A 62,181-nucleotide genomic window follows, 5' to 3' on the forward strand; every position below is an offset into this window, starting at 1 on the left:
TTAATAAGTCTTGAAATAGATCATTAAAATACTTTTAGACGACTCATTTAAAGTTACTCATTTAAGAGTTCGATTTACATACTAGTAAAATACTGTAATAGGCCTTTTTAGACCACTTTTGGAAGAAAAAAAATCGGGATTGGGAATTTGTTCGCGCTAAAACTCCAGGGATTTAGACACTTAATTTAGTAAAAATACTCTTGAATAATAAGTACACAATAAATAATAATTTGTTATCATAGGTACAGAAATGATAATTCTTCAAGAGGACAGAGTCAAATACAATAATATTAACTAAAAGCAAGTCCCATACCTAAGTTGACTCTTTAAAGGGACCTTTTCACATTTATTGGCAGATATTGAAGTTTGTCATTACATGCTTAATACATGTATTGATAAATGTGAACATTGGATCTAAAAAGCTTCACTAAAATAAAAAATAAAACAAAAGAAAGAAAAAAAGTAACCCTCAATTGGGCTCGAACTACTGAAGTGATGTTTTTTAAACTTTATATAAGCAATCCTCGCAATGTCACAGAATATTACGACAACAACAGAACTCTCCAAATTATACAATCGTTTCGCGTTGCAACGCTTTATAATTTTCAGGGTTTGAATAGTCAACAGATGCATATTATTGATATTTTAGAGCATGGTAAATGTTCAGTGTTACTGTTTCCTCACAAATAGCATAACTGCTACGAAGATTTGCGAATCTGAAATAACTTGTTTTAATTTTGTCAATTTACCAAAACGTGAAAAGGCCCCTTTAAGTATCAGACATGCCATGATGGAGTGTTGTCGGACAGTCTTTGTAATTGTGAAACACTAAATAATTGTTGTGATCTATTTGCCTTAAAGCGTGCTATTAATTAATTTAATGCATAAATGAATAACATGCATTTTTATTAAATATTAATTAGTTCTTTTGGAGTCGACACAAAATTACGAGTGAAAAAAAAGAAATGTATAAGCCTTAACCGACAATCATGACATTTGCTCCATCATGTCCTACCAATCGACATTTAGTGAGACCAACGTCATTTGCAATTTAAAGCCTTTGTTTTTCCTCCAGAAGTCATTCTGCACTTGTCCTCTAAACGCTTAGTATGCACCCGAATGTGTTGTCATCTTTGGGATGCTTACGATTCTGTTCGTCGATGCTCTCATCGGCTATCACAGTGAAAAAAATCAGCATTTTTCAAAGACCGAAACAACTTATTGTTAAGATGATTTCCAATTATGATTATCAGTTCAACGGCTGATTATCGAGAGCGTTTATATAAGCCATATGCTTTCGATGCAATCGAGCTAAAATAAATAGGTTTAAACTAACGGCTTATTCTTCCGATACATATGTTGCATAGTGGGGGGGGGGGTTAATATGGTACAGTAAAATGAAGTCTTCAACTTCCATCTCAGCCATGAATCTCACCAAGTCACCATAGGATGCCTGAGCGCAGTGCTTTCGGTTTAAGAACATCTGTCTCAAAATATTTCGAATTTACATTTTCTCTGCTTTTGCTTTGCCCGAGGCATGTCCGTTCATTTCCGTACAAAACTTCTTCATATAATTTCACAATAAATGTCGACACGCATTAATGTATCGAAATTGCGTGTCTCTTATAAGACCGTGTATGTCGCTCAAATATCAATGTCTAATTCATACGGCATTATTTCATTTTTCCAGTCTGTAACAACATCCCCAGCTATAAATTTAAGCAATTAAACGAATACTGAAAATGATATTCGAATATACGTTTGTCAATATTAGAATATATTCGAAAATTTGATTTTTAAACCTCAGATTTAAATGTCCGAACATACGCCCGTCCGGAGCAAAGTACTGTTCCTGAATGCCACACATACTACTGATAAAGTGGATAATATTTTTTTTTGTAAATGATGATTGATTTTTATGTTCTTCGTTTTTAGTTATTTCATGTTATTGTCATAACATATACATTACTTATTTTCGGTTAACATATTACCGTAATTGTCATTAATTCAAATACTATACTAAATTATTTAGATTACTTCCCCGAGATAATATGTATGTTTTTGTTTTCGCAACTTTTTATGACCGAACTCTAGAACTACTACAATTTAATTAGTAAATATTTGAGTACCTAAATTCTGATTAGATAATAATGTATTTAGAATATGGATAAATCAATTAAACCGGTTGGGTATTTGAAAGTACCGCAAGTCGGGGAGTCTCTATTGTATTATTTGAGAGACGCTTAACTGTGAATTAAGGATGATGCGTATCATGACTTTGCTTGGATGACTGATTGGACTGAAGGTGCGGAAGTTCTCACAAAACCTGAGGTTGTCCTTTTTCGGTAGGGGTATGACAAGTGAAAGGGTCCACTCCTTGGGCCACTTCTATTCCTCCCATATCGTTTGGTTTGTGCCGTCAATGCTGCGGCTGTTGCCTCTCATCCGTTCTCCATTTCCAGAGATTTTCCTGCCGTAAGACTACGCATTGCCTCCTCAACCTCTGCCTTAAGTATGTGTGGACTTTCGTCGTCCGCTTCTGGTCTGGGATCGTTCTGAAGGAGACTAGAGTCCGGTAGAAGCGGATAGTTGTAGAGGTCACTGCAGTATTCACACTATATGTTTAGGACTGCGACACTCGCTGTGACGTGATTCCCGCTAACGTCTGATATAATACTTGCCTTGGGCTGATTGGTCTTCATGTTGGTCTTGAGGGTGATGTAGGCCTTCTCATTGCTGTCTGCGGTCATCTCTTTGTCGATTATGATTTATTGTTTCTCAATCCATTACTCGTTGGCCTCTTTCATCTTCTTCCTTACCTCAATGTTCGCTCTCTGGTACTTTTCCCTAAAGTCCAGACTCGTGTACTTCTCAGCTCTGGTATTGTTTCACATAGGTCCATGATTTCGGTCTTCACCCATGGCTTGTACTCCCTGCTTTCTATCCAATGCACTTCTTCGGCCGATGACAGTAGGTTATTCTTGACGTTGTTGCAAATTGTGTCGATGTAGATGTCTAAGATGTTCAGGGCTGCAAATTTGGCACACATCTGTGCTTGAAATACCTCTGCTATCACTGGATCTTTCAATTTCTCCGAGTCAAATCTAACGCAAGAGTTCTTTGTGATGCGCTTGCTCTTTAATTTCAGCCTTGATGGTGATGAGAACTAAGTCATGGTACTGACGATGTCTGCGCCAGGAAACGTTCTTGTGTTCGTCTTGTTAATGCTGGACCAATTTGGAGCGTGCCAGGTCGCTGATCTGGACGGTTTTTGTGGGTGCAGCGTGTTGACCAGGGTAAATTGGTGGCGTCTAGCGGACTCAAGAAGTCTCAAACCTCTGTCGTTAGTCTCTCCTAAGATAAATCTACCAAAATTGTCTTCAGTGTCACATTCCACAACTCTCGAGGCTTAAGAGTTAGAAAAGTGTACACAAATACACCCCGCTGAAAGCTATAGCGGGATACAAGGTTCGTTTATTGTTTAAGCTCCACTTCATCAAACATTATAGTACACAATATTTCAAATAGTTATATGAAATTAACAGTATACAATTGAAATACATCACACACGGAAGCTGATAGTTCTAAAGGAAAAGTTATATAGCAAACTTATTACATAGTCAAAATGTCTATTTGACATCACTCATACAAAACTGAAATAAATGTTTGCTTTATATGACATTCCATAATAAATTGTCTTACAAATATAGACGTCATTCTGACAACAGTTCACATCTTCATTAATTAACAAATCATGAAAACGAATTGCAAACAACTCTGCTGCCAATAATCCCAACTGATAATCCTAAATATGTTTATCCACTTGATTTCTCTCAGTTCGACAACTCTAAGATTCATTTCATACTGTTTTCTTCTTCTTGCGCTGTTCGCACCTCTTCTGTGGATTCCCATTAATCATCTGCGCCTTCTGCAGTGAAAACATAATACAGATCGTACTAATTATTTCATGTTAAGGCCTAAATTAAAATTAAGTTTGTTTGCCCTTTACCGACCGACCCACTTTTAACCCCCCGACCCCAAAAAAATGCGATTTCTGAGAACGTATTTTTTTTTATTTTCGTTTTTTCGCCGATCATAAAAGAGCCGACTGCAATATTTATTCGTGCACGTTATCCCTGTCCATTCTTATCGCCCCTGACATATCTAGGTCGCTGCGATGGTTGGAATTTCATATGCCCCTATAGACAATCCCAGAATCGATAAATTGACCGCCGCCATGTTAGTCTATCAGCCAGATGGGTTGGGGTGTACCACTCAGGGGGGCAAAACAACACCTATCTTACATGATTGTATACTCAATATAGAGAAACAAAATGTGTGATAACAATCTCAGTTGGGCAGCTATAAGTTATTATTGAGCTGTTTCTATGGCAACCGTCAGGCTTTGACTAAAAAGCTAGTTTAGCGAGTATAATTCTCAAATATTTCTTCAAAATTGGTTGTAGAAAAAAAATGTGTTAAAATGAAGATTATGATTATTACCTAGTATGATCTGCAGTTAAATATGCAAATTAGTACATTTGCATATCTATGAATATTAATGAGATTGCAAGAAAAGTTCCTAAAATCTAGCGAACCTCCAAAATAGTAGGGTCAATATACACTTTGACCCCCCAAAAATTGTTACAAAAGGTATTTTAACTGATCCTGGTAGGGTAAAAGGTTTTTAAAACATATCAAAAGTTTACCACAATCGGACCTCCGGAAAGTTGTTTTTTTCAAGATGGCCGCCCAGAAAGCCGCCAAGACCTATTAATGATCATAACTATGTAACTATCCAATCAAATTTGATGAATTTGGTGTCTATACCTAGGTTTCAAGGGGCAAAAAACACATAATGATCATCAGAAATTGTTTAAGTTTAATATAGTACACACAAATCCAACATGGCGTCGAAAATGGCTGCCAAGATGGCCGTCAAAACCTATTAATGATCATAATTATGAAGCTATCAACTTAAATTTGATGAATTTGGTGTATATACTTAGGTTGCAGGGGGCAAAGAGCACATTAATATCATCAGACAAAGTTTCAGTTAATTATGTTACACAGAAATCCAACATGGCGTCCAAAATGGCCGCCAAGATGGCCGCAAAGACGGTCGCCAAAACCTATTAATGAGCATAACTATGTTACTATCCACTCAAATTTGACGATTTTGATGTCTATACATAGGTTTCAGGGGGAAAAGAACACATTAAGATCAGCAGACATTATTTAAGTTTATTATATTACTTACAAATCCAACACAGCGTCCAAAATGGCCGCCAAGATGGCCGCCAAAACATATTTATGATCATAAAATATAACTATGTAACTATCCACTCAAATTTGATGAATTTGGTGTTTATACCCAGGTTTTAGAGAGAAAAACAACACATTAATATCACATTTTTATCATCAGACAAAATGTAAGCTAATTATGTTACACAGAAATCCAACACGGCGTCCAAAATGGCCATCAACACAATACGAAGGACCACAAGTCCATAATTTTTATTCAAAAGTTATGTTTGTTATGTAAAATGCCATAGTTTAGGAGACAAGGAACACTTAATTCGAATTGAGGTTTTCATTTAGGAGTTGAATAATCATAAAATCCAATTTACGACATCTGGAAGAGAGAATGAACCAGCACATGACTTCATGATAGGATCAGTTTCACTAACTTCTGTAGACTTCATTTTTTACCGTTGCTGAAAATCATTGAAGATTAATTACAGCATGAATACGCACGAGTTCTTTCAAAAGGTTAATGTTATACACTTTGCGTTCCTTTGACTATTTATTTACATAAAAGCGGAAGTAGATGGCCTTATTGTCCCTTTCGGAGTAATGCAGGATCAAGATGAGCAAATATGTATCCTCGCCCAGCAACGTTGTGGTGCTACGACGGGATTGTTATACTGTTGCTTTAACAATTTGAATGTCTGCACCCCCTAAAGGCAGAACAACATAGCATCCCATTCTAGTCAGAGTTGTGCTGATCAGAGAAATCATGCCGGCCTTGTTTCTGTCACGAGACAAAAAGTCTTCCTTTTTTACATGAGCATTCTGTTTCTTTGCTGAAACTCACAATATGATTCACGTTTCCAGTGCGTTTTGTCTTTGTTATAATCACCGTCTTCGTAGCCATCGAACCCCACTGTCCGTAATGCCTTTCTCTGAATCTACATAAGACTCGGCTATTGCGTTATATGAGTCGCCCTTCTCCATGGATAACGATGCAGCAAAGTGCCACCATCATGGATCTGTTTCATGAATACAGTTCATCACAGACTCACATGATGTGTCTACATCATACTCTAAAATACTCATACTCTAAAATTGCCTGAGCGATCTGAGGCTTATCTGCTGTACAAAATATGTTCTTAACTTCAAAGAAGGCAGCAGGTTGGGAGCTCAGTTCATAAGACAATACGACTGCAAGGGAAGGATCTCTAGATTTTGACACCACCATAAAACGCTGGAAGAGAAGAGCAGGATCAAAAGCACGGTCAGAAGCGATCTTAACAGCCAAGCTATTTCTAAGAGATTTGGTTCTGTATTTTCTCGTAAATTTATAAGCAAAGACCGACTTTCCTATGATATCTCTTATGATCGTTTTCCCAACCCCCTCAATTGCATGAACATTCACATCTGACCCAGCCACTATCTCATTGACCATGTTTCTCAGAGTAGGGTCAGCTGTGAATGGTGAGCAGGTTGCAATCTGTGTCTGCATTTTCTTTAGATCAGAAGAATCCCATTTGATGCACGCCTCAGTTGAGTCTTTGTGTTTTGGACTTGTAGTATAGGTCAGATGTGTTGCAGATAGGGTCCAAGGGGTTCGCAATTGCTTGGTCATTCCACTGCAGCGAGTAAGACCACATGTGCTCTATAAAAACATCATCAATGTTTGCTCAATAACAAGATCAAGTCCTAGCCCAGCCCATCACTGATGGCTCCTACAAACAACGTGAAAACCAATACTGAACTTTCGATAAACGTCCGAGTGCGTTTCGTCTACGTTTCGTATTTGCTGCAGATATATGTAGTTATACGCAGATTGCAGGTAATGTACCCAGCTGCAGCAAAGATGGATAGCAAATCGGGCACTTCCTTATGCATCAACCAACACCCAGTACAATATTCTTTAATCAACACCCTTGAATTGTTAATCATAAGCTGATAATTCAGCCATACTATGCTTGTCTTTGAAGTCTGGGCAATTTCAAGTTTCTTCTTCTCTGTAGCCCTCTCGAGTTTGATTAAAATCGCATAACATATCATCTGCTAGCGTTGTTTTGCCTCTCAGCAGGGCAGAGTAAAAATCAATGGCATGATCCAGTAGTATTTGAATGTCTGGATCTTCCTTGGTCATTTCGGCTGAAAGCTGGCTGTGTATGCACTTTACCACAAAAAGATGGTCCCGTGGAGCCCTCTGGACAGCTTTTCGTGTCACAATGTGCACAATTGCATTTCTCAATAGAAAGCCTCAAGTATGTTATTCAGAGCGGTTTCTTCCATGAGGGAACCCTTTGCCCCCCCCCGTCCCCGCAAGTTCATACGTTTATGAAACATCCCAAATTCTGAACAACAGTTTCAACTACTTTGTGGCGCATCAATGATGATTTCGGCAGACTTCCAATACAAGGGTTGGTCAAACGTTACAATGGTGTGAAGGTTGTGTCAAGGTTGCAAACTAAGACTTATGTTGACGCTTTGTCCCCATTGTACATATTGATCATAGGCAAGAATTTGACTGACAACAGCCCAGGGTACTGGCTTTGCTGATGCAAGATACGCATCATTGCCTGCCAATTCAGTGTTGCATGATGCTGAAAAATATCGATCCTTTTGTCAAAATCCAGAAATCGCGGCAGGTCCAAACTATGGCGGTTCATATAACAAGCATCACGTCAAAAGTAATGGACTTGCGTTCCTTCGTCTTGTGTCATTGGACGCCATGTGAGATTACTGTAACATAATAAACTTAAACTATGTCTGACAATCGTAATGTGTTCTTTTCCCCTCGAAACCTCGGTATAGACAACAAAATCATCTAATCTGAGAGGTGAGTTACATAGTTATGATCATGAATAGGTTTTGCTCGCCATCTTGGCGGCCATTTTGGACGCCATGTTGGATGTGTGTGTAATATAATAAACTTAAACAATGTCTGATAATCTTAATGTGTTCTTTGCCCCTTGAAACCTATGTATATCCACCAAAAATATCAAATTTGAGTGAATATTTACATAGTTATTATCATTAATAGGTTTTGGCGGCCACCAGAAATATCAAATTTGAGTGGATATTTACATAGTTATGATCATTAATAGGTTTTGGCGGCCATCTTGGTGGCCATTTTAGACGCCATGTTGGATTTGTGTGTACTATTGTTACCTTAAACAATGTCTGATGATCTTTATGTGTTCATTGCCCCTTGAAACGTAGGTATAGACACCAAATCCATCAAATTTGATTGGATAGTTACATAGTTATGATCATTTATAGGTTTTGGTTTATATCTTGTCGGCCATTTTGGACGCCATTTTGGATGTGGGTGTTATATAATAAACTTATACAATGTATGATGATTTAAATGTGTTCTTTGCCCCTTCAAACCCATTTATAGCCACCAAAATAATCAAATTTGAGTTGATATATACATAGTTATGATCATTTATAGACTTTGGCGGCAATCTTGGCGGCCATTTTCGACGCCATGTTGGATTTGTGTGTACTATTGTACACTTAAACAATGTCTGATGATCTTAATGTGTTCTTTGCCCCTTGAAACCTAGGAATAGACACCAAATTCATCAAATTTGATTGTATAGTTACATAGTTATAATCATTAATAGGTATTTGCGGCTATCATTGCGGCCATCTTGAACAAAAAAAATTCCGGAGGTTCGATTGTGGTATATTTTTGATATGTTTTATCAGGTTCAGTTAAAATACCTTTTGAAGCAATTTTTCTGTGGTTGAAGGTATTTGTTTCATATATTGACCCTACAAAAATACTACATGCAATTTTCGGTTCAATTTCTCCCAGACAATTTAGGAAAATAAAGCTGATTGATGCCCCATCTTCAAAGGAGAAAAAAAATACCAAAAGCTGCCAGTACCAGACTGTTATCAACCAATTTCATATGCTACTGGCATGCATCTTCCAAGATATATAGGTGTAGTTTTGCCCCCCTACTGGTACACCCCACCTCAATTTTGGGTACTTGGCTGCAGGACTATATTGGCTATTACGTCACCCGCTACTGAAAACGGTACTGAAGAATTAGGCAGATTACAACGTTATCATAGTGTACACCCGCTTTATTCCAATAAACAATACTTAAAGACCGAGGATGGCTTTTTTTTATTTAATAGTACATATCTTTGATTGTCTAAACAGTTACCATTTCGTTATTAATATTTTCCTTGTAAGTGTCATTTTAAAGGTAATATACACATCTATAGCCGAAATAAAGTTTGTGATTCTAAAATTGGTCAGGACATATTTATTAGCGGAACTCTGTAAGATTTCAGGTACAGTTTTTTTTTAAATTAAAATAATATATCTAGTTTAGTCTAAAACTAAAGTGGTTTTTAGCAATCTTTTATTTAAAAATCGCTCTCAAGCTAATACAAAAATATCTAGCCGGAAATGCATTTTGTGATTTTAAATGAACAAGTACCGGAGTTATTCGTTCGCAAAACTGTGTAAGATGTCAGGACATGTCAAACCTTTTTATTGAAAAGGACATATCAGCTTTTGTCTATAACTTTCTTATATTAATATTTAAATAACCTTTTACATGTAAAATCAAAGTTTGTTGCCTGAAATAAACGTTGTTTGTGCTGTTCTCAATATTTACTTAACTGACTTCATTATTTATTAAATTTCCTTAATAACATCTTAATTCACGATTGAAATGTTCAACATGAAAAATAATGAGCCTTAAATAAACTTAAATAGTTCCAATTGTGTTCTCTAGATTTCTCTGAACGTATGTCTTTATTAAATTTTCGTTATACGGTCTTAATTAACGATTCAAAAATAAAAACACGAAAAAAAAAGTGATTTATTTCTTCGTTAATTACAGATTATTAATGACAGCAACATAAATCTCTTGAAAAAAAAACATCAGCGATAAAAGCTCGAACGAATTCGCTAAATGGGAGGCGATGTTCCAAGTGTGGATTAAAAGCGTTTATGGGTTTGCCCGTGACACCACATGTCTGCACATGTGTAGATACCGTAATTAAGATAAGATATCACGCGTCACATTTAAATAACATGTTAAATGACAATCAAGACCTTATTCATGTCCATGCTGTGTTAATATGTGTGGAAATATGTTGAAAAGTACGCCGGAGTATGGCCGGGTGCCTTTAAGCGTATTTTCCGTACCCGGGGTACATGGTAGTATACTTAAGAGTACCCGGCGTACTTTTAAGTAGTACCTAAGCCTACCATAACCAATTAAGCAAAAACTGTTGGCAGATGAAAGCTAGATTATCTAGGGTTTATAGAGCAAATAAGTACACAGTTTTCGTATATTTAGTCCAAAAGAAATTTTCACCAACATAGCCAAACATGATGGTAGGTAGGTCGACTAAACGTTAGTTTTGTTTTCTAAATTTGTCTTTTACGATTGATTACCCTTAATAAGAATATGCCATGACATGCAGAAATCTCCCCACTCTGTATTAAACATTATATTTATATGTTTTTGGTCAATTTGAAGTCAGTTAAGTAGAGTTGATCGATTATTTTTTATGTTATTTTAGTGAATATGATCGAAAACTAATATTGCAATACCGAAAATCAGGGTGTGGTTCGCACAAACACGTAGGGAGGTTTGTGCAATTGGGTTGGTGAAAACAAACAACATTTTTTCGCCTTTTTTGTAAATTAGGCAAGTCCGAGGATCTGACTGTCAGTCATATCTGACATTAGACAATTCTTTGTGCTTTTTAGATTATGTTATATGGGTATACGTTATATTCACGGATATGCGAACATCGGCTTTAACTACGGGCGGCCAAGATCTACGCTGTCCGCTATAATGTCACCTAAGGTTTCGTGGTCTCATTAGCGGATTGGGTATCGCCTTTCCAGACTGCGCAAATGCGCAGGCAGGTCTGAAGCTACGCTGGTCGCATATGGCATAAGACCCATTTTCGCATGACGCGAGTCAATTAAGTTAATTTGATTCATTAATTATTGTAAGCTCTTACTTGAATGCATTTCGAGTGAATAATTTATAAAAAGGTAATAATGTGTACGTAAAGTAATTTATTTTCTTTTTTATAATGAATGTGTGAATTTACAAATTAACCATGTATATAACTGAGGATAATGTTTAATGTTCTGACCATCATTTCGTTGTTGTTCGCGGTGGGTTACGTACGTTTAATTAAAACATGTGTATACCAACGTCTAGTAATTTGCAATATGGACACTTCTTGTTGGCAGGAAAACGTTTTTGAATAACGGTATAAACACTCAGCATCGTGCAGTTTATCCGTCTGCAAACTATTCCAAAACCGAACTAAAAATACACCATTCGTGGAAAAAGAACAGTGAGTCATGAATTGAGGACAATAATGTTGTCATTGTTTCAACAAGCGACGGTTTCCGTTTTTAGTGGCCGCCGCATAAAACGGATATGATAAATCTGTATATATTAAAGGGGCTTGTTTATTGATTTTTGGCCTGGTTTGAAGTTTGTAATTAAATGCTTTAAATTGATAAATGTAAACATCGGAACTAAAGAGCTCCAGTATAAAACAAAAATCCTTACCTGGACCCGAACCACTGACACTTGGAGTAAACGTCTAGCGCTTTAACCACTCCTGCATCCATGCTGATATAGTTCATGGCGTATTTTATACTTTGTATAAGCATTCCTCGCAATGTCACAAAATATAACGATATCAATTCAATTTTCCAAAAAATTCAATCGTATCGCGTTTGTAACGCTTTATATATTTCAGGTTTTTAAATAGTCAAATGTAACAAAATCTCTCGACTTGCCACATTTAAGCTTTAGATATATAGCTTCCAAGTCCTGGCCCTGCGCTTCTGAATCTCTGCCATGTTGAGCTGATGAACCTTGAACTTCTTCCGTAGTTTTGCTTTCACAACATGCCTAATGATGTAGTATACTGTTCCCTTGGACATTCCTGTTTTCAATGTCTTTTTTTCTCTGGGTCGGAGGATTGATTTTAGAGATCCACCGACGAATTTTGCATACGACGTCAGGCGTGACCTTATATGGACGTCTACTTGAAGTTGATATTGTAACACCACCAGGCGTTGTTCTGCGCTATACAGTAGCGTCATGTCGAATATTCCAAAAACTTCTCAAAGAAATAGCATGGTCCATCATTTGAGTTCATTTGAATGCTTCTGTAACTGCATTTGCATCTCAAAAGGCATTAAACAATACCCATTACAGCTTCACTAATTTTCTTCTGATGCATGTTGAAAATTATTGACAAATTGCATGTACATTGAAGTATAGTATATTTCACAACTGCTAACAAAACAATGGTTCGAGAAAACCGTGCATGTACTTAAAAAAACACGGATTCCTTTTGTTCATTTTGAAGGCAACTCTCGTATTACTGTTTTCTTTAAAAAAAACTACAACGAACATTTCCAAATCTGAAACATTTTATGTTTTTTTTTTCAATTTATCAAAACGTGAACAGGTCCCTTTAAAATGGTCCGGAGTCCAAACAGATGTTTCTTCATCTACAAACTATATATTTTTACTTACAGATATTTTTGCTGAGGCCCTTACACCGCTAACAAAGTATCCGCACTTATTTCTATTTACACGAAAATGTATATGTTTGACTATAATTTTAGTCGTACTGAACAGTTCAATATGAATGTATTTAACCAATTTAAAACTCGCAAATGACATAAGAAGACTCAGCAAATACGTAATTGCGGGATCTATAGCTTGCAGCATTTCATTTTTTGGGATGATTTGGATATATTTTTTGGACCCGAGCAGTAAGGGAACACACATGTTTTAAATTGCTTTCATTTTAATGAAGTATATGTTTCTTAAATTGTCCATCGTTTACTTACTTCAATTTATTCCGCAAGTCACTTGGCTAAGTTAGAAATGTTTTTTTTTTAATTCTTCACCATTTCGAGAACAGGACTGGGGCCTTTCAGATTGGGAAAAGTCGCGTCGTTTTTTTAACTTAAATTGTGACATTATTGTTGTATTTGTTTGCTTGCAAATTTTAATAAAAGTCTCCAAGTGAATGAAAAGTTTAAAGCACTCACAGTAAAATGTTTCATGGTAATGTGATATCTTAGAACCCGTATAAAATATCCAGCAAATACTTTCATTTGAATCGGCTTTTAAGTTCTTTACATTCTATAAATTATCCTTATACCCAGCATTCATTCCATGAAAATTACTGCACTCTCGAACACAAACCCACACAAACCCATAAGTAGATATCAATATCATTTTTTGCAAAAAGCTAATGTACACTAAACAGCACCCGCTTTTAAACACATATTTTTCAATAAAGACAAATAGAATGAAAATTATGATGAATTTGGACATTTTTGTTTAACATTATAACTTAAAAACCTGTAAGCACAAATTAATTCTGTTAAAATCTATTCAAACACATACTAAATTACAGGCATTTAAACACCCACGAAGGGTACCGCACAAGCTAATCTGGGACGACACTTTACGCACATTCAATAAAACCGGTTTTCATAGAGCGCGGTTTCAACACATGTAGGGGCCGCTTTATAGCAATCGCACTTTTTTTCAAGTATCACTTGTCATTTCAACTAAGACTAAGGGCGGAAATGGTACAACGGCCGGAACGCAAAAGGCTGTATTGTTTATTTCGCTTACAGCCCACGTGTTACTAGGATCTTTGACTAGGAAGACTTAAACATTCCACCAATCCCAACCGTCAAAGTGGTGTACGAAGCGAACGTTCGACAAAGTTAGCCATCTTGCAGTAGGTTAAGTGCAGAGGAGTGAAATTGGTTGGCGAACGGTGACAAGCTTCTATCATCGACGAGAAAAAGTATGTTCTTCAAATACATTGTGCTTAATTAAGAGGAATATGTTCAATAACGAATATGTGCATACATCGCTCTTAATTATATATGGACTTAATGATGCATTGCATGCGTTCGCTCATTAAATGACTGTTTTTACGTAAATATCCGACCTCGTGGAGTAATCTTCTGTTTAAAAAATGGTGTATGCACAACAATTATTGTTGTAAAGGTTGATTTATGTGCGACCTTTTTTCAAAACTGGTTGTCGTAATTAAGCGTTCAATATTGCGAGATATGATTTTAAACCAAATGTATATGGGAAGTGTTAGGAGTCATTATCAACAGCTGTGAATGTCATATACTGTAGTCAATATTTTGGAATAATAGGACATGGTACGGCAAATGTATTTAAAATTTATAAATATTGATTACGCTAAAACGATTATCAAGCATTAGTACACCCTTACTGATGTATAGACCAGTTGATTGTTTTTGTTTACATTATGGATATTTCGCGCGTGCGCACTGACTGATTGGCAAAAAGCTCTGGTTGCAGTAACGTAAAACATGAATAAAGAGCGTTTGTTTAGTAAATAAATGGGGAAAAAAAATCCGATATAGACATTCAAACACCTAAATTATAGTGCAAATATAACATATTTAGTACAAAAAAATGTACATTCATTAATATAATTTCCTCTTTATAAAAATACGAATTATTTATTAGCATCAGAGTAAAGGTGGTCGGAAGACTAGATATATACTGACAATGTCACAAAACAAAACTATAAATTATCCGTATGTTTTCTTATAGTAAGACTTTAATAAATGATATTTCAAATATAATACCACATATAATAATTTGATTATAATTGTAAGTGGAAGATGTGATATTGTTATTTTTCATCAGCGATTGAAAGTGTAAGAGTTGCATTGAATCAATTTTAAACAAAGCCCTAAAAACGCGGGATACATTAAAATCTTTTAATATTGTGGTAATGTTCTATTACATTGAATGAATTTTGGTTTCGTTTACATTGAATGACAATATTAATACATTTTAGCATACAAATTGAAAAAACCCTGCATATTATGCAAATTGAACTGACTTTAAATGTATATTGAAATCTCTTTATCAGTGATAATGAGTGATACAATTTAGCATGTTATTATACCATAAATCTATTATATTTATTTTACGCAAGTATTTAATTTTTTTTACCCCTAACGTGATTGCTTTTTTTATGATAATGTTTCCTTCACTACAGTAACATGCAATCATTACACGTGGACGTTACATTTGCCGGTACCTGTTAAATACGTTAATTGTGTGGCAGTATATGTGTACAATATTTTAAATTTATAGTTATTAAACACTTTATTATTATTATTAAACTGGCTATTATAATCCATTTCGGACAAATGCCTTCATTAAAAAAAACATGTTAACATATTTCTTGAAGCAACAGTGAAGTATTTTGGCTTTAAAACTTGGCTCAAATGACTGCTCAATATGCCAAGAGATGACATGGAGGTATCCTAAATTGTCGTCTGCCACATGTTCTATATACAGGGACCCAATTATAGGTCCCTAAGTTTATGACATCATGTTTTGTTTGTAGGACAGTATCCGATCATAACGAGATAATCGGTTTGTGATGAACAAAGTGGCAATTAAAAAACATCGCGTTAAAAATGCTGAAACAGAGACAAAGAATGTCAAAATTGGTGTAAACTATTAAACAAAAACAATTACATTTAGCAAGGGAATTTATTTTATAGGTATTAAGGTAAGTTTTTACAGACATATAAAGGTTCACATCAGTTACTATATTGCCTACATAAAATCGATCTATTTGTTGTTTGTTTTCATCCTTATCTGTGCTCGTTTATTAAATTAAATTTATTCTGAAAGAATTTTTAATTCTGAGTAGTTATGTTCTAAAACTGGTCGCGAAGATATGTCAAGTAGAGAGATTTTTTTGGTAACCCCATTCCTAGCTCATAGATTGTGTTCCATTAAGGAGTTCGTTAAAAAAACAACAACAATAATCTCGTTCCAAAAATGCATTTCCTTGCATGCTTATGTTTTATTCACACATAGTTAGTAAAATAATATTCGATATAGTGCATTATCAATAAAATCAATGATTATGTCAACCGTCTTAGCGCAGTTATGCAAGCGTCTATAAACTGTCAACTTAGTCCGCCATTGTGTTTAAAACAATAAAGTACATGTGGTTCCGATTTAGAAATTATTTTTTTAAAGACATGTCATGCATGGTTTCATATCACATATGGTTTAAAAATAAATTAAATACCTATTTTCAGTAAAAAGAAATTAATTTACGAGTTTTTAAATTTGTTTTCCACAGGAAATAGAAGAGTTTTTCGCTTCCTGTCAAAACAATCAAAATCATGAAAATGGCGGACAGTGTTAATCCATAATGAAGGGCAACATGTAAACTTCTGTTCAATTGTGAATACGATCTAAACAAATTAAAAGCACAGCATCTCTTGTGCTTTGAACATTTTTTTATTATTATTTAACGGAGGATTTCAGTTTGAAATGGATAAAAAAACAGTTTTCAGATGAAGTAAATATTTGCACATGTTAATCTACTTTCGCTTTTAACCTGAAGTTAGAACTTAGATGAAAAATTGAAACGATTTATTTTGTTTAAATTTGGTTGTCACAGTCAGTCAAATGATTTCTATAGCTTCTTAAACGGTTTGCTTTACGTTTGTTTCATTCATTCATTCAAGTGAAAACTGATTTTAATTAGTTTTATACTTACTGCAAATCGAAGTAACTAAAACCCATGCATAGTTGATACAATTACATTGACATCGTAATTTATAAATATCTTGTTACAATAAGTGGTATTGATGTTTTCCTTATTGTAGATATTTTATTTACATTCAGGGCAATTAACATCATTTATTGAACACATATTTGATGTGATAACACACAAGCATGCATTTGATATTAATATATGCAAGAAAACAGCAAACAAGATATGGTGAAGCTACATAGGACTTCTTACACTGAAACAGTGCTTTAATACCAGTGTTATAAATATTCATAGACTATTAGTGTATTAAAAATATAATTCCTCAAATAAAATAAAATAATTTTTTTACCTACCTACCCACCTGTAAAATCTGGGGTCGGTAAAGGGCAAACCAACAATATTTTAATTGTGGCCTAAGTTAAATATTGTAATTTAAAACAATCTGCGACTTTTTCTAAGTTTATATTTATTTAAATTGAAATGAAAGAAAGAACATAGCTGGATTTTAAAAGCCACGTATAAACTGTTACCTCAGATTGAAATCGGTTGAGACTTGTTTTTCATTTGGTTACTTGATGTTGAGAAGGTAGTATATTCCAATCAGCACGGCATTTGGCCAGCTGGGAAAACAGCAATATCCAGCATCAGAACTGATTCATTGGCTGCTAGCATGTTATGCCCTGAACAAATAGTTCAAATAAGATTCTGATCTTAGTTCATGGCTCAAAAGCTTTGAACGCAAAACTTTACCACGTGTTACGCCTTCCTACTTATACAATATTGCCTTAGGGGAGATTCTTAGTTGCCGCTTAGTAATTGGGAAACACGTATTACTTTTGATTATCGTATAACCGAAAAATAAAAAATAAAAGTCACAGCAAACATTGATGCTTTGGAAATCAATTGCCTGATTGAAAACTGATATGTATATAGTACACAAAAGTTGTTGCTCAGTTAATAGCAGATGGACATTTTGTTCAAGGCATTTGCATTTACATCTATGCTCTGTTAGACAGTTATGCCAGAATGAAAAGTGCACACAACTGATTCGCAACTACGCACACTACAGAAATGAAATACTCCTATTGTTTTCCTTTAAATAATATTTAAAGGCTGCTATAGCCTTTCAGCTTCAATTTTCAGGAACATGATAACAATATTACTCTGAAAGTTGCGAATATTGACGAACGTGTATAGTATCACATAGACAGGTATAGAATAATATAGAAAATCGAAGGAATTTACATATATAACACGAACAACATTACTTAAACGGTAAACGGCCATTATTGAGATGAAATTACAATTTAACGTTTGCCGGATGGAAAAAATGAGAAGTTTGAATTATGATTGTGTCATATAATTCAGGCTGCATTATTCAATACGAGTATATGTACATGTAATCGGGAAAACAGAATTATGATAGCGACATAAATATCACTTTTATATAGGTTACATCATACAACAAGATTTTGGATAGTCGGAACACATTCCGCACTAGGATATGCTTATCGAGTTAAGAACCATTCACCTACTTTGTTTTGAATAGCAGAGAAAACATTTCCGATTACATAAGATGAGGAACAATTCCTACTGTTACAGAATAGAAAATAATTTTACGGACTGTACCGTACCACTTAACTGCGGCGTTGGCCCGTCGCGATTTGCCCGTTAAAGAAACACATATAAATTTTGACAGTGCATGTGTGCGTGCGTGTGCGCGTGCGCGTGTGTGTGTGCGTGCGTGTGTGTTTGGATGTGTGTAGCAGTAAACCAAAGCACACGGCTCAATAAACCTAGCCTTTATTGTTAATCGTTGGACAACGACCACAAGACGTGACTTTAAAAGAGATGACTACAAGTTAATACAATACAATGCAACAGGCATCGGTTCTAGTGAAATAAAATGATGATTTTCACACACACGAACACATACGTAAAACAAAATAATTATTTTCATCCAGTTACATGCATTGACAATAGTCAGCTATACTCAAGATGTTTACCTTGGTCTACAGAAATAATATATTAAATATTTTTTTATGGAAAGCGAATTCCGCATACTAATATGGTGAAATAATATCATTAAGAGAGTCTTTTTTATTTGTTCCTTAGTATTTATATTTTTCCTTTACTAAAGTATTAATTTGTTGATGCATTTCTTTAAAAACTTTGCTTTGTATTTCAGTCCAAAATGAACAATACAACATCCGAAGTCACAACCAAGACCTTGGCCACTGTGACGTCACCGTTCATCGGAAACACATCAACGTGTACAACGGAAGGTAAGTATTCTGTTTTTAACTAATTTATCTCGCATTGACAACCGGTATGTCAATCATGTTTCATACGTAGCTTGTTAAGTCTCCTTTTTAAAATCGTTGATTAGTATAAGTTTACTTAAGTTAGATATTATAGAAGAAAGCCCAATTGTTATTGTCACGTATAATAAATTAACAAATTCTTTAATAGTCGGATAATATATCAACGTTGACAAATATTCTAGTAGATTAACATGTAGTTCTCATTAATGTTTCGTTATGATAGAGTTTTAAAGTTATTTATTCTCAAATTGATACAGGTGCACCATGATATGATACATGTATGTATGTGACAGATCAACTACTAGAAGAAGAATTTACTCTGTATTTAATTTACACACCAAATGCATTTCATCATTTAGATTATCGAACTATACATAGTTTATTTCACTCATAATATTCAACTTCAAGTTGTATAATTAATTTATTGTATACGAATATTCGTAATCCTACTAAATATATTTCTAAGTAATAAGAATAAGTAAAATCCCTGTCGGCACTACTACCGCACTTCATTATAAGAGCAAAATAATGTGACACGAAGAAGTAAATTTTAGAATTTCCAGTTAATCAATGGAATTTTCAAAACGGAAGCCTGTGTATCTTCTGCAGCCCACTTAATCAGTCTACTTTACTGCAATCAAGTACACTTGAAAAATCAATTAAATATGTGGCATCCAATTATTACAGCATTGTCATAAAACAGTATTTTCCTTAATATGAAGATATTCCAACGTTCAATTTCATATGTGAAGTGACTTCACGGATGCATACAGATATGATCATGTACTTTACATCATACAATTAGCTTCCTGTAAGTTATTTCTGTATAAATCGTGAAAGTTTACATACAAAAAAACGGATATTGGCATTATCTGCCTAAATGTTAAAAACAAAATTTGGGGAGACGGAGTAAGATGTAACAGTTGATTTCAAAATTGTAGTTTCTTTGTTTTTAACAACACATTGCATTTTGGTTTTTTACATTCAAACAATTATTTGCGAAGAAAAAATTCCAATACATAAATGCCCTGTTTAACTTTAATGTTATATTAAAGTTTGTCAACATTACCATCAAACTGACTTTGTATTAATGAATATATTGGATAAACTGTTGAGATGGATACCTATTGAATCGAAATAAATACATACGATAATACCCCGCTAACAAACTGTTATTTTGTCATTCATCTTATTAATCGCGTGCACAAACAAACGCGAGTACGTCTTAAGGAAAAGATTCAAGCCTGTAATGCATGCTAATAGAATTCGCAATTATAAAGTTAATATTGACTTTCTTTAACACAAATACACAAAAATGTATGGTCAATTCAGTTGATTGCATATGACCTTCAGGTACGAATCTCGGTATGGTCGGTATCGGTGTCGCTGCTATCGCTACCTACATATTGGTTGCCATTGCGCTTGTTTTTAATAGATGCAGGTAAATGCTCATGCACGTGCGTGAGTGGTAAAGCTCACGCATATATAGGTTTCATTTGCATGGTTTTGCCATTAATTTTCCATAACACTTCGCCAAGTATATCCACATGAAAATTACACATTTTATAGAAATCTTCACATATGACAATTAAAACTTTATTGGATATGCACGTATCGTATCATTAGAACATTATTATTTTAAAATACGAATGAATACATATAAATTAAAAGATTGGTAAAGTGACATAACGTACACGTTTACAGACGTTGTCGTCAAATATCATTTAGCACAAATATGGCTAGATATAATTGCACGAATTTTACTCATGATAAAAATACCTTATGGTTATTTTATAATCCGTTTTTCAGTTATTATTCAGTTCTTGATACCCCCAACTGATCAGTAAGTCAATACGAATAGCTGTTTGCAAACTTTCGCATTTTCCAGACGTTCAAAGTTGGCTAGGGTACCCCCTGATGAAGAGCACCGAGCACATTTTACGAAGTGGCGCGCGCTTAAGGCCGCACAACAGCACCAGCCTGTAATATATTCCACCAAAACCAGAACAGAACATAATCGTTTATTTAGACTTAAGCATGTAAAGCTCGTCGTCATTTACATACATATGCAATAACAGCATGAAGTAAATACAAAATATACATCATTTCGAAGAAAGATCGATTTATAATATAAGGAGCAAATATGCTATCGTGTTTTCGTGAGAATGTTATTACATAATTTCAAACGTAGTTTAATAATTGCAACACTTATTATATTAGTCTTCACCAAATTTCATAACTGAAAAAAGAATCAAAACTTCACATGTAAGATATTTCTCGTTTTTTTTATAAATTCAAACCGTTGAGTCTTTTTAACATAGAAAAAGACATTAATATGAAGTCATATGACGGGCAGATATCATCGCATAAATCCAACTTTATACCTGTATGTTATTTTTCATTTGTAGTTAAATAAAATTTAGGAATATAGGATTGAGAAATGCTGATAACGTTAAAGCTGTTTGATATGAAAATAATACCTCCAAATTTGTTACACTTACTTGTAGTTAAGTATCGTATTAGTATTAGTATTAGTGATAGTAGTATCCCATATTTGATGTAGATGCTTTCGCCCCGCTATTGAAGGTTGAAGCAAAGGAGGAAGCGGTTCTCCTGCAAACCTTTCCGGAAGAAAGCCGGTTAGGGTACATGAAAAAAAGTTATGTTGAACATGTGCCGTCGCAAAGTGAACGTGAAAATAAAAGACGCAAGACAAGAGAAAGAAAGAAAGAGAAAGAAGCGCAGGGCACCGGTAGCATTGGATGCTCTATGGTTGTTGAGCGAGCGACATCCATTCCTTCTTCTATTCTATATGAGGTACAACATAGGAACATAGGAAATATGCAAATTTAACCGTGTTTACGCGTTTGTCTGAGAAAGTGTCACATTAGATACGCTAAAATATTCCTGATACTACTTTATCGACCGAATTGTCTATATTATGCGATCTTTTTTGTTATAATTATATTTTAACGAAAGTGATAACACGTTAAATTCTTTTTACAACTTAAACTTAAGTTTTTATTAACTGAAATCATGTGGTCATTAGAGTGCACTTTCAGGCAATATTTAATTTAAGCAGAACAATGACCGACAGAATTATACTAACTCATACGCAAACAAGATAAATAATCTGCTATGCTGATGCAGAAAAAGTGTGAAGATGTAGTTTACTACCTCTACATGACTTAAACAACGATAAATGAAACAAATTGAACATATGTATAATAAAATAGTACATGCATTGTATATGGGAATTGTAATTCAGATGGGTAAAACTTGGATAATATATAGGAAATCAACACATGTACATGCTATTACCAATCACTTTTTAGCAAGAAAAAAAACTAACAAGAATCCCACCGATGAATACCAATAAGAGGGAAGAAGTGGATGAAGGCATCGAGTTTGATGGAAATTTAGACTCCACTCTACCCAAACTGGTCAGTTATGTGTATTTTTTACCCAACAGATCTCGAAAATACATACGTAATTATTATTCAGAAATATTTGTCTTGTTAAAGCACATTCAAAATTGTCGGTAGTTTATAACTATTATAAGTACTGGAAGCTAGGGAGGGAAACAAGCAGGACAACGACCCCGTAAATTTGTGGCGGGCACTATATGTTCATGCATAAAAAAACATATGTCCTTTGTACAAAAAAGGAAATAGACTGAGGTCAATTGTTAGTTTCTAACCCAGGATAGCAGGAGCATACCGTAAAAATGGATAAATATTATACTTATGAGCTTGTTCTTACAAACAATATGAAATTTCTATGAAGATCGCAATAATTTTGAATGTTTTGTAGTCGACACTTTTTTATTTATTACACAAACCGTCTTCTATAACCAAATTATTCAAGCACAGTTGGAGCAAAATGCTTTTTGCTAAGCTCCCTACAACATCTGCTCATGGTAAGCTTCTTTGATCACCGTTGTCCGTCGTCCATAGTTCGTTTTCAACATGTAAATTATGTGCATACTTGAGGCCACATTTATCTCCCAAGTTTTATATAACACTGTATTGGCTACAGTGCTACTTCGGCCGAGTTCGAAACTGGATCATGTGCTATTCAAAACTATGTTACCAGGCCACAACGGGGCGGACCGTTTTTTATGTCTAATTTATTTTCCTAATCAGCATAACAACATATGTTCTTATGATATCTCAGCTGAGTTCATAAATTGTTTAGGGTAAAAAGCAAAGTAAGGAAACACATTGATTTAAAAACATCGAAAAGGCTGCTTGGAATACTAAAGATGATTTGGTTCTCAAGTGATCTTTTATCCTCTTGCAATTAAGTCTAATACGTTCTCAAATAAAACAAATAAAAACATATATTTAGGTTATCAATAACCACTATTTACTTAAATCGCGGTTTTAGATATACACATTAACAAGAGCATGCTTTTAATCTATAACTGCACGACATTTTTATAAACAGAGTTCAATGTTGGTCATAAAAGACACTCCAGGAAACGTTTTAACCAATCCTCAATATACGACAAAGGATGGTGACTCCCGCCCCATTATATATCCAACAGAGGTAGATATACCGTGTTTGGTGTTCCATAAGGTTTTTGGTAACTCTGCGACAAGCGAAAGTCAGCCATCCACAGGCGAGGACTTCGGTAGTTATTTTAGAAGTTGGTGAGTTAAACCTAATTGTTGCATTCTATGCTTTACATGTATAATATACGTGTCTGTTATTGGTTATAAATGTGTTATACCTAAGTTTTGCTAACATAATTATTTTATTTTAAACGCTGAGAAAGAGTGTTATTTTTTAGCATAAAAGAACGTAAACTTGTAAAGAACAATGATGCGTCGTTATTTCAGGAACTCTGATATAATCAGAACGACCGCAACAGAAACTGAAAAAGCAGTAATAGACGACACAGGTGACACGAGAGATGGAACATCTAGCTTCATAAACGCAGTCCATGAAGTCAGCATTGGGAACTCATGGTCAGCGCCCTTTAATGTCATTGGATGCATAATTACACCAAAACCATAAGGATAAGACCGCAGACGAATGAAATAAATCCAAATAGTCAAATAATTATTAAATATGTAATTTTTAAAATGCATTTAATCAAACTCATGCATATTCAAATCAATAACAAATCAATAAATCAACAACACATTGTATTTATTTATAGCATTTTCGATACAATTTACCATACCATTTACGGGACTATGTTTTACGGCAGGTTTGCTATTAACTAAATAGCAGTACATTTGAACAACGCAAAAAAACGATAGGTTAGTTGAGAAATAAACGAAAAATTTGGACACAATTGTAAACAATAACAACTACAAGGCTTCAAGGCTTTTATTTAGACTTCATTCATAACAGTCGTTTTCAAGAAATCGAATGCATATCAAAGCCATTACGTAAGCCATTACGTATTGTTATAATTAGTACAATATGTGTTTTTGGTAGTTTTTCAGACAATCCCACAAGTACTCAGCTGTCAAACGTTCACCACGTGATCTCCTCCAGCGGAGAAGAACCTGGACGACCGGAAGTCGTAGATTTAAATACATTAACGCAAGAATTAGGTAAGTCCTGTCGATTGATTATTGCCGTTTAAGACCAAAAAAATAACATGCTTATCTAAACGTTTACCTTCAAAAATATGGTAGGTTACTTGCAACATTTCTTACTTTTTATACAAAAAATGTTTTGGGAATGTTATCGTTGGTAGTAAAAAATATCAAAAATAAACCACACCCGAGATTACGAAAGAAGTTTAGGGTCTTAACGAACATTTAGGATCGGTTGTGATTATGTAACGAAACAGCTTTTTATGCCGAATAATGTGTTGCGGTTTGTAAGAATTTGATCACATATAAATAAAAGAAGAAAACTTTGTAAACCGGGCCGGCTAGCTTTGTTGGTAGATCGCTGGACTACAAATCTGAGGATCTTGGTGTGCGGGCATTGGTCATGAAAGTATTTTTACTGCCTGTTTCATCTACGACTGCATCAAGTAGGGCACTTGTCAGGTATTTGCATAACCATAGGCCCCTAGAGCTGGTTTATTAACTGACCGTCGTGATATTAGTCAGTTCTGTTAAACCAGCTATACAAAAAAAAATTATGTATTATGTCTGAACAATTTTTGGAAACGGCGATAAAAAGAAATTATACAAGTAGAAGATTCTTTTATATATCCATAAATATTAAGAAACAAAAGTAATCATATCGTCTCACAAGCTAATAACGATACACAGCGAAAGCCGTTGTGGTGCCAAAATCAAAATAATGTCTAGATATGTACGAAATCATTTCATTTAGTTAACACTATATTCAAAATATGAATACATTGTTGAAAGTAAAACCATTATGTTTTAAACATTTGATTTACCATTTCTCGATCTGTAGCAAATGACATATTCTTCACCTTGCGCGAGGGTTTTGGTTCATATAAGAAGTTGGCGTAAAGAAGGTGTAAAACCGATTTTCATGTATTTTTGAATTTAAAACCGTGCATTTTTGTTCTTCATATTTACGATAGTGTGTTCTTTTTAATTTTTATGAACAAAAATATGTAATTAATGTCGCCATTGTTTTAGATGCTCAGACAAGCCAATTTGACAAGTACAAGATTGATGTTGCCGGCCTTCCTGCTTATACATACAGTCGAACTTCTATTCAAGAAATTGAACGGAAATGCAGAAAACATCTAAAAAAAACAAGATTCAGTGAACGTGACAGAGAAGCATTTCTGTCTAAAGATGTTTATCTCTTTACCACTGTGAGACAAAATAACAAGTTTAAGTTTGCCACTTCAATGGACTGTCGCATTGAAATGAAAGATATTGCGAAAAAAATGAACTGTACATATGCGCCGTGCGTTTTTGTTATTCAATATAGGCAGCTCCGTATCGTCGCCCATATTTTTGAAGAACTTCAGGAAAAGGGGTTGGAATTTTGCGTCTTAATACTTGGTCCTAAATCTTGTATTAATGATATGCAAACTTTACACAAGCGGCTGGTCGCATTCGCTTCGAAAAGCGATGTCTTTATGATAGGCCATCAATCTTGGATTACTGATATGCAAACTTTACACAAGGGACTTGTCGCATTTGCTTCGGAAAGTGATATGCAAGACGCTGTAGATGGTCTTCTTGAAAGGTTTTCATTTTCGGTAGTAAGAAAATTGATGGAGCAAATTGAGATAGATGCTAACATTGGCCCGGATGAATGCAAGACAGGTAGTTTTTTTATGGATTTGTTTAGATTTTTGTATACATCTGAACGTTGATGGACACATTTTAATATATTACAGTTATATATAACTTATATATTTATTCCATGTAATGTAGGTGATTGTAATGAGACGTTGCAAGAAATCTATCAACAAATACGGGCGGCGTACAACAACAGTGGGGTACCTGAAGATGAGCGACCATTGATTCCAAACAATGATTTCAATTACCCCTCAAACGTAAACGAAGTACGTATACAACGTATGCATAATACATATACATAGTTGATATGTCGGGTATATAACGTTTGTTGATGTACACATACACTGAACAAAGTCCGGAATATCGAGCATGTTATCGATGTAACATTTTACAACCTTTTGACAATGTATCGATTCCAAAAAAGAAAACGCATTTTTTTGGTTCCTGTCGTCAAGCCAAATGACTCACGCGGCTTCTATTATTATTTTTAACATATTCCGCTTACCGCCATCAGTTTAATATTAACTTAATATATATGTTGATAAGATATATACATGTGTCGTTTGAGATCATCACTCAAGTTCTTTAAATACAATGTGTTTTTGCCTGCTTTAAAAACAACGGGCGACTGAAGATATATATTGATAACACAGCCGTTAAATCTGAGTAACTCGCAGTCTGTTCATTGGAATGTTTGCTTGTTTGTTTTAATACTAGCCCGCGCATGACTGGTTGATGCATGTTTGCTTGTAGATTTCTCAGTTTGACCCTCAGGTGCCTGACGAGCCTGCGCCAGCCAGCGTGCTACCCCCTTCCCCCACTGCCACGATATCGGTAGCCCCTCACATGCAAGCCCAATCCACTAGCATAGCTCCACCCCCTTCATTGGAACAAACTCCGGAAAAACGAATTGTCCTGACCTCCGAGGGCGTTTCATCAGCGACTGTTGAGACTGCGCCAAAGGTTTTGGCTCCCCCTTCTCTAGGACGGACCGTCACCTTGGTAAGCCCGCCCAGAGTTGTTGCCCCGCCCAAAAAGTCGGAAGCTTCGCCCCCTGTGACCACACCCTTGACAACAGGGGAGGAAACTCCTGTGAAGCCGCCTACCCCGGTATGACAAGTTGTGACTGACTGAAATATCTGTATATAATGGTAAAAACGATAACGTTTGCATACCTAGGATAGTGATTACAAAGTTTTTTTTGGTTATAATATTCCAAAATATCTTACTGAAATATCTACATACGAGCCTTGCGCTGGGCAAACTGTGCTTAATGCATGTGCATTAATACTGTCAGCTTTGATGGGGGGTTTTTTTAGAAAGGGAGTCACTTATTAGCAAAAATCTAGTAAAGGCGGAAATTGTCGTCCCTGACTATGCAGGCTTATCTGGGACGACACTTTACACAAATGCATAAAACCGAGTGTCCCCAAAACGTGTCTCATATTATGGTAAAAACTTTTACATTCGCATACCAAGGATTGTGATTTAAAAGTTTATATTTGTTTATAATTTTCAAAAGATTTTGCTGTGCTTAAATTATAGGTTGAATGTGTTATGAATTACAGAGAATATAATGTTGCTTGCTAAGCTTGAACAAGGTAGTCAGATTTGTTTTGCATGATATTAGAAATGTTGAAGTGATGAGTTATTGAAATTTGATTTGTGTGTCTTTGAAGTGTTCTTACAATGTTAAGCATGGGGTGGTAATTCAGAGCTCAGTGAAAGGGGGAATAAAACGTGGATATATATATATATATATATATATATATATATATATATATATATATATATATATATATATATATACATATATATATCCTGAAGTGTTAACCCTTTCCCACTCAGAGGCAAAGTGAAAATTGCTATGTGCAAACAGCATGAAACCAGAACAGCCTGTTAGTAACTCGCAGTCTGTTCAGGTTTTATGCTGTTTGCTGCTCATCAGTATCTAAGGGTTAGAAATGAAGCCTTAAAATTTGGATCTTGTAAGAAAGGTATTAAATTAAATTAAATTGACAAGGGACTACAAACGTGTCAAAATACGTATCTAAGTGGTAGAGGGTTAAATTAATGTCCTGAACATTGACTGAAAATGTTACAATCAATATATAAGATAAAATTTTCAATTTCTCATCAGATTCATGCAGTTCGCTTGAACATTTTCCCTATATTAAATAATAAAAAATTCACATATCGAGTATAGTTTAAAAACTATTAAACCTTTCGTTGAAATGTTAACAATGACATGAATATCGTGCGTCAGCATCAGTCATGCTCGAGTATTGTGACTTAAAGGCTTATATACGAAGGGCCTTTGGTAAAAGAAACTCTTTAGGGAGTAAGAAAATTCAAATGAAATTCTTTCAGTATCTAGGTATTTTGTGTCTCATGCGCATGGAAAGGTCTTGTCCAGATTCACATGCATACCAAATATGAAAGCAATTTCTGAAGGGACGCAGTAGTTATGAGCCTTTTTCGAATCGCGGTCACAGATTTCGAAACCTTAAAGCTAACCACAAGTTCAGGGTCAAGGTCACAGGGGTCAAAACTTTTTATGCGCTGGGAAAGGTCTTGTCCAGATACACATGCATACCAAATATGAAAGCAATATCTGGAGGGATACATTAGTTATGAGCCTTTTTCGAAACGCGGTCGCAGGAAAATATCTGAACCGGCCCCACCCCAAACCCCATAACTTTTAACCCAGGGCTCAGATCAAAATTCCATATAGTTCACTATCGCATATATGCTCATAGCTACCATGTGTGTAAGTTTCAATGTTCTATTGCTAATAGTGTAGTAGAAGCAGGTGGCCAGGACGGACGGACGGAGTACGGAGATAACCACAATATCCCCACTTTTTCCGAAAAGCGTGGCGATAATTGAGTACCATTTTTACTAAATTCAGTTTTTAAGACTTCATTTACAACCCTTAGTTACTGATGTGCAGCAAACAGCATAAAACCTGAACAGACTGCGAGTTATTCTCAGGCTGTTCTGGTTTTATGCTGGTTGCAAAGCCATTTTAACTTAGCTTCTTACGGGGGAAAGGGTTATTTGAATTGTTATTGATTCAGTTTCCTAGTTTCATATTTTGTTTGCAATCAGGCATTCTGCCTTTGGTTAAGAACACTTATACAAAAAAATAAGTCCTCGACAGGGAATTACATAATATAACTTATTTAAAGATAAACAAATATGATTATCAAGAAGCATTTGCATTAAAGCATTTAATATGTAAGACTGTTTAGTACATTTATGTGTGTAAACATGCAATTAAACAGCAGCTAAACGCTTTACTTTCTCAAATCTAAGTTTCAATGCTACTACAAAAGTTATTTGCGATAGTTTATAGCTTTAGAACATTTGTGCAAGACATCATCAGTAGTATTATTCACCACATAATTCCAGATCTGTGATGGTTTTGACCTGGCCAGTCTGGATGAGCCGTCACCAGACACGCCCAGTTCACCCCTGGGCTACATCCCACAGATTGGGCGCGCTCCTGACCCCAGTATTGATAAAGAGGGCGCTGAACATCTGCTGATTATGAAGGTGAGGTTGTGTGGCCGTTGATTTGTCTTTTTAGCGTGCAAATTTACCTTTGCAGTCAACATATGTTGTTATCCCCCTCTGAAAGCGAAGGGATATAGTTTTGGCATTGTCCGTCCGTCGGTCACAAACTTTTCAGGGCTATAGCTCAGAAACTTTTTAAGATTTTAACAGGAAATGTCAATGTGCACAAGAACCATAACCCTACGATTTCTTAAATAAGAGTTATGTGACTTTTTGTGTTTGTATGATGTAACTTTACCGGGCTAAATCTCAGATATAATACAAGACTTCAACATGAAACTTCATCGGTGAATAGAAACTGCACCCATCAAAAATTCAAATTTATTCAGCGATGAATATCAATTCAACAAGTTTTCTTGTGTACAAATGCACAGATTAAAGCCACGGTAGATTTACGGTTGGTGGTGTGTTTGTTTTTCAGCCGTTTTTTTTGTTTTGCTTGTTGTTGTTGTTTCTATATGCTGCGGGCTTTACCATGCATGTATGTTTAGTTGCCTAGGCTGGTTGGTTTGTTTGTTGTCGTGTGCATAGTTATACTAATGCAGAATTATTAAATGTCTGTGTTTGCCACAGTAGCTGCTACTAGTCCATCACAGACATTTGTCAATCGTTTTTTGCAAGACATTTATATTTATAATTTCCTTGTGTTTATGTTTGTCCCAAAAACAATTTGATTGTGGTGTACAAAATAGCTTTGGGGATGGTTTATAGTTGTATGACAACTATACAATTGAAATTCATTTCTCATATCAATATAGATTGGCATTTGTTTTAGAATGCATTGAGACGTGTAAGTTTATTCATATAACGTTAATATGTTAGATACGCATATTCTCTATACAATACCTAACTTTTGACTTGATACCTTTTGAGTATATGAAATGTAAATTCATTAAAACATAAACTAACAGATAAATCTTTCTGTAAATGTATAACTTCCACAACATGTATTAAATAATATTTACATTATTATTATTTTAATGATTTTAATGATAATATTATTAAACTTCTCAGTTGATCAGTCTAAATACTAAAATTCTGACATCAACAAAGTCTGGGACCGAAAAACAAACTGACTATTTCACCACGACAACAGCGAAGTCATATGCATGGGCCATGAAGAAAAACAGCTTCAATCGTTGCATAATTAAAGAGAAAACATGCTTAGCTTCATTAAAATGTCATCAAAAGAGATGCCTATACAGTTTGTAGATATTGTTTAACTAAAATAATTAATGCACGTAAGTATAGTAACAGACTTCACAAGTGTCTAGTTAATATGTCTGAGCATCACGTTTCATTGTAGTGCATTTTGTAAAATGAAATATAGTCTCCAATAGTAGTGTTCACTAACCCCCTCTACGGGAAAGAGAACTCTTGCAAGAAACTCGCCAGTGGGCGAAGGAAGAGTTAGCCAGACGGGTAGGTAGATTACCTCCCCTGAAAATACTATATGATCTCAATAGATTGTCTGTCCTGGGTAGGTAGATTGTCTCCCTTGAACACAATAATATCTATATAGCTATCTGACTTAAAGCTAGATTAGCTCCACTGACAATATTCTTTGCTAATAATAGTGTTTTTTACTTGTTTATTTATATTATCTGCAAATCAAATTCTTTATTTTGTCAATAGTTATTAGACTTGTGAGTTGTGAACATACTCTTGTAGCTATCTTACATGTAGGTAGATTATCACTGTACTCCCTTGAAAATTGATTATCTCACTTCACAATACTACCTTGCAAATTGATTGTCTCTTTAACAAATACACCCACTATTTGAATAACAATGTTTAGCCTGAACATGATTATTGTTTCCTTGAAAATGAATTTCACATTTTACAAAGTTTTACCTTTACGTTTTGCATGATATTTTATGATGTGTTTGTATAACACATGTATTGCACAAATGTTTCACCATAGTCTGCACTACTCGGGTGTTGTGAAATGGTTGCACTTAGTTGTATTGAAAATGAGTCAAACTTTAATTGCCTTCATCTTTCCCGCTCATAAGCAAAGTGAAAATGACCATGCGCAAACAGCATAAAACCAGAACAGCCTGCGAGTAACTGGCAGTCTGTTCGGGGTTTATGCTGTTTGCTTCTTATCAATATCTAAGAGTTGGAAATGAAGACTTTAAAACTTTAACCTAGTAAGAAAGGTCTTTAATTACATTTAGCATTCACGGGGACTACACATGCGTCAAAATACGTATCTAAATGTTAAAGGGTTAACCAGGTGTTAACAGCCTATTTTTTGTGTGAAAATATTGAGGGCAGTTCTTCCGAATGAACACGTGAATGTTCATACTGCAATAAGGTAAACTTCATTGTATATAACATAAGCCCCTGCTTACGTACTGTTGTGTTTTTATTTATCACATCTTACATGTGCACAAAGAAAAGGTAGGTTGAATATAGCGCGCAAATTATTCCTTTTTCACTCAGAGGCAAAGTGAAAATGGCAATATGCAAACAGCATAAAGCCAGAACAGCCTGCGAGTAACTCGCACCCTGTTCAGGTTTATACTGTTTGCTGCTGATCAGTATATAAGGGTTGGGAATGAAGCCTTTAAAAATTGAATATTGTAAGGAAGATCTTAGATTAAATTTTACTTTCTAAGGGACTACAAAAATGTCAAAATACGTATCTAAGTTGTAAAGGGTTAAATGTTATTTTCGCTAATAACATTCACTAGTTAAAAATAACAGTTAATGTTGGTGATCAACACTGCAAGAACTTATTCAGAAAATGACATTGTATTGCAGTCTTGCTACTAAAGGTAGCGCACCTCTAATGGGCACATATCCAAATATAATCTAATTAATTATTTTCTTAATCAGCATCATTTCACTGAACTACATGCAAATTTGTAGGTAGGCTTTCCATGCTTTTTAAAAAAACATACCGTTTTTTTTCAAAACCACCCCTACGCTCAGCTTTTGTACAGTTTATTTTCACTCCTGGGGTATATAAAAGTTCCATAATTCATTCAAATTTCCAAATATGGGCATGCTGTTGGTGTGTATAGATGCAGTAAAGGTGTTTAATATTTAAACAAGATGAAATAAGTATTCTTTTACAGACATTTATTTTTTTACAAATTTTTATCTATGAAAGAGCGCCATGAAATGTAAGTGATTTCAGCCAAGTAAAAATTGGGTCGGTTAAAAACAAAGTGTCATAAAATTCAAAATAGTATCATTTGATTTATATTTTAAACATAGTTTTTATAGAAACACTATATACAGCAAAAATACAAAGAAATAGACAGATTTACCGTTTACTTTTTGAAATAAAAATAAAAATGCAACATGCATCATTCGTATTTTCAGCAGTTAATCACCCAATTTAGCCATAACGTTGTTTTAATTTTAAATATTGAAGGATGTGCATAAAAATTTCAACATATTAAACAAAAAACATAGCATATATGCTATATTAAATCAAATTACGTTAGAAAAGAAATAAAACGTGTCGCAAAAAGTATGCGATGTCGGCAGGATTCGAACCTGCGCGTGAAGATCCCAAAATATTTGTAGTCCATCGCCTTAACCACTCACCAGGCCACGACAACTTCACATTGTGCTAGCTTAAATTAGATATCAATAAGTAAACAGGTAAAAGGCTCGCCAATCTTTGAAGAAATCGCGAAATCGTATTTTTTCAGATAATATTTGGATCAAAGTCAATATTTATTGTGAAAATAATGTATTCTAAAGGAATAACGTAAACATATAACAAAATTCGAACTTTGAAAAAAATAAAATTCATCTCTCGGAAATAACCGATCATTGAAGATCGGCAATGATCGTAAAATAAATCGCGGGAAATCATTAGAGGTGCGCTACCTTAATTGCAATGAAACAATACTGATACTGTATGTCTCTTCAGGCATGAAACATTTAATTGTCCAGACCATTTATCCTGCAAGATAAAAATTACATTCAAAATGACTTTCCACAAATGAAATAAATATCGTGGATAAATTGTTTTGCTCTTAATGTTATAGGAGAAGCTGCGTCAAGAACGTGAGGATGCCTCGAATATGGAGGAACAGACAAAAATCTTTAAGCAAGAACATGATCAAATCAAAGGTTCAGAGACAAATAAACAAGTAAGTCTTTGCTTGGACTGGTTTGTTAAATAGTATTTAGCAACAGAATGAACCAATCAAAGGCACAGGAACAAATAAAGAAGTATGTGTTGTCTTGGTTTAGTTTGTGAAAAGTGTTTAGCTACAAAAAGAAACAATCAGAGGCTTCGAAACAAATGAACAAGTAAGTATTGTCTTTGGTTGGTTTGTGAAATAGTATTAAGCAGCAAATCGAACCAATCAAAGGACCAGAAAAAAATTATCAAGTAAGTATTGTCTTTAGCTGGTTTGTGAAATAGTATTAAGCAACAAAATTAACCAATCAAAGAAATAAATGAGCAAGTAAGGGGGGTTTCTTAGCTCATTTTGAAGAGGCCCTTTTCCTATTGATTTTGGGAAAAAATATCACTTAGGAAGTAAACAAGCTGGTGTAAATGTTGATTTTGGAAAGCTATACATGATTTTAAAAGAATGTTTCACAGGTATCAAGCATTTTATCGGCCTCCATTATTTTACATATGGTACCCCTGATATTGTAAGGCTGCAGGTATCTCTATATTTAGGCGCTCTCAATTTTGCATGTTTAAATGTTGTAATACAATTCTGCATGTCAAAAGCTATTTGCTTCAGAGACATTTTCAACACATATTTGTATGTTTCTATGGTGCTAACATTGATATTACTTTTCTTGGTTCAGAATTTGCATTGGATTGTGAGAACTCAGTTATGTTCGTTCCTTTATTTTGCTATCTAATATTATTTACAAACTTGTTTTGCCATTGAAATGTGTGCTTGTTTGTTTTAATACTAACCCGCGCAAGACTGGTTGATGCATGTTTGTTTGTAGATTTCTCAGTTTGACCCCCATGTACCTGACGAGCCTGCGCCAGCCAGTGTGCTACCCCCACCCCCCACTGCCACGGTATCGGTAGCCCCTCCCATGCAGGCCCAATCCACTAGCATAGCTCCACCCCCTTCATTGGAACAAACTCCGGAAAAACGAATTGCCCTGACTTCCGAGATCGTTTCATCAGCGACTGTTGAGACTGCCCCAACGGTTTTGGCTCCGCCTTCTCTAGAACGGACCGTCACCTTGGTAACTCCGCCAATTTTAGCCCAAACACCGGGTAGTGTAACCCCTCGGACGGACATTAACGACATTCTGAAACAAGCAAGAGTGCATTCTGCAAAGTTAGTCGAAGAGGAAAAAGTGGAGAAACCTACGCCTCCTCCACCGGTATTATGGGGCTTAAGAAAAATGGGTTCGTAAATCCAGTGTGGGGCTTAATGCATGTTCGATAAGTATCATCCCAGATAAGCTTATGCAGTCCGCAAAATCTTATCAGGGATGACACGTTTGACCTGGAGTGGAATTTCCTTTAGACGGGTTTTTGAACAAAAAATCCTATGAAAGTGGAAAGTGTCGTCCCTGATTAGCCTGTGCGGACTGTACAGGCTTTTCTTGGACAACACTTTATGTATATGCATTATGCCCCATTTTCCCAGAGCGAGGCTCATTTGCATTTAAACATGTTATGTTTCATTCATCACTGGTGAGGATGCATATTTTTAGTATTTTACCAACTTAGGAGTATTATTCCTTTCCCACATAAGAAGTAAATTGAAAATGGCTTTTGCTTTTGCAACCAGCGTAAAACCAGAACAGCCTGCGAGTAGCTCACAGTCTGTTCATGTTTTATGCTGTGTGCTGCTCATCAGTATCTAAGGGTTGGAAATGAAGCCTTTAATACTTGAATCTAGTAAGAAAGGTCTTAAATCAAATTGAACTTTCTAAGGGACTATGAATACGTCAAAATACGTAACCAAGTGGTAAAGGGTTTTCAACTTGAGGGCCAGTCAGAATTATTTTATGTTCCCTGGTAGAAAGGGATCTTATGAATAAAGGGACTAATTAAATTGTGTTTGTTTTTAAGTTTTATATAAAAAAGGCATCTAGTAAAGAAGCAGGTAGACCTTAATAGTACTAATTTTAGAAATAGAAATGTGCATAATTACTGGTGGATTTAGCCTAGGTCTATAATATATGGCTATTGGCGAATAGTGACAAAATATGTATGATCTGGTGCAGTTTTTGAACTCTGTACTGATATGATATTTCCATCAGACTGGCAAGTGTAAGGCTACTTTGTCATTGGGATGTATGGTTTGGAACACATTTTTGCCTGTTTTATTTACAATAATCCTCATTTTCAGTAGGTCTCCTCGTGTAAGACAGAAAGCTTTATATTAATTAGCTCACCTTAAAAACAACGTTCTCATGGTGAGCTTTTGAGATCACCTTTTCTCCGTCGTGCGTCGTCCGTCGTGCGTCGTCAACATTTTGCTTTGTTAACAATCTAGACGCCATATGTATTGTCTGATCTTCATGAAATTTGGTCAGAAGATTTGTCCCAATGATATCTTGGTCGAGTTTGAAACTGGGTCACGTGAGGTAAAAACTAGGTCACTAGGTCAAATTAAAGAAGAAGCTTGTTAACACTCTAGAAGCCATATTTATTTTCTATTTTTCATGAAACTTTGTCAAAACATTTGTCTTAATAATATCTTAGCTGAGTTCGAAAATGGTACCGGTCAGTTGAAAAACATGGCCGCCGGGGGTGAGGCGTCATGGCTACTGGCTATAGTAAAACCTTATTAACACTCTAGAAGTCTTATTTTTAGTCCAATCTTCATGAAACTTGGTCAGAACATTTGTTCTTATGATATCTCGGATGAGTTATTCAATGGTTCCCGTATGTTGAAAAACATGGCCAGCAGGGGCGGGGCAGTTAAGCTTATATGGCTATATTAAAACGTTGTAAACACACTAGGAGTCACATCTATAGTCCAATCTTCATGAAACTTGTCAGAACATTTGTTATTATGATAGCTAGGCTGAGTTTGAAATGGTTCCTATCCGTTGAAAAAACATGGCCGCCAGGGGGCGGGGCAGTTTTTCTTATACGGCTTAAGTACAACCTTGTTAACACTCTAGAAGTCACATTTATGGTCCAATCTTCATGAAACTTTGTCATACCATTTTTCACAATGATAGCTAAGTTGAGTTTGAAAATGATTTCGGTCCGTTGAACACATGGCCGCAAGGGGGCAAGGCAGTTGTCCTAATATGGCTATAGTAAAACCTTGTTAACATTCTAGGAGTCTCATTTATAGTCAAATCTTCATGAAACTTGGTCCGAACATTTGTTCTTATGATTGATAGGCTAAGTTTAAAAATAGTTTTGGTCCGTTGAAAAACATTGCCCCCAGGGTGCGGGGCAGTTTCCCCTTATATGGCTATAGTAAAACCTTGTTAACACTCTAGATGTCACATTTATAGACCAAACTTCATGTAACTTGGTCAAAACATTTGTTTTTATGATAGCTCAGCTGAGTTTTAAAATGGTTAAAGTTAGTTGAAAAACATTGCCAACCGGTGGCAAGGCAGTATTTTCTTATATGGCTATATTAAAACCATGTTACAACTCTAGTTGTAATGAGGTTGTTGGTGCACAATTATGATGATGATGATGATGATGATGATGATGATGATGATGATGATGATGATGATGATGATGATGATGATGATGATGATGATGATGATAATGATGATGAACATGAACATGATGATGATGATGATGATGATGATGATGATGATGATGATGATGATGATGATGATGATGATGATGATGATGATGATGATGATGATGATGATGATGATGATGATGATGATGATGATGGTGATGGTGATGATGATGAAGACGATGATGATGATTGGAATTATCATTGCAAGGTGAGTCTGAAAATTGTTCTGGTAGATTACAAAAACTTTGTCCAAAATGTGAACGATTTGGTTAGAAAAACAACAACAATTAATCACATTTTAGAAGCACAAACACAGTTTGTTTAAATAGTTGCTTTGACAGTTGTTTTTGCAAAAATAATATATTTATGTTACAGATTTGTTGTGCATTTAAATTCCAAAATAGTTTGACAGTTGTTTGGATATGATATATTTTCGAATGTTTTGTGTGTGTTTTCTTCTATATTTTAACTATGAGAAAGATTAAGTGTCAGATGTTTGGAACTTAAAAAGAAGATCAATGTCGATTTTCTAGTTGATATTCTCATACTCATCTACTTCCTTATAATATACTTTGATATATGATAACAATTCAACATATTGTAATTACTGTCCTCGTATCACATTTATCCAAAATAAACATTTGTTGCAATGGGAAGCAAATTTCTATTGTAAAAAGCATAAACAAACACACAAAAACCTCCTTATAACGCATATATATATATATATATATATATATATATATATATATATATATATATATATATATATATATATATATATATATATATATATATATATATATATATATATCGGTACAAAAAACCAAAAAACCCTTTCTTTTCACAAAACAACGTTAACAACCATTTCTTTACATTACTTCTACTGGGCCACCATGACCATCTTGTTTTTTGTAGTGAACACTTGTTTATTTATAACACAAACCGTCTTCTATTACCATATTATTCAAGCACAGTTGGAACACATTGCTGTTAGTTTGCTAAGCTCTCTGCAACACCTGCTCATGGTGAGCGTTTTTGATAACCGTCGTCCAAAGTTCGTTGTACATTATACACACACTTGAGGCCACATTTATCTCCCAAGTTTCATAGAACTTGATTCCTGTTTTGTCTATAGTGTTACCTCGGCCGAGTTTGAAACTGACTCATGCGTTATTCAAAACTATGTTACTAGGCTACAACGGTGTGGATAGTTATCGTCTCATTTATGTTTCTAATCTGCATAACAACATATGTTCTTATGATATCTCAGCCGAGTTCAAAAATTGTTTCGGTTAAGAAGCAAAGTAAGAATAAACATTGATTTACACACATCGGAAAGGCTGCTTGAAATACTTATGTTAATTCGGTTCTCAGGTGAGCGAAAAAGGATCTTGTATCCTCTTGTTATCAAGTCTAATACGTTCTCAAATAAAAGCATATGTATATTTAGGTTATCAATAACCACTATTTACTTAAATTCGCGCGGTTAAGATATTCGCATAAACATGTATAATCTATAATTTACACGACATTGTTATACACAGAGTTCAACGTTAGTCAGAGAAGACACTCCAAGAAACGTCTTAACCAATCCTCAATATACGACAAAGGATGATGACTCCCGACCAATTGTATATCCAACCGAGGTAGATATACCGTGTTTTTTGTCCGAGAAGGATTTTGGTGCCTCTGCGACAAGCAAAAGTCAGCTATCCACAGGCGCGGACTTCAGTAGTTATTTTAGAAGTTGGTGAGTTAAACCTAATTGCTGTCTTCTATGCTTTACATGTATAATATACGTGTCTTTTATTGGTTATAAATGTGTTATACCTAAGTTTTGCGAATATAATTATTTTATTTTAAACGCTGAGAAAGAGAGTGTTATTTGTGAGCATAAAAGAAAGGATACTTGTAATGAACAATGATACGTCGTTATTTCAGGAACTCTGATATAACTGGAACCACCGCTAAAGAAACCAAAATAGCAGTTATAGACAACACAAGCAACACGAGATTTGGGACATCTAGCTTCATAAACGCCACCCATGAAGTTAGCATAGGGAACTCATGGTAAGCGCCCTTTAATGTCATTTGATGCTCAATGAAACCAAAACCATAAGGATAAGACATAGTCCGCAGAAGAATGAAATAAATCCAAATAGTCCAAATATTACTAAATGTGTAATAATCAAAATGCATCAATTCATGCATATTCAAATCAATAACAAATCAATAAATCAACAACTAATTGTATCTATTTATGTATTTTCGATACAATTTACGATACAATTTACGCAACTATGTTTTACGGCAGTTCCATTAACTTGAAAGCAGTACATAACTTGAAAGCAGTACATTTGAACAACGCAAAATACGATAGGTTAGTTGAGAAACATACGACACATGTGGACACAATTGTATGCAATAACAACTTCAAGGCTTTAAGGGTTTTATTTAGACTTCATTCATAACAGTCGTTTTGAAACAATGGAATGCATATAAAAGCAAATACGTATTGTTGTTTTCATTAAAATGTGTGTTTTTGGTAGTTTTTCAGACAATCGCTCAAGTACTCAGCTGTCAAACGTTCACCACGTAATGTCCCCCAGCGGAGAAATACCTGGACGACCGGAAGTCGTAGAATTGAATACATTAACTCAAGAATTAGGTATGTCCTGCCGATTGGTTTTATTGCTGTTTAAGGCCAAATAATAACACGCTTGTTTAAACGTATATCTTCTGTAATAGGGAATGTTACTTGCAACATTTCTTACTTTATATACAAAGTTTTGGTAATATTATCGATGGTAGTAAAAATACCGAAAATAAACAAAACCCGAGATTACGAGAAAAGTTTTGGGTCTTAACGAAAATTGATTATCGGTTGTGTTAAATGTAAAGAAACAGCTTTTTACGCCTTATTATGTGTTGCTGTTTGTATGGATTTGATCACGTATAAATAAAAGAAGTTGTTAAACCTATCTTAATTTATTTTTTAATTCAAATCCGTTCATTTTTGTTTGTCATATTTACGATAGTGTGTGCTTATTTAACGGTTTTGAACAGATATATGTAATTAATGTCGGCATTGTTTTAGATGCTCCGACAAGCCATTTTGACAAGTACAAGATTGATGTTGCCGGCCTTCCTGCTTATACATACAGTCGAACTTCAATTCAAGATATTGAACGGAAATGCAGAAAACATTTAACAAAAACAAGATTCAGTGAACGTGACAGAGAAGCATTCCTGTCTAAAGATGTTTATCTGTTTACAACTGTGAGACAATACAACAAGTTTCAGTTTGCCACTTCAATGGATTGTCGCATTGAAATGAAAGATATTGCGAACACAATTAACTGTACATATGCGCCGTGCGTGTTTGTTATTGAATATAAGCAGCTCCGTACCATTGCCTATATTTTCGAAGAACTTCAGGAAAAGGGATTGGAATTTTGCGTCTTAATACTGGGTCATAAATCTTGTATTAACGATATGCAATCTTTACACCAGCGGCTTGTCGCATTCACTTCGGAAAGTGATATGCAAGACGCTGTAGATGATCTTCTTGAAAGGTTTTCATTTTCGGTATTAAGAAAATTGATGGAGCAAATTGGGAAAGATACTAACATTGGCCCGAATGAATGCAAGACAGGTAGTTTTTAATGGATTTGTTTACATTTTGGTATACATCTGAAAGTTGATGGACATATTTAAATATATGACAGTTATATATCGCTGATATATTTATTCCATATAATGTAGGTGATAGTAATGAGACGTTGCAAGAAATCTATCAACAAATACGAGCGGCGTACAACAACAGTGAGGTACCTGAAGATGAGCGACCATTGATTCCAAAAAACGAGTTCAATTACCCCTCAAACGTAAATGAAGTAAGTATACAACGTATGCATAATACATATACAAAGTTGATATGTCGGGTTTATAACGTTTGTTGATGTACATATACACTGAACAAAGTCCAGAAAAACGAGCATGTTTATCGGTGTAACATTTGACAACCTTTCCTATCGATTCCAAATAAGAAAACGCATTTGTTTAGGTTCCGGTTGTCAAGCTTAATGACTCACGTGACTTCTTTTTTTTTAACATAAACCAATTACCGCCATCAGTTTAATAATTACTAAATATATATGTTGATCGGATATGTACATGTGTCCTTGTAGATCAGCGCTAGAGTTCTTCAAATACAAGGTGTTTTTGCCTGTTTTAAAAACAACGGGCGACTGAAGATATATATTGATAACACAGCTGTAAAATCTGAAAGTGAGTGTACAAATGAGGTTATACATATTCTTGCTGTTTGTGGATTCGAAAAATACTCGGTCTTTGTCGGTAGTTTGGAGTGTTATTGGCAAGCCGGTGATGCCATTTCGAATCCTCAGATTGAGGCTACGTTAGGAGGATTTGCTAATAAGTGCAACGGTTTATCATCACCTAAAAAACTCTTTCAACAAGAAAGTCAGGTCCATGCAGAAGAGCCCATACTTGTAGCTCTAATATCTCGCCATGTAGCTACACATTTACAGTCTGGTGATCTCAAAGTGTCCGACAAGATCCTGGGACATATTGAATATATACATGATTTGGATTGGCTCGATATCGTTCCAGTTGATGTCGCTAAGGAATTGCAAAACGAATGCGAAACACGGTTTCGAACGGAAGATGGTATTTTGAAACATGCAGAACTAAGCGGGTTTACATTAGAACATCGATCCCCAGTTCACATTTGGGGAGCAAAATCGGCACCTGGTTTGGGATTTCTATCAGAATGTGACCCAAGTGAATCAAATAATTACATGTTTTTTACTAGTCGATCTGATGAATATGTTTTCTGCGTCCCCGGCGACAGCGGTTCTATTGTTTGTAGCAGGGACAGAAAAGGCCGATTGTTTGCATTAGCAATCCTTATTGGTAAATTTAACCCATCGAAAATAATAGAGCAATCGCAGCAAAATGAAAACTATGCCAACAAATACGACGACATATCAGCAGATGAGCAAAAACAAGAGTCCAACGAGCATGCACAAAACAAAAATGAGGAAACTACTTGCATGGGGGACGAGCCAGCACACGGAACAGACCATCGCACAGAATCACAGTTATATAGCAGAGAAGGTCCACAACAAGAGCCAACATTTGTTGCGCTAAATCTCATAAACGCATTTAAAGGATTGTCTGAGAAATACAATTATGAATTCAGACTCTGTAGAGAAAAAAAAGAAGTGAAAGCTTAAACATAGTTAACTTATTACGTCTAACCCGACGCACAAATCATACAAATATATTAGATTTTCGGGAAAATGTGACAAAACATCTTCAATATACCTACAAACACTTGAAGACGTTTCTACCGCAACACTTTTCAAACTTGAACATCTCAGTTATAAGTTAAGATTATGATTTTTTTTAAATGTGATCATTTGACTAAATTCTGAGCAAGCTGACTATAAAATCATCCATCCGTAAACCCACCTAAAATGATGAAATTGAAATATATTTAGAATTATATCGCGTGTCAACATTTCCACGTGCAAGAGGATGACAACATACATACCCCTCGTGCTGAAGCGTCCGATCCTTACGGATGAATTATTTTATCGTGAGATTGCTCAAAATGTAGTCAACTGATCACACGTAAAAAATGTATTCAAAATCTTTACCCATATCTGAGATATTCAAGATTGAAAAGTGTTGCGTAAGAAAAGTATCCAAGTGTTTTGAACATATTTATTTAAAAAATGGTATTTACGATATTATTATCTTTTGTTCAAAACAGAAGGAGCGCTGATTAATACAAAAGCTACAGCTAAAATTCCAAAGAATTTGTTTCAGAAAATATAAGATATTGGAAAGAACATTGCAAATAGGTTTCTGTTGCAGAGCAGAAAACTCTTGCATGTACACTAGACATTTACTCAGTTGGATACCCCGTAAATCTGTTTAGAATCGTTCGTTCGACGTATACTCAATTGTAAATCTCCATAAAAAAAAGTAATTTTTCGCATAAACAATATGTTGGATGTTGCGCCGTTTTCAAAAGTATTTTCTTTTGTGTTGATTTAATAAGTATAATACTGATCACGAGTGCTTATGTTAGCAAATTTTATTTTTAGTGTTATAGTTAATATGTGTCATGTGTAATAGCCAATTGTTTTTGTGTTAAATGTACCATTCTTTATGTTATCAACCCTGTATAGTAACTGTACACGATAGAAATAATTGCACGTGACAGTAGATGTAAAAATTGGCCTTTTAGAGTGAAAGAAAAGTTTGGTGATTTTGGTCTGCAGTCATACGTCCTATAGCCTGTTAATTGTAAACATTTATTATCTGATTTAAGACTTGTACTTTTGAACAGACATGTTGATCAATGGCATAATGATCTGGAGAGAGTTATTGGTGTAAATGGTAATGTACGTAATAATCTACGAACATAAAGGCTCTTTAAAGATCATTATCAGGTTGAAAATTATTATAGACTTACTCTTCCATTTCCGCATAGACCGGTTTTAGCCAAATTAAGGTGCGGTATTGCACAATTAAGACTGGAAACTGGGCGCTATGAAAATGTATCGACAAATGAAAGAGTATGTCCATTATGTTTTAGTGCTGTGGTGTCAGAATCGCATGTTCTGTTAGAATGCCCTACATATGTGTATGATAAAAACTTGTTAATTGAAAAGGCTTTTATTGTAAATTGTAGCTTTCATTCGCTAAACAACACTGATAAACTCAAGTTCTTGTTTACACACCCAGATATGATTAAAACCATAGCAAAAACATGTTGTAACATATTACAAGTCAGAAACAATACCTTGCACAATAGATTATTTTCACAACTGTTAAGATCTTTAGCTATATTTAAACTCGACTTTTTGCTTATATTTTTAAGATCTTATGCTGAATGTTCAGTTGGAGAATGTATGCTATTCCCACCACTATTTAACTTTTAAAATTTGTAACCGCCAAAAGAATGTCCGCATGCACGCCGTGTTGTATTAATTAATGTTTTAGAATTTCTAAAGTTTGTATAGTATTTAGAGTAGCAGTATCCTCATAATTTCTTAAGCAAATGTTATTCTGTGAATAAGAAGTGTACAGTATAGTGCAGGTTATCATCTGTTTTTAAAACTATTATATATATATTTATACATACATGTAATATAGTCTTTTATTATTGCATAAGAATAGTCATGTATTAGTTGTAATACATTTGAAAAGTGTATAGGTGAGACTGTATCAATTTACTGATGTTTATCAGTGTAAATAATGAATAAAATGTATGTACATTAACGTCCCTTATAAGTCTGTTGTAGAATGGTCATATAGAATGCAATGTATTTATTTTATGAATGTTAAAAGACATTTTAACAATACATTGTATATACTGCAACTATACCAATGCAATCAACTTGCTTGCTAGAACATTTGAATGACATTGAAGAAAGGTAACTCTTTAGGGCTAACAAATGGTTGGCAATATGGTTCGATTACTTCCCTTCAATTCAATGTATTGCTAGCAATTTTACTGTATACATTATTAAAACTGATTTTAAGTGTATATTACATGGGAGATTTATATCATCTTAATCAAGGTATGACCATGGTCATCGGAGGATCTTTTAAGATGTTTAATTGTTTAATTTAAAAATTCAACAATTCATTTTGTTATGACGGACAATATATTGAAACAAGTTTATGGCATTCTTGATAGGGTCTGTATGGGTAATGTAGTTTTTTCCATGTATAATCACGATAGTCATGTAAAGTACATTGATAAGCGTTGAATAAGTCTCTTATAATTCATTGTATGAATTGCCAATGTTTATCTATAGCTATATGTGTTATATATGTATTGTGAAAATCGTAAATATTGGATGAGACTATAATAATCTCTAAAAAAAAAACGTGAAGTGCGCTGCGGTATGATGTTTGTGAAAAGTATTTAATTACATTTTTTATCTTTTTGGATGTATGTATTTGTTCTCTTTTATTGTTAGAGTTATGCTTAATAAAAATCTGTTTTACGCTATTATTTATTTCGTTGTCGGCATAAAAAGAGAGCGTAGACAAAATGCTTAAAACAAGCTTATGTATGTAATTTGTGGTATGTGTAAATATTTGTTGTGAACAGTAAAATCCTAGTTTGTTACAAAAAATGATGTTTTATATTTTGTATATTATGCCAATACCTGACCCCCTTTACAAATATTGCTTAAACGAAACTTGTCAGAAAATGACCAACAGCCCCGGATCTTTCATATTATAACTCTTATATGATTCGACACCATGGAACATAGACATCCAATAAATAGCCATTAAACCTGGTATATTATGTGTAAGAAAGTAAAAACTATCTATTTGCAACGATTTTTGCAGAAATCACACGATAAACAAAACACTTATTACATTTTTTCATACTCTTTGTATCAATTTGAGCGTCTACTATCCATTTTAAAGAAACAGTATAACACATAAACTGATATGATTAAATCTATTGGTTACCCTCCTCTATGTTTGAATCGGTGTCAGAGTGATCGACAATGGTGACTAAACACTAGTGCTCGCAAATGAGTTATTTTAAATTTAACTCCCGCGCATAATAGTTTGCAAAATTATGTTAGGTTCCTTGTGTCTCGCTTATAATTGTGTAAACATGTAGTGCCTAATAAATTGTGTCATTGATTGTGTATGCTTTAATTAAGTTATACTATAATTATATAACATTATATGTTATTGTACAATGTGTGTTATTGATTCAAATATATAATTTCCTTTGATTAGGCTTATTCGTATGTATTTATAATTGAGTGTGCATTTAATAAATGATGTTAAAAAGGAGAACAATAATTGTTTGTTTGATGTTCTTGAATGTATTTTGATCGACTCAATTGTATCTGTCTTTCCTTTCAGTTATTGCTAAACTTTTTGTACAGTTATTTATCTGTTAAGAATACACAAATACAACTGATTTGTTACTGATTTGTGTTACCACCTTTGAAAAAGTTTGACAACGGATGCTCTGTTTTATTGTATTTTTATTGTATCTTCTTTATTTTTATTTTTAATCTAAGTTTGATTGTGTTCTCTTACCACTACAACGTCTGTAGTTTCAACTGAATTGTTGCTAATTAATTGTGTCGGCTGTTTTCTCTAACATATAAACATAAATTTCAAATCAGAATACTATAAACAGATAATACTCTATATAGTTCGTATCATTTCATAATCTTATTAAACTACAAGATCAAAATCCCCATTAAACATTTCAAATGTTGTTTTCCACTTGCCGGGTTTAAGTCGTTTAATTTAATTATTTAGTTTTATTGTATTGTGTGAACCATAAAACATAACGCATAGTCTGGTTCTTTTATGAAAAGGGCCAACTATGTTTGCTTTTATGCGTAATCGCTAGTTTCGTCATGTATTTTAACTCATAAGTCTCACCTTTGTATCTAACTCTTACATGCGTGTATTTGTTTTATGTATTGTCGATAAATACATTTACATGTGCATAGTTGTATTTGTATATATATTTGACCGTTTATACATACATGTTACCAAGATTATTTTCTGAAATATCACAACATTTCAATTGTTTTTGTACATGACTATTGTTACACAAGAAACCATTGTGGTTCATTTGAACTGTTCTTAACACGAGTCAATTCGAATAGTAAACAATGACACACCAAAACCAAAAAATGTATGAGAAGAGAAATTCTTGTTTCTTATCCACTTCTTAACATTAGAACACCAATAATAAACATACAATTATTTAAACTGAGAGCACCACTTTGAAACATTCTTTGAAAAAGACCTCAAGTATAGTGAATAGCAATAAATATCAGCTGAACTTGTATTCAGTGCATTTTGTGTATTGCATGATTGTTGTTTAAAAAAATGTCAAAATGCTCGCTGTACAAAATATTTATATTCATTATATTATTTCCCTGCTTAAATGTACTGTGCTTCTCCATGTTTTTATGTTATGTACTATAATATTGTAGAATTTTCACGCAATAAACTCTTGTGAACTTCGAATTTTTCTGACATATTAGTTATTTATTTATTTTTGCAATATCGGATTAGGGTCAGAAAATATAATATAATATAATAAGCACCCAATAACTCGAGACCTTCAATAACACATTTTCGTAATTCAGCTACCACCTCATTAATATTAAAGTTTAACTGTATTTAAAACAAAATCTGTGAATAAGTCACTTTAAAAGGCATATACATTTTATTTGATCGTTTTTAGTTTGTTTGCATTTATGCCGTGTGTTTTTCAGTGATATAGTGATAGTCAGATAACCTTTTAATACATCTCCTGGGTATTCCGGATTACAAGTATTTAGTGTACATACAAACACTACGTATTATGCATTTAACGATCTTTGGATACCTACGTTCGACTCATTCCAAGCATTTCAATTAGTCTAGTAAATGTATTATTCGACCATGGCCATTAACTGACAACAACCTTATACTTGAAACCGATATTGTTTGTGAATGTTATAAGATATAATCGCCCGATCTTATCATCACATATGTTACGTGTCATGGCTGTATATATAAAACAATAGATCATATGGGATATGCGTTTTCGTGACGACAGCAATACACAGATGCGTTGTTTTATGTATAGCAAGGAACCAATTGCCAACACACGAGGCGCACAAATATAGTAGACATCGCAAGATACACAACAAACAAACAAAGAAGAACAAAACTGGGGTCACGGCCTAGGAACGGTCAATGATTGTCGCAGATTTATTTAAAACAGTTACGTGCAAATATAATTAATCCCCATCGAATTATGGTTCATCTCAAATACACAGTTGCAATAAAATATGATACATATATCCATTTGAATTCAAATTTAACAATCTCATTGTCATATACAGACCAGAACTCCAGAAACCGTACTTTTCAGAGGAACTAAAATTATAAACCCCAAAAACGAGTTTCACCTAAATCTCGACGCAATTAAAATGCTTTAGAGACATAACATCACAAAGTTTATAATTCGGATCATTGTCGTGTAATTAAATTAGAAGCGAAATAAGTTTGGACAAAATAAAAAAGCTTGGTTTTGTATGTCTATTTTTATCCACACAAAGTCGTGTTAATTTGACGTCGAATTCGTTCATTAAAATTGAGTGAATAATCGATTTGACGTCATATGTGTTCATCAAATGTGTTTTATACTATGATGTTATTATATAAGAAACATTAAGTTAACGTTTATATTTTGATGGTCTAATATATAAATAGTGTATCACTTATGTGTTTTCACTACGCCTCGTGATTTAAAAATAATGTCTTAAATTTGCTAAATCGTGCGTATAAGTACTTGCATTTTACCTAACATATCCTGAATTATCGGAACTTCTTTCGCAGCATGTGTACCGCCCATGTTTTTTTTAATTGTTTGTCAATAGAAAACGCGATGCGGGTCGTATTTGAGTACATGTAAATGATACAAGATACTTTTTTATGAACTGTATGTGTTAACCTTAAGCGCATATTGACCGTCATTTTCCCTCAGTGTTACACGGAATCCACGACCTAAACAATATCAGTTATACCAATTTGAATGTTTTAATGGAAAAACAGTAAAGAAGTCGCATTTTGACGTTCAAGTTTAATTGTTAAACGCGTCCTTATGAGACTTGCGAAGAGCACCAAATAACAAGAAGCCCCTTACACGCAAAACCAATTAAAACACATGAATTACATTATTAAAGGGGTACCTGGCGTAGTAAACTTATATTATTATTTATCTCGTACCTCATTTGAGAAATGTAAACTACAACGCTTTGTTAAACTTCTAAAAAAAATGACGAGGAGTTTGAAAAAAATGAATTAATGGAACGGTAAATAACTAGGCATGATGCCCTTATATATTTATAGTCCACTGCCTAGATAGATTATGTGTGGCAATGAACATTATTCTGACATATATTTTTGATATCACTCACTCTGTTATTATTATTACTTACTCTGTCTGCAATTGACGCCGAGACGACTCCACGGTAGACTACTATTAGGTTACTGACACGAACTTTTCCAATCTCAATGCAGAGTTGTCGTTCCAGTCAAATCTTTGCGCGTAGGTTGGAACTTTACAGCCATTCTATACATAGATTGTGACGTCACTACGTTTTTTGTCAGTAAGACTGTTGTGTACATACAATGCTTTACAGCGGGATATCAATCGGGATACATCGACTATCTCCGGACTCCTCCGCAAGATAGATTGATTTATGGCATTGTGTCATGGGATTTTCCATTTTCTGTCGAGTCAAGCGCTTCATCTTAGCAAATGAAGGTAAGAATTTTACTAGTAGAATATGTATCAATATTATTGCTCATGTGTGTGTATGTGTACAATGTTTTAATAACGTCAGAATAGATGCATTTTCTTTTATTGTCAATGGCCTTTTTGTTATCGTAGTGTAGATTCAGATTTCAGTTTATTTAAAAATAGACAAGGACAGTTCGCTTTGTACTTGCATTTTCTTGCATTTTCAGAAAATGCTCACATCGTATCCATAACATAACTATCAACAACACAGTCTTCATAATCAATAAAGGATACAATAACTTGTCAGAGAGATTATCAATACTCTAAAAGAAAAGTTTAAGTATGACGGCAATGTAAACTGAGAGATCAATTTACGATTCAGTCGTGATTTGTATGCACCTTTATGTATATGACGCAGTACATGAAGAAAATACACGGTGGCAAACATGAAATCATGATCGGCATTTTGTTGCGCAAATTAAAACTTGCAAATTTCTTAGTACTGTATGCGATTTATGAATCGGTATCGAGTTTGGCTCTGAACGCGATTTTGCCAGTTAATGTTAGATTTACTAGTAATCAAAGCGCTGAAGGCACGGAAGTTGTTCGCTGTTGTATAATTGACATGACGCCTTATCTATGATTGCTCCGCCCTCTTTATCACGTGACTTAGCGGTTATCAAACCTAGACAAGCTAACACCAAAATGGCTTCTTTGCCTATAGACTGCATATAAATTTACGCGATATTCCGGATGATTTTATGGACTTTTTTTAACACCATATTACACTTGTAAAGGGGTTGATGCCATTTAGTTATTCTGCACATGCAAAAAATATACGATTAAAGAGAACATCAGCTATTTATAACGGGTAAATCGGTACATTAAACACGCTCTCAAACGCTTGCGCGCTTAACGAAATCGAACCCGTTATTACGTGTAATGGTGGTATTTGCAATAAATTAACACTTCACCGGTATTTACCCGTGTTATTAACAAAATTATTACCGAAACATTCCCCCCAACCCGTGTATTTGACACGAAATAGCGCTTTATAACTGGGAATTCGGTGAAGTTTTACGCGCTTTCTGACTCCGGGTGGGTGCCTCAATCCCACATGTTATTATGTATAAAAGTGATATTAATCATATTAAACATTGCTTATGGGACATTTATCAATCACTATGATTTAAATCGCAAAAACAACACAATAAGTTTGGACATTGTCTGATATAAATTAGCGTTGTACGAAATGGAATACGGTCAGGCTATTATAAATTAATAAGACTACCAATATCAGACGCTCGCGCAGGTACCTACTTCCCCGAAGTTACCGCATTTATTGGTTAACTAATATCAGTCTTAATAACTCTTTTACAGTAGCATTTATCGATACGTCTTTATTAAAATAATAACAAAATGGTTTTCACTTGTTTCTGACACACACAGAAACGCGATTTTTAACGGGGATTTCGTAAAGTTACACGAAGTGGGTACCAAAATTCTCAATTATTTTACATGTACACGTGACATAATACATACTTAATAATGCTTAGTTATTGCTTATATGACATTTCAAGTTTTTGAAATAAATTAATGTTTTATAAAGGGGATCTCGGTAATTCTTGAAGCTTCCACTCGCTCTTGTCAAGATCGCATTGCCGCGTTGGAAATGGTATAAATTTAATTCATCTAACTTATCTTTCTGGATACCAAATGTCAGAGTTGCAATAACCCTATTTACACCGTTTTTACCATATTTCATTTCCGTTTTTTATCCGAACAAAATAAACGAAACTCGTTTAAAAAATGAGATCTAGGCATTCGAGCTCCTAGTGTGGATTAAAAGCGTTTATTGGTGACACCACATGACTGCAAATGTGTAGATACCGTTAATAAGATAAGATATCACATGTCACCTTCAAATAACATGTATGATGTCAATTAAGTGCATTACTATCAGAGTAATAAAACACAGCATGAATTAGGCTTCATGCTGGGTTTCAGTTCTCGTAAAGTAATGCAGATGAACATGTCTATGATACGGTTAAGCGATATACCCGATGATTTTGGTGAACATTTTTTGCCGTATAGATGCTCTCTACGTCAACGATTTCAAGTTAGAAAATTTGCTAATGAGTCGTACATTGACTCTGTCCGAATTTTTAGGGGAAATAACGATGAAATCGACGTCAAATCCCGTATTTTCAGAAGTCAACGAAAGGGAGAGGATCCCCATACCGTGAATTTCTCGATGTCCAAAACTGCAATTACGATCGCACATTGTCGTTGTAAAGCAGGGTAAGCTCTTAAATAGTTTGAAGAAACATATTGATGTTCGTTATGATACTGTTATAACATATATATTATCACTTCATATGAACGACACTTCGCGCATGTATCAATATGCATATGCTATGGCAATTTTTCTAGTGATTGACTTAAAACACCCGATCTTGATTTGAAATGATTATTATACTTGTTATTTATACTTATAATATAATGATCCTTAGATTCACAGATTTCATTGGTCACAAATTACATCATCTGTGAAAGTAGAACAGTACTCATAGCTAAAAATACTCATTCAAGCGTCTGTTTACACGCAAAAAACTACACCGAATAGAGAATCGAAGGGTTAAAAGTAACAAAAATACCTTTGTGCAGACGAACATATTGTAATTGTCGTTGACAATGTTGATGTTCAGTTGTTCGTGGGGACGACCGCATGACTTTATCCATCTCAAACACTTCTCAAGATCTTTTTTCGGCTTTGGAAACGAAATAAATTCCATGCCACCAACTAATCTGTCAGGATATCGATTGTCCGAGTTACATAATTCCCATTGACACCGTTTAACCATTTTTAATCGTTTTTTAAAGAGGAAAACAAAAGAAACTCGTTGGAATAAAAGTGAACCTAACCATGTAGCTTGTCTAGGAAAATGTCGGACAGGTCGTTGCTAACGAGTGCGCCCGATTAATCGATCGCTGATTGGTGGATCAATTCTAAGATAAGGATTTGATTGACAGGCGGCGTCATGTCAATCTTGGACGCAACTCAGTTTTCAAAAATATGTTATAGCTTTTTATATCGCAAGTTGGAAAAGAACACAACCCATTCACATTTATAAAGAGTGGGTCTTAAAGCACAGGTCGAGATGTGGTTTTTTCTCTCAAATCATTAATAAAAAAGATAATTTAAGCTTCATTTTGGGAAAACAGGGCTTAATGCATGTGCTTTAATTTTCATTCCAGTACCAGAAACTTTCTTTAAACGAAAAACCCCCTCATATCAGAAAGTGTCGTTCTTGATTAGCGTGTTCGCATTACAAAGGCTAATCAGTGTGCACAGGCTTATCTTTTTTGACATGCAATAAGCCCCGTTTTCCCTGAAAGCAGCCAATATGTACAGATTTCAATGATAAACACTAGAATGGCCAATGTCGTCTTACAAGCTGTTAAACACTATTGATTAAATACACACTGCAGTAGTAGAGCAGATGCTACTAGCATTCGTCGTCTGCATAATTTTCCTGCAGGTAGTGAAGACAGGCAGTGGTTATCGTTCCTAGCTTAGCAAACAGCAGACTGACTTGCAGTTATCGTTCCTAGCGTAGTTAAAAGCAAACTGGCTTGCAAAACTGCGTCTCTACAGTCTACATTAGTGTGAGCTAACGCTCACAACTAAAAACTATATTGAACTCTACCGAGTTGACATATACAGTTTGCAAACCAGTTCCGGATAATCAGAATTTCCGATTTATCTGTATTTATTTTTCCATATTGCCCCAATAAAAACACAATGATAAGTGTCTAAGGTATACATTAGGTAAAGGAATAAATTAACAAAGTTTTTGGCAAGAAAGCTTTTGTATTATGCTTACAGGGGGGATAAATGCTGCCAAAGACCTATAGATAACATGTTATCTATAGGTCTTTGATGCTGCAAAAAGTTAACCAGAACTGATTGAATGAGTTATGTTTTGAAATATGCATATGGATATAGAAGGCTTTATTATTTTCAAATAAACTTTTTGCTGATTGAAAACAAATGCCATGACAATGTTTTGAAATACTAATTCTGTAAGTTGAAAGATTTTTAATAATTTTCCGAAGGGTAAACTTTAATTGTCTATTTTTGACAAAAAAAATGCTTATGACGCCTGGCATAACCTGTAATGCAAAATAAATGTTACCCTTTATTTTAACATCTTCTCACATTGACACTAAATCCCGAAAGAAATTATTGTGGTCAAAAGAATTAACGTTTTTTGCCGGTTGATTCTAAACTGGTTGCCTGACTGTAGTATGAGACTGAGTCATTCAGTTGTTAAAGCGTCTTTATTTGGTGACTATTTACGTATTATATTCTTTTTATGGTTAACTTAAAAATTGCAGCACTTAATTGAACACAATACCGGTATGTCTGTATTAAAAAAAATCGTTCATGTGCTAGACATTTTACAGTTAACCTGAATTAAATACACGCATTGTCTTGACTGATTGACATTGCACAATCTTCATTCACAGGGTGCACGCAGCAGGATCACGTGACTTTGTTGGGTTCCCAATGAAACGTTTAAGGATGTAAACACACAGGTAAAACCTGCTTTTTAAAAACAATTTTCTAACCAATTTTGACAAGAGCATCAAAGACAGAATTGTATGCTGCTTATGACAATGTGAAATACGCCAGAACTACTTAAAGGCCCAGTCTCACTATGATGCCGGTGGAGCCCTGGTGCGTGATCCAGGATCTACCGGGATGAACTGGGGCTGTATCGGGATGAACCGGTGACGACCGAGATGAACCGGGGACGACCGGGAACAACCGGGGCTCCACTGGGAAAGTATTAAAATGTTTAATACCTCCGGGATGAACCGGGAGTCACCGGGAAGGACCGTCAACGACCGGCGCGGCACCGGCAACAACCGGGACGGCACCAGGCACAACCGGGACGGCACCGTAGCTTCACAGGGGCCAATACAGACCCCGTCAGAGCTACGGCAACACCCCGGTTTTCGCCGGTCGAGCCCTGGTGAATTCCGGCAAAGTCCCGGTATAGCTTTGGTACCAAGGTAAACCGGCGCTCTGCCAGGACGCCACCGACATTCATCGGGGCTCCGCCTGGGCATTACCGGCGACGACCGGGGTTAAACCGGGGCGTTGCCGTAGCTCTGCCGGGGTCTGATGTCGGTATAGCCCCGGTGAGTGCCGTATGAGTTACGGTATACCGGGGCTCTGCCGGGACCTTGCCAGTTTTTACCGGGGCTTTACCTGGGCATTACCGGCGACAACCGGGGCTCTGCCGGGGCTTCACTGGGATAAACCGTAGCTAGTCTGGGGTCGACTGGGACTGTGCCGGGTTGTTGACCGTCTTCAACCGGGGCGGCACCGGAAAATAATGTGACAGCGTTTAAAAAATTCTACGAATCATCCCGGTTCTCGCCGCTCGACCGGCGTTAGCAAACCGCGATAGACCGGGGCTCTACCGGCAAAAGTGAGACTTGGGCTTTATTTTAAAAGTCAGTGTTCTTGTTTAATATTTCACGTGTGCTGAACGATTATGGTGTACGCAACATGAACTTTTGTTATCGATTTCAGACGTTTTCAATGATTTATTCTTATACATCTAGATATCAGCACACACTGCAAGAAAAAAATGTCTTTAATGCACATTTTATTCAAATGTATTTCAATAACTTGAGATATTTGCAAAAATAAAGTTCTGAACGGTGTGATTACTTTATGTCAAGTCCGTGTGTAAAATGATGAACTTCCGTTCATAATCCAAACGATTTTAATTTTTTTAACAATTGGATAACACGCTTTTGCAAGAAGGAAAATATCGATATAAATTTTTCTTCATTTTACATATCCAATAAAATCTTAAGCAAAATGACTGAAAGCAAACAAATTTTACATTTAGCCTAGTGATACGGAACAAAATGTTTCAATTACAATTCAACTCATTCATGAGATGAGGATCAAATTCATAAGTATTATTTCCTCTAAAAAGATAAGTGTGATTAAATCTACCACAATTGATGCGCATGTAATCATAATCGTTTCTTTATACGGTTTCAGAAATGAAAAAGTCGTGGTGTCGTTCGACATTTGATAAATTAACTCGATCAACTTTTAAAGATGCTTTAATTAAATCCATGAAGTAGTACAACATATAAATGTTCCTCAGCACCGAATTTGATTCGCAGTCCATGCAGCTGTCTTCTGCAGTTGCTGCTGCTGGTGATGATGTTAATACTGACGATATTTAAGGTGATGAGATGTTGATGATGCTAATGCTGATGACGTTGGTATATATGCTTAAAATGATCATATGGTTGGTGTATATGCTGATAATAGGGACGACGAGTATGAGCATTATGAGGATAATGATGGTGATGGTGGTGGTGGTGGTGGTGGTGGTGATGATGGTGGTGGTGGTGGTGGTGGTGGTGGTGGTGGTGGGTGGTGGCGGGTGGTGATAATGATGCAGATATAGGAAGTGGTGATGATGATAATGATGATGATAATAATGATGATGGTGCTGCTGCTAATAATAGGATGATGGAAGGGGTATTGACGTTCCTGATGATGCTTCTGATGATGTAAATGATTATGTTTGCGTTTTATATTCTTCCTGGTTAAATATAACTGCGCACGTTTTGCTGCAATTTAAACGAAGGCACAATATCGAGAACGCCGTATTAAGCTTAATGAAATTAAATAGAAACATGCACGGTTTATGGATATATATGTGATTGGATATTTTACTTCTGATGTTTGTATGCGATTTGTGTATGAAAACGTGCGCACGTTCACGCATTTTCAAAATCGATAACGTAAAAAACATTATTGACGCATGATTTTAAAGATTTCCCATCGGTTAAACCGGTGGAATATCTAATCTCATTTTCTAAATATAATATCTTATCACCAAAGGCGACTTATGTTAGTGTGAGAAGGTCAAAGAAGTCACGAGTACAAAGGCGTAAGTTAATGTCATCATTGTTTTACTGCAATGATTTGTATCAGCCAGGTCAGTACATTTAACGAAACGGAAATTGTTGCTTAAGCTCAATCCCGTAGAAAAGTCAAAAGAATTTCAAACATTTTTAAATATATATATAAGACTATAATTTCTATAACTGTGCAGCAATATTGTTTATTAAATGCTTAATACATTTTTTGAATGGATTTTATTTTCATACGCATGTCGGTGGGGGATTATAACAGATTATACAAGTAGTATTAAGGATTGAATCGGTAGAGGACCATCTGGGACAATCATCACATTATTTCATTTTATCGTTAGACAAATATTGTTGTTTCTATGGTTGCCGAAATTAATAAATACTACATTTTGTTGTTGCATCCTGCGACAACTAAACACAAACTTGAGCTTGGTTGTTTCAACTTGGTTTGTAGATAGAAGGCAATGTCGGACAAAATTGTGTTTGATATGAAAACAAAAACAGAAAAAAATATTTGAAAAGTAAAATGTTGATCTAAAAAAGTACGGAAGCAAGGCTGATGAAACAACGTTGTGTGCAAAGAGTTATATACGGGGAATATGTTTGTGATTGGTACTTCTTTTTTTTTTGGTCGGATGAAAAATGTGTTTGCTATGATTACATTAATGGTTTACTCAAGTTCCTGATTACTCAAATACTCAAAAAGTACATAATCTTGGTCAATGAGAGTCGAAATTTGAATAAATGACCACATTGGGAATATATATGCTTTTTGCGGAAGCGAAAATTGTAGTTGCAATTGTTACATAAATCCAAAAGTGTTTTCGTGTTGAGACCGTTCTTCAGATTTTATTATTATATCTTGTAATATGCGAATTAAGAAGATCGTGTTTTAGCGCACATTCGTCAAATGTAAAATATTGTAATATTTATCAATTAGGATAACAGATACTTTAGTTTTACCGTATCTTTAGAGAGTTTTCATTGTTTATCATGTAAACTTGTCATGAATTCTTCTATAATGTAATTTTATCTTGCTACGCCAGCTTGTTTGACCCGGGTTTGACTTGTATTATCTACTTTCGTTTTCAGACTTCTACGAAAAACCCGAAAACGTATGACGAATGTTCAAGTATAAGTAATGACAAATTTACTATTATGAGTATAGAAATCGTGTCATAAACAACTCCCTACGATTGAAAAGCAAATATGGCTGGAGAGGTACCGCCGGTAGGCATCGTCGTTCTTGGACGTAAACATGTAGGAAAAACAAGTTTAATCAAAGCTCTGTGTGGATTGAAACAACACTTGGAATGCGCTTCTTCCAGTGTGGAGCCAGTGTTATACCCATATCCGAAAAACAAGGCGATTGTTTTTTGGGACTTTCCTCCCTTTGGAAGCGACGATGTATCCAATGATGCATCCACGGCTAGTGTCCAAGGAATTAAATTAGATACCGAACTTTACGAATGTGCTCTGCTTGTGTGCGACGATGAACTCGCCGAGTTAGATAAATCAATGCTCGAACAGGTTTTGAAGTTGAAATTTAAAAGAGTAGTAATTGTTCGTAATAAAGTGAACGCTAGTATAGAATTTGATCGTACTCGGTGTCTTGAGAACCACAGCCCCGATCACGTGTTTTCTCAGTGCATATATGGCACAGAAGAGTATTTTGAAGCTTATAAGCCTGACAAAATCTTTGTGTTGGACACGTTTGACACAGACAAGTTCCAGTTCAATGACCTTGACATCTATCTTCAAAGCGGCGCTGGCTATAACAGAGCAAATCCTGACCGATCGTTGAGGGTAAGTAAGGCTTTCCTTCATTTACTGCAGAGACAATTTCGCTTTATCTATAAATATATATACACGAAGTCGACCTTCGTGTAAAGTGATCAAATTACGGATTTTTCTTTCACGAGAGATATGCTTTACTTTTTCGTAGGAATCTATGTAATGTAGTCTATATCACAATCGAAAAACTAGAAATGGCGCGACAGAGGCCGACGCGTATCCCTACGCCGCATGTTTGACCCAGGGGCGCCCCAGGGTTGGTAAGAGGGCCATGCATAGTTGAGATTGACCGTATTGTCATAGGAGTTATTCAGTATCAATTTGAAGAAAATCAGTGTAGAAATGAAGAAGTTAATTTAAAATAACATATGGCAGATATAACCACATAATCCCCACTTTTTCTCCCAAAAATGAGTGAAAATATCTGACCCGGCCCGACCCCAACCAACATAACTTTTGACCCAGGGGTCAGATCAAAATTCCAAACAGTGCACTGTCGCACATATGCGTATAGCTACCATATGTGTAAGTTTCAAGGTTCTAGTGCTAATAGTGTAGGAGGAGATAGTGGCCAGGACGGAAGTACGGACAGACGGCGGAGATAACCACATAATAGATTTCAAAATCTTAACACGGACCCTAAGTTCAAGGTCAAGGTCACAGGGGTCCAAATTGTATGCGCATGACTATCTTGAGGGTACTGTACCTGGCAAGTTGAATTTGACCCTTGAATGACCATGAATCTCAAGGTCAAATAAATACGTTTTGCTTAAATTGCCATAACTGCTTTATCTAGGATCAGATTTGATTCATACTTTGACAAAACAATACTTACCTGACATTCAACAATGAACTTTACCTAAATTTTTTTTTCCTTTTTTTCTTTTTTTTAGCTCACCTGATTGCTCAGGTGAGCTTTTGTGACCGGTCTTTGTCCGCCGTCCGTCCGTCCGTTAACATTTTTTCGTAAACACTCTAGAGGCCACACTTATTGTCCGATCTTCATTAAACATAATCAGAAGCTGCGTCCCAATAAAATCTCGGTCGAGTTCGAAACTGGATCGTGCCGGGTCAAAAACTAGGTCACTAGGTCAAAAAAAGAAAAAAAACTTGTAAACACTGTAGAAATCACATTTCATGCCCAATCTTCATGTAACTTTGTCAAGAGTCTCCTGATCGGTGAAAAAACATGGCCGCCAGTGGGCGGGGCATTTTTCTCTATATGTATATAGTGAAAACATGTGAACACTCTAGAAGTCATTTTCTTTGCCCAATTTTCATGAAATTTGGTCAGAACATTTGTTTCCTTGATACGAGAGTATAGTTGGAAAATGGTTCCGGTCAGTTGAATAACATGGCTGCCGGGGGTTGCAGTTTTCTTATATTTATATAGTAAAAAAAGCTTGTGAACACCCTAGAAGTTACATTTTTTGCTCAATCATCATGAAACTTGGTGAATAGATTTGTTTTATATATATCTCAGATGAGTTTGCAACTGGTCCCGATGGGTCAATAAACATGGCTGCCAGGGGGTGGGGCAGTTTTCCTTATGTGACTATATAGAGAGAAACCTTGTGATCGAACACTATAGATGTCACATTTTTTGCCTAATCATCGTGAAACTTAGTCAATACATTGGTTTTATTGATTTCTTGGACCAGTTGGAAAATGGCTCAGATCGGTGAAACACACTTTTTAGCTCGACAATTATATATGAAATATATAAATTGGAGCTATCCTACTCACCCCGGCGTCGGCGTGAGCGTTAGCGTTAGCGTCTGCGTGCAAATGTTGAAGTTTTCGTACTACCCCAATTATTTTCATTGTCCTTAGACATATTTCTTTCATATTTTGCATACTTGTTTACCACCATGACTCCAACCTATAAACAAGAGCAGACAACTCTATCAAGCACTTTGTCATAATTATGGCCCCTTTTCCACTTAGAATATGCAGCAAATGTTAAAGTTTTTGTACTACCACCCATTTATTTTCATTGTCCTTTGACATTTGCTTTCATATTTGCATACTTGTTAACCAACATCACCCCCAGCCAATAAACAAGAGCAGACAACTCTATCAAGCATTTTGCCATTATTATTGCCCCTTTTATACTTAGAATATGCATATTATTGATAAATCTATGTTAAAGTTTGCGTACTACCCCAAATAATTCCTATATCCTTTGACATATTGCTTTTATATTTTGCATACTTGTTAACCAACATAACCCCAACCTATAAACAAGAGCAGACCACTGTATCAAGCATTTTACATAATTATGGCCCCTTTTACACTTAGATAATTGAACATTTGCTTAATTGCCTAACTTCCTTTATGATCACGTTTTATTATTACTTTGACAAAAACAACACTTACCTGAATACCACAATGGATTCCAACCCAAACAATACCCACCGCCCCTACCCAGAATCACTTCCCCCCCAACCCCCCCCCCCATTCTTTTTAACACATCATCTAATAAATTACCCCCATCCCCACATTATACCCCCCTCTCACCCCACCCCTTCTACCCATCTACCCCCCAATTTTTTTTTAAACATCATCTAATAAATTACAACGCCCCACATTATACCCCCTCTCACCCCCCTACCCCCCCAAAAAAATATAATAAATAAATAAATATTTTCTCTCCATTTTTATTTTTGAAAGATCGTCTAATAAATGACCACACCCACATTATACCCCCTCTCAAACCCCCCCCCCCCCAAAAAAAAAAATCCTTTTTTATTTTTGAAAGATCGTCTAATAAATTATTGAATATGAACACTATCCCCATGATGGCTTACGTTATAATGTCAAGCACTCGAATAGTCGAGCGCGCTGTCCCCTGACAGTTCTTGTTAGCTCACCTGATTGCTCAGGTGAGGTTTTAGGATTGGTCTTTGTCCGCTGTCCGTCCGTCCACATTTGGTTTGTAAACACTCAAGCATTCACATTTCTCAAGCATTCTTTATCAAAGTTGCTGAAAGATCTCAGTCAAGTTTGATGATGAGCAAAATCACATAATTAGTGCCATAATTATTGCCTTTAGATTGTCCAAATTTTCATTATATTATACAAAATCCTTGTAAGCAAAGCTTGATGTTTGGTAAGTGGGGTCAACTCAAAATATAGGTCACCATTTCAAATCTTACAAAAACAAAAACACTCCCTACGCCAGAGTTTTGGTTGAATAATGATGAAACTTGACCAGGATGTTTGTCTGGTCAATATCTAGGTCATGTTTGACATTAAGTAAAGATTGAATGAACCGACTCCTCTCAGGTGAGCGAACTAGGGCCATCTTGGCCCTCTTGTTTAAATATCACATAGAATTACCACACCCCCATTATCTCCCCTCTCCACCCCAGACAACAATTTTTTTTTTTTTTGAAACGTGGTAAAAAAAA

The 62,181-nt window shown here is 35.1% G+C and overlaps 1 protein-coding gene and 1 long non-coding RNA gene across 4 annotated transcripts; both read left to right on the forward strand.

The window, feature by feature from the left end:
• Positions 1-22,552: 22,552 nt before the first annotated feature.
• On the forward strand, positions 22,553-42,914 carry LOC127864048 (uncharacterized). Its single transcript, XM_052403733.1, has 15 exons — positions 22,553-22,630; positions 23,637-23,842; positions 24,032-24,160; positions 24,639-24,757; positions 26,528-26,658; positions 27,146-27,502; positions 29,807-29,950; positions 33,985-34,089; positions 34,916-35,305; positions 39,198-39,403; positions 39,595-39,723; positions 40,203-40,321; positions 40,751-41,308; positions 41,419-41,549; positions 41,844-42,914. Exons 1-15 carry the CDS (start codon positions 22,553-22,555, stop codon positions 42,912-42,914), a joined length of 3,873 nt encoding a protein of 1,290 aa, XP_052259693.1.
• A 7,031-nt stretch (positions 42,915-49,945) lies between these two features.
• LOC127864051 (uncharacterized) lies at positions 49,946-58,774 on the forward strand. Of its 3 annotated transcripts, none has more exons than XR_008041407.1 (4): positions 49,946-50,017; positions 52,205-52,294; positions 54,527-54,595; positions 58,067-58,774. It is a non-coding gene; the product is annotated as an uncharacterized LOC127864051 (long non-coding RNA). The 3 variants fall into 3 exon arrangements; XR_008041408.1 differs by having other exon boundaries at positions 49,967-50,017; positions 52,163-52,294; XR_008041409.1 differs by lacking the exon at positions 52,205-52,294 and having other exon boundaries at positions 49,987-50,017.
• The last annotated feature ends 3,407 nt before the right edge of the window (positions 58,775-62,181 follow it).

This window comes from Dreissena polymorpha, unplaced genomic scaffold, assembly GCF_020536995.1.
Source record: "Dreissena polymorpha isolate Duluth1 unplaced genomic scaffold, UMN_Dpol_1.0 chrUn090, whole genome shotgun sequence".
NCBI classification, from domain to species: Eukaryota; Metazoa; Mollusca; class Bivalvia; order Myida; family Dreissenidae; genus Dreissena; species Dreissena polymorpha.

What these genes read in the sequence shown, in the direction of transcription:
- LOC127864048 (XM_052403733.1), top strand. Translation starts at nt 22,553, where the DNA reads ATGAATACCAATAAGAGGGAAGAAGTGGATGAAGGCATCGAGTTTGAT. An exon ending in CTGTGAAGCCGCCTACCCCG is followed by an intron (nt 27,503 to 29,806) that starts GTATGACAAGTT and finishes ACATAATTCCAG; the next exon opens with ATCTGTGATGGTTTTGACCT. An exon ending in ACCCCTCAAACGTAAATGAA is followed by an intron (nt 41,550 to 41,843) that starts GTAAGTATACAA and finishes GTGTCCTTGTAG; the next exon opens with ATCAGCGCTAGAGTTCTTCA.